Source organism: Pan troglodytes, chromosome 18 (assembly GCF_028858775.2).
Source record: "Pan troglodytes isolate AG18354 chromosome 18, NHGRI_mPanTro3-v2.0_pri, whole genome shotgun sequence".
NCBI lineage: Eukaryota > Metazoa > Chordata > Mammalia > Primates > Hominidae > Pan > Pan troglodytes.
Window position 1 is genome coordinate 40,668,370 of NC_072416.2, and position 72,089 is coordinate 40,740,458.

A 72,089-nucleotide genomic window follows, 5' to 3' on the forward strand; every position below is an offset into this window, starting at 1 on the left:
CCTAGTGAGAAACTTCTGATGAGCAGTGTGACCTTGCCACCTCAAGGGTACCCGCCCACCGCCCCTGGTCTAAGCACAGGTGACACCGGCTGTCTCCCCCAACCACACACACCCCTTGAGGCTCCTCCTCCAAGCCTGGGTAGGGACACTGCCCCTCCCTCACCCAGGAAGCTCAATCTGGCTTGGGCCAGAACTGCTTTTCTTCCTAAAGCTGGAGGGATGGCCGCGGGCTTAGCTTAACGGGATGAGCCATCTGGGGACTGCAGTGTCCACGATCAGATCAGGGAGCTTGAAGTTGAGGGGGGCACACTTTACCTCCCAGGCCAGGAGAATGACCACTTCCTTCCCCACCCCACCCCCAGGCTACTCTTGCCCTAGAAAATTCTAACCAAGCTGCTCAGCTGGTGGCGGAGAGGCAGCCCAACAAGCTGGCTCTTGCTGGGTAGGCCTGGGGGGTCCTTGGGAGAGGAACACGGGGTGGGTGGGGGGCGGGCAGCCAGGACCTCAGGCCTGAGGCCTTTGGGGAAGGGTCTGTGCACCCGCCAGGCACCAGGGGGCAGCCTTGCCTTATTCCCGCTCCAGTCCCCTCAAGTCCGAATCCCCTACCCACTCTCACGCCAGGCAGGGGTGGGGGCCACCGGGGTCATTTACCCGGGCCCCTTCTCTGCCTTGGTGACAAAGTCGAGCCTTGCTCATCAGTCAGGCAGGCTCCCCTCTGGCCACTGTGGAGACACAGAGGCCTGTCACCTGAAGAGCTGGTCCCGGCCTCCAGCTTCCAGGGTAGCCGGGAAGCTCTAGCCCCCAGTGGGCAGCGGTGGACAGAGCTCAAGGAAGGAGCGAGCACCAGGAGGAGACGGCTGCAGCCTGCCAGGAGCGGGGAGAAAGGGAGAGAAGGGGAGGCGGAGGACTGAGGGGGCCCGGGGGACGTCTTCCTAGGGCTGGGAGGGGCAGGCCGGGAAGCCTGGGCCGCACTAGGAGCGGGCGACCCTGGGGCGAGGGGCGGCCCGGAGCCCTGCGGGAGGAGCTGGCGGCCGCCCCAGGTAGCAACCATCCTGCCTCCCGCTGGAGCGGCGTCTCCTCCCCAGGAGGAGGGCAGGGACGAGGTGGGCGGACTGTGATGAGGAGGGCGGGAGGGAGAGGGGGGCCGGCCAGCCGTGGGGGTGGGGCGATAGTGACATCACCCCGGAGTCGGTTTTTAAGCGGCTGCCGGCCAGGAACTGGGAAGAGAGGGACAGTCGGAACGCGGTGACGAGTCGCTGAGCCCGCCGCGGCCCCGAGAGCGGCTGCAGCCGCCGCCGCCCGGAAGGAGAGGGCGAGGCGCGCCTGAGCCGCCGCCGCCGCCACCGCCACCGGAGTCTCGAGTGAGCCGCGCAGCCGCCGCGGGCCCCGGCCAGGGCCGGGGACGCGGGCCACAGGCCCCTCCTCCAGCCGCCGCTTGCAGACTGCGGGCGCCGATATCGCCCGCGCCCCGCTAGGCTGAGCCTCGGGTCGGGCGAGGAGCCGCGGCAGCCGCCACCGCCCGAGCCGCGGGCAAGAGCCTCCGGAACCGCTGCCGCCGACGCCCGGCCGGGCCCCGCCGACGCCCGCGCGCCCCGGGCCCCCGACACACAGGAGATTCTTCAGGCTCACTTTCAAGTGCTTCGTGGACTGCTTCTGACTGCGCCGCCTGTGCCCCACACCCCGCCGCCCGCCCGCCGCCCGGTCCCCCGGCCCGGCCGCCCCCCGGCCCCCGGTCGGCCCGCGCCCTCGGGGCCCTCCCCGGTGCCGCCGGTGCCCCGCGCCTGACCGCAGCCCCCCGCAAGGTGCCGCGACCCCGGCCCGGCCGTGAGGCCTGCTGGGGCCATGGCGAGGAAGAGCGCCGAGAACGGCATCTATAGCATGTCCAGCGACCAGAAGAAGGGCCCCCTCATCGCGCCCGGGCCCGACGGGGCCCCGGCCAAGGGCGACGGCCCCGCGGGCCTGGGGACACCCGGCGGCGGCCTGGCCGTGCCGCCGCGCGAGATAGACCTGGACGCGCCAGATGGACTTCATCATGTCGTGCGTGGGCTTCGCCGTGGGCCTGGGCAACTTGTGGCGCTTCCCCTACCTGTGCTACAAGAACGGCGGAGGTGAGCTCCCCCGCCCCCCGCGGCCTCCTCCCCCGGCAGGCCCCCGGCGGGCCCCCGACGCCCGACCCCCAACCCCCGGAGCCGCCGCGGAGGGGTGAAGTCCGGGCAGCGGTTGGCCCCTGGGCACGCGGGGTCGGGGCCGCCTCTGGTCCACCGCTGCTGCTCCGTGGCTGGGCCGGGCGCCTCCACCCCTCTTGCAGTCATGTGCCTGGCAGGGTGAGGGGCGGGGGCCGGCGATGCCCGCGAGGCTGCCCCCAGACTTCTGGGCTGGGAGGAGCGATTGGCCGCCGAGGTGGGAAAGCAGGCCTGCGCCTTGGGGTCTCCTCGAGGTAAGGAGCCCTGGCTGCCCCTACGGGTCGGGCACACAAGAGGCACATTGTTTGGGCCTCCCACGTGTGCACACACACGAACACACACACACACAATGGGCCACTCTGTCCCTCTCCCTGCCCTCCCCTCACGGCCCTCCCGCTCCTCCCCTCTGGCCCGGGCCTGGAACACTGGGTACCTGAGCCAGGCTTGGGAAGCCTGCGGCCTGGCCCGCCTGGCGCCACCACTGGACACACTGCATGCACGTCCCATGCCCGCCCGCCTGCCCGGGCCCAGCTTAGCAAGAGCGATGGGCATGCGTGTGTCCTGTGACTACAAACCACTGGGGTTCCTGGAAGCCGAAGTGACCCAGTGATGGGTGGGAAACAGAGGTCCAGAGCAAAGGCCTTTGCCCAAGGTTAGGAGGATGCTGGGACCTGGAGTCAGGCAAGTTGCAGCCAAGCTCGGCCTCTGAGTAGTGGAGCGAGCCCAGCCAGGGCAAGGGTAGGAGGCCCAGAGAGGAGAAGGGGGTAGTGGCACCCAGCTCTCCCTGCCCTTTTGCCACCCCCACCCCAGCCTGCTGTCCAGGGCCTGTGTCATGCCCTGCCTATCTCCTGTAGAGCCTGACTCCCTGGGCTTGCTAAGGCCGGCCTGGCCCCTCTTCCCACACCTGTATCCCTCTGTCCTTGCACGTGGCCATCCCACCAGCAGGGAACTGTGACCCACCCGCCCTCTGCCTTGGACCTCACACTTGCAGGCAAGCGTCCAAGTGCAGGACAGTCGTGCTCCCTGCCTTTGGATGAGCCCCTCAGGCCTGATCACCCAGCCTTGGCGCACATGCACACACGCACGTGCCCTCACTGTGCTGCCTGAAACAGGGAATTGTGGCACTAGGGACAGGCTGCGTGTCTGAGCGTGCGTGTCCTCCATGGCCATCACCCCAAGTGACTGTGGGGGTGGAAGCCCTGTGGGCCTGGCGCCTCTCTGCCACCCAGGGAATAGGGCTTCAATGGCCCAGGGGCTACCGTAGCACCTCTTCAACACACTGAACCCAGCCCCTCAAGACCCTACGTGGGGCCCGAGTCAGTGGCCACCCCTACACTGACTCACCCAGTGGGAAGTTGTGATGGGGCCTTTGGAGTCTGGGCTGGCCCACTGGGCCTGGGCAGCCTGACTGGGGGCCACCCTGAGTCCACCCTGTGCCTCCACCCCCAGGTGTGTTCCTTATTCCCTGCATCCTGATAGCCCTGGTCAGAGGAATCCCCATTTTCTTCTTGGAGATCTCGCTGGGCCAGTTCATGAAGGCCGGCAGCATCAATGTCTGGAACGTCTGTCCCCTGTTCAAAGGTGAGCAGCCCTTGGCCAGCCTCAGGGACTGCCCCCTTTTCCCAGCTGGCTCCCACTTGAGAAATCTTTTCCTGTCCTGAGCACCAGGCCTGGGGCCACGTGATGGCATCCCAGTCTCGAGGGGGGAGCCTGGAGGAGATGTTCAGGCCGCACAGTGAACTTGGGGAAGCAGGGACTAGAGGGGGCATAGGCAGCTCCACAAGGCAAGGACAGGCCAGGCATAGCCGGGCTGGGGATGGGACCTGCCCAGCACACTTGGCTCTCTAGGTAGGTCCTACTATTACTGTCCCCAAGGACGCTGGGGCACAGATAGGTGGAGCGACGTACTGAGGTTGCCCACTACGGGGGCAACTGTCTCCAACACTACCTCAGGCTACTAGAAACCCCCCCTCCCCACCACCACCACCACCAGCTGCTGAGGACTGGAGTTACTGGGTGGCCAGGTGGAGGCTTGGACCTCCTGGAACCGCCATGGTGGCAGTGGGACCCACAGAAGGGGCCAGGTGTGTAAGGCTGGAGACTCAACAGCACTTGGTCAGATGGGGACAGGAGGAGAGGGGCTCGCTCTGCCTTGGGTCTAGGGGGTGGCTGGAGGAGAGGAGAGAGGCTGGGGAGTCAGCCCAGTGTTGGGACTCACACAAGGGGGAGTCCAGGGGAGTCAGGAGCACCACAAACAAGGCTCCAGAAGGACAGACGGTGGGAGCACTGCCAGCCTCGGTGGGGAGATAAAGGGGTGGCAGGGGAGGTGGCCAGGAAAGAATCTACATGGCAAGGACTTCCCGGCCCCAGGCCTGGGCTATGCCTCCATCTTCTGCAACACCTACTACATCATGGTGCTGGCCTGGGGCTTCTATTACCTGGTCAAGTCCTTTACCACCACGCTGCCCTGGGCCACATGTGGCCACACCTGGAACACTCCGGACTGTGTGGAGATCTTCCGCCATGAAGACTGTGCCAGTGCCAGCCTGGCCAACCTCACCTGTGACCAGCTTGCTGACCGCCGGTCCCCTGTCATCGAGTTCTGGGAGTGAGTCCAGCACCTCTGGGCCAAGCCCATCCCATCCCCCAGCTCTCCCTCATGTTGCCCGGCTCCAGGGGAATGGCCCTGAGAGGGGACCAGGGTGTTTCTTGGCAGTCCCTCCTGGATCCTGCCTGCCCTTGTCTGCCCTCGGAGAGTCCTGGGGCCAGCCCCAGGGGCTGCGCCAGGTCAGCCTCACTCCTGGGTTCGGCAGCCTATCACTGTCCTGGTCACTCCCGCCTGATGGGGGAGCTGGGGCTGCATGTGGGGTGGGATGGGAGTGGCCTCCCAAATGCCAGGGGTTCGTGGGCTCCAGGCCCAGCCCAGATGGACAAGAGGGCCCGCTGAACCCTGGGCTGTGGGAGAGAAGGGAGCCACGACTCCTGGGGGTGGACCCTGTGGCTCCATCCTCTGCTGGCACAGGCCTCATGGGACCTCCCTCCCTCCCCTAGGAACAAAGTCTTGAGGCTGTCTGGGGGACTGGAGGTGCCAGGGGCCCTCAACTGGGAGGTGACCCTTTTGTCTGCTGGCCTGCTGGGTGCTGGTCTACTTCTGTGTCTGAAAGGGGGTCAAATCCATGGGAAAGGTACCACTGGAGGCATGCAGGGGGGAGGGTGGCTCAGCCCTGGGAGCTGGATGTCTGTGCCAGGCACACCCGTGGCAACGGGAGGTGACCAGACAGAGTCTAGCCCTAAGGAAGGGGGAGGTACTGAAAGCCAAGCAACACTACCCATCCTGCAAATCCAGGGCCCAGCAGCCTTTACTCCTGTGGGGAGAGGCCCCGGCAGGCACTGTCCCTTCCCTGTGCCCATCACCCCCACCGGTGCCCTCCTGCCAGTCTCTGACTCTTGTGACAGTCTGCTGGACCTGGTCTGGCCATCTGTTACCTGCCTATCTTGCCTTGGGGACACAGAGCAGAGTCTGGCCACATCCCTTGGGGGCTCCTGGTCAGGCTGGGGAGCCACCTGAACAAAGAAGACAATGTCCAGAGCTGTGGGACATGGCCAGCTCCCTGGGGGACAAGGTCCCCAGAGCAGCATGTGGGAAGAGGAGGCAGACAGTGTGGCAGCCGCGTCTTGCCTGCCTCTGCCTGGCCCAGTTCCACTCTCCACCTGCTCAGCCCCGACCTCTCTCCAGAAGAGGAGGGGGACCCGGCCCCGATCCAATATCCTGCTCCCTGCCTGGGCCTCCCACACGTGCACTGCCCACACACTCACACAGCTCTCACTCCCCACATGCTCCACGCCTCCTGTCCCCACTGAGGAGAGCTCCCAGAGGCTCGCCCGCTCCCCACTGACACGCGTCCCTGCAGACAAATGAGGAGCCCAGAGAGCTTCCCCACTGCACCTGCCAGGGCTGCCGGGGCCCAGCCTTGCCCCTAGCTTCCTCTGGCGGGAGCCATGGCTCGGAGGAGAATGGGGACCTCTGAACATACCTGCCCGCAAGGGGGACCGGAGGTGCTCGGAGTGGGCTTGTGAGGGAGGTGGTGCCGCAGCCCCCGCTGAGCAGCCTGGCCCCCCAGATCGTGTACTTCACTGCTACATTCCCCTACGTGTTCCTAGTCATGCTGCTGGTGCTTGGAGGGCTGCTGCCTGGCACCCTGGATGGCATCATTTACTATCTCAAGCCTGACTGGTCAAAGCTGGGGTCCCCTCAGGTGAGGTGGAGGTGGGGAGGCTGCAGCAGGACATTGGTGGGGGGAGCCCTGCAGGCCTCTCATGCCTGCGCTCTCCGGCCCTCCTCTAGGTATGGATAGATGTGGGGATCCAGATTTTCTTTTCTTATGCCGTTGGCCTGGGGGCCCTCACAGCCCTGGGCAGCTACAACCGCTTCAACAACAACTGCTACAAGTAAGCACTGCTGCCCTGCCACCCGTGCCCTGTCCCGCCCTGCCCTGCCCAGCAGCCTAACCCATCCACTCTGGCCCCTCCACCCCTCCGGGATGCCATCATCCTGGCTCTCATCAACAGTGGAACCAGCTTCTTTGCTGGCTTCGTGGTCTTCTCCATCCTGGGCTTCATGGCTGCAGAGCAGGGCATGCACATCTCCAAGGTGGCAGAGTCAGGTAGGGCCCTACCCCCAACCCCGCCTCCAGAGCAGCAACTGCCACCCAGATGCATGACGTACAAGAACACGCAATAGAAATGCTGAAAAGTGACGAGGATTCAAACAGAACTTGTCAGATTGTGGGCCTGTGGGGGCAGGTCCTGGGATTTGTCAATGTTGACAGAGACAGGACCTCCCAGCCCCTGCTGCACGACCCAGGGTTGACAGCACCTCAGAGGCAGGCGTGGGCATGGGCGCGAGTGTTGCAGGCAGGGCTCAGGGTGCACGCAGGGCAGGACATCGGCTGCAAGGTCTAGAGCCTGCACCTTTCCCACAGGGCCGGGCCTGGCCTTCATCGCCTACCCACAGGCTGTCACACTGATGCCAGTGGCCCCACTCTGGGCTGCCCTGTTCTTCATGCTGTTGCTGCTTGGTCTCGACAGCCAGGTTTGCATGGGGCTCTGGGACAGGGAGCCAGGAGAGGGGTGGAGTGAGGGCTGCAGGCAAGGAAAGGGGTGGAGGGTGGTGCGGGGCTCGGCCTGAGCTGGCCTGGCCACAGTTTGTAGGTGTGGAGGGCTTCATCACCGGCCTCCTCGACCTCCTCCCAGCCTCCTACTACTTCTGTTTCCAAAGGGAGATCTCTGTGGCCCTCTGTTGTGCCCTCCGCTTTGTCATTGATCTCTCCATGGTGACTGATGTGAGTGGGGTGGGGGGTCTGCCTGTGACCTCTGGTGGCCGTCTGCCATCCTCCCTGACTGGGCTCTGTCCCCCAGGGTGGGATGTATGTCTTCCAGCTGTTTGACTACTACTCGGCCAGCGGCACCACCCTGCTCTGGCAGGCCTTTTGGGAGTGCGTGGTGGTGGCCTGGGTTTATGGTAGGTCATGGCTGAAGGGTGGGCTGGGGCATGGTGGCAGGGAAGGCAGGTCTCCAGCTTGGCCCTCCCACCTCGCCTTGCCACAGGAGCTGACCGCTTCACGGACGACATTGCCTGTATGATCGGGTACCGACCTTGCCCCTGGATGAAATGGTGCTGGTCCTTCTTCACCCCGCTGGTCTGCATGGTAAGGGCTGGGGGAGGTGGGGCAGGGTAGGGGGGGAGGCGGGGCGGTGTGGGGTCCCCATTAACCACGGCATTCTGGTCTGTAGGTCATCTTCATCTTCAACGCTGTGTACTACGAGCCACTGGTCTACAACAACACCTACGTGTACCCGTGGTGGGGTGAGGCCATGGTCTGGGCCTTCGTGCTGTCCTCCATGCTGTGCATGCCACTGCACCTCCTGGGCTGCCTCCTCAGGGCCAAGGGCACCATGGCTGAGGTAAGGCTCCCTCCCGGCCTGCCCTCCCCTCCCCTGCTGTGAACATTCAACCCAGCCTGCTTCCTAGCCGAGGAGTGGCCCTGACTAGGGTGGCAGGCAGCGGGAGCTGGAGAGAGGCAGAGGAAGTCACCGTGGGGACGAGCAGGTGACCCTGGGGGCTTCAACATGTCCTCTCCTGCAGTGCTGGCAGCACCTGACCCAGCCCATCTGGGGCCTCCACCACTTGGAGTACCGAGCTCAGGATGCAGATGTCAGGGGCCTGACCACCCTGACCCCAGTGTCCAAGAGCAGCAAGGTCATCGTGGTGGAGAGTGTCATGGGACAGCTCAGCTCACATCACCAGCTCACCTCTGGTAGCCATAGCAGCCCCTGCTTCAGCCCCACCCCACCCCTCCAGGGGGCCTGCCTTTCCCTGACACTTTTGGGGTCTGCCTGGGAGAGGAGGGGAGAAAGCACCATGAGTGCTCACTAAAACAACTTTTTCCATTTTTAATAAAACGCCAAAAATATCACAACCCACCAAAAATAGATGCCTCTCCCCCTCCAGTCCTAGCCCAGCTGGTCCTAGGCCCCACCTAGTGCCCCACCCCCACCCACAGTGCTGCACTCCTCCTGCCCCTGCCACGCCCACCCCCTGCCCACCTCTCCAGGCTCTGCTCTGTAGCACACCCTTGGGTGACCCCTCACCCCAGAAGCAGCAGTGGCAGCTTGGGAAATGTGAGGAAGGGAAGGAGGGAGAGACGGGAGGGAGGAGAGAGAGGAGAAGGGAGGCAAGGGAGGGGCAGCAGAACCAAGACAAATATTTCAGCTGGGCTATACCCCTCTCCCCATCCCTGTTATAGAAGCTTAGAGAGCCAGCCAGCAGTGGAACCTTCTGGTTCCTGCGCCAATCACCACCAATATCAATTGTGTGAGCTTGGGTGCGAGTGCATGTGTGCGTGAGTACGTAGAGTATATATAGATCTCTATCTCTTAGCAAAGGTGAATACCAGATGTAAACGGTGCCTCTGGGCAAAGGAGGCTTGTATTTTGCACATTTTATAAAAACTTGAGAGAATGAGATTTCTGCTTGTATATTTCTAAAAAGAGGAAGGAGCCCAAACCATCCTCTCCTTACCACTCCCATCCCTGTGAGCCCTACCTTACCCCTCTGCCCCTAGCCTAGGAGTGGGAATTTATAGATCTAACTTTCAGAGGCAAAACAAAAGCTTCAAGCTGTTGCATGTGCGAGTCTGTTGTGTGGATGTGTGTGTGTGGTCCCCAGACCCAGAATGGATTGGAAAAGTGCATGGTGGGCGCCTCGGGGCTGTCCCCACGCTGTCCCTTTGCCCACAGGTCTGTGGGGCAAGAGGCTGCAATATTCCATCCTGGGTGTCTGGGCTGCTAACCTGGCCTGCCCAGGCTTCCCACCCTGTGCTCTGGGCTGGGCACACCCCCGGGAAGGGACCCCGGACACGGCTCCCACGTCCAGGCTCAAGGCGGATGCACTTCCTGCACCTCCAGTCTTCTGTGTAGCAGCTTTAACCCACGTATATCTGTCACGTCCAGTCCCAAGACAGCTGAGTGACCCCAAGAAAGGCTTCCCTGACACCCGGACAGAGGCTGGAGGGCTGGGGCTGGGTGAGGGTGGTGGGCCTGCGGGGACATTCTTACTGTGCTAAAAAGCCACTGCAAACATAGCAATAAAAACCTGTCATTTTCCAAAGGAGGCTTCTGCTTCTGCCTCTGCTGCTTTAAGGGGTCGAGGTGCAGGAAGTAGGGGAACCTCCTCCAGCTGGAGCTGCTGTGGTGGGCAAGGCTCTACTCTGGAGGCCTCTGAGGCCGGCACCCTTCTGGGGACTGGGAAGGGAGCAGGGAAGGCAGCAGCCCAGGGAAAACCTTGTCCCCCTGGAGCCGAGGCACCTGGGGAGAGCAGGACAAGAGAGCTGGAGAGCAGCCACACCCGCGGGGAAGGGTGGGTGTAAAGCCATGGGTGCTGAAATTTTCAAAATGTTACCCCAAGAATTTGTCACTGAACAGGTGCCTTGTGTCGCTTGGGCCAGGCTGATAGCAGCAGAGGGGATAACTTTGCATCAGGGATCAATTTTGAAGGTGGAGCCAATAGGGGTTGTGCATGACCAGGATGCAGGGCTCAAAGAGGAGTTAAGGACAACAGATTTGGCCTGAGCAAGAGGAAAGATGGAGCTGCCAGGTCCTGCAACGGGGAGGCAAGGAGAGAATGGTCTGGAGTCAGCCTTGGGTGTGTCATTCAGGAAGTGTCATCCAAGTGGAGATGTCTAGTTGGCAGGTGGACACAGGAGTTCCAGAAAGTACTGGAGATGGAACTTTGCAAGTTCTTACCACATAGAGATGACACTGAAAGCCCTGAGCCTGGGTGAGCTCACAGGGACGCCGCAAGTCCTGGGACACAATGAGAGGGGCAGAGGGAAGATGCGGCAGCAATGGGGGAGGATGCCTGAGAGCTCCTGGTGGGGTCCTGCAACCTGAGCCAGTGAGTACCCCTCACAGGTCAGGGAGGAGCAGTGGCTGGCTCCATCTGTCCAGTGCTGCTGCTGCTGCTGCTGCTGGTGAAGGACAGTGACCTGCAAATGCTCACTGAGTCTGGCAAGGGTCACAGGGGCCTGGTGAGGGTGGCTTGCATGAGGGGTTGCGTGTGAAAGGCTGGTTGGTGTGCGATTGAGAAAACGGTGGCGGCAGCCCAGTGTCATCTGCAGACGAAGGGAGAGACAACAACATAGTTTACCCAGACAAGGAAATATGAGCCGGCCTGGAAAGGGAAGGCACTCCAACACACGACACAACATGGCTGACCCCTGGAGGGCATTTCTGTGAAATGACCATCATAAAGAGACACTTGCTATAGGGTTCTGCTCCTGTGAGAGAGACAGGGCCTTACATGAGAGGAGGGAGATCCACAGAGACAGAGGGCAAGGGTGGGTGCCAGGGGCTGGGGACAGGGTGGGGAGTGTTGAGTGGGGACAGAGTGTCAGTTTGAGAAAATAAATTCTAGAGGTAGATGGAAGTGGTGGCTGCGCAACACTGTGACTGCACTTAATGCCACTGAATTGCACACTTAACGATGGTGAAAATGGCTCATTACATATACATTGATGACACTATATATATGTGTGATATGTATGCATTTTACCATGAGAAGAGGTGGAGAGGAATTGAAGACAGTGAGTACAGACAGGTCTTTCAAGGGGCGGGACCCGTGCACAAGATGAGCATGTGGCACCCCACCCTGAAAGGGCTGGGCACCATGGCAGGGCACAGCAGGCAATGCAGTGGGTGGCTCAGGCAAGCACAGAGAGCATCAGGGATCGGAGCCTGTGAAGGGGGAGCAGGTGACCCCTCAGAGCAAAGTGACAGCTTGTGCTGCTCCCTTTGCGTCCTGCCCAGGACTGCTATCGTGCTATGGGAGAACCCCCAGAGGCCCTGCTCCTCAGCAGGCAGCACCCCCCATGGAGGGGCTTTACCCCTAAACTTCTGGAGCCAGGAGAGGGACCTGGCTTAGAATACAGCCAACCAAGAGCCTGGGTGAGAAATACATGGACCAGACAGGGAGCAGAGAAAGGAGTGGCAGTGCAGTCCCACCCTAGCTCAGCTGGGGGCTCTGGAGCCTGTCCTGCGGTCCCTGGCCCCCATCTCTTCGGCAACCACTGTTTCTAGTTTTCTTTTTCTCCCTGAGAAGCCTGTCCTCTCACCATGCCTGCGCCTTCAAGAACCCCACCTGGCTGGCAGCTCCCAGATCTCCAGCCTGGCCCTCCTTAGCTGCAAAGGTGCTTCCCAATGTCGGCAAGACCTCTCCCCAGGGTGCCCCAGGCCTTCACACAGCCCCTGTCCCCAGCCGACTCCAACTGTCCTGCAGCCCACAGTCACCCCCAGGACCCCTGAGCTCAGGCCAACTGCTTTATACACTGTCAGCCAGGTCTCTGCCTGGATGACAATCACCCTCTGCTAATTGTTCTCCACACCTCCAGGCCAAATGCCCTCCAAGCCACCTCATGCACCACAATGACACCAAACACACAGAAAAAAGACATTGAAAAAAGGAAACTTCACAGAAGCATGTCATTTAAAGTGGGTTCTGATATGGAGACACCATTACCTCAGGACTTAGCTCCCACATGAGGGGTTAGGACACAGAGATCAACAAGCAGCAGGCTTTGCCCTCAAGCAGCTCGCAGTCTAGTGGAAGATGGGTAAGAAAACAGATCAGGATGCCCACGGGTGCAGATGCCCTGGAACAGAAGCTGATCCAGGAAAGCACGAGCCTGAAGGCCACCCTCCAGTCTAGGCTGGGCAAGCGCCTCAATTTTCATCTCTAAGAGCCTGTGCCCACACCCCCTGCCCCAATGTTGTTCCATCACTCCACTAGAAAGGGCGCTCCAGAAGCTGGCCTCATGCAGCTTTCTGTCTGCTGCTAGCCTAGGCAGAACAGCGGAAGAAGCCATCAGGGCTGGTGAGGGAAGCACCCGTTTGGACTTTAGCCTTTCAAAGCTCAGAGAAGGGTGAGCTCAGGGAGGCCCGAGGTAGCCAAGAACACTTCCTGGAGTAGTGGTATCAGCCTTCGGCCTTGGCACAGCAACCAGAGGGTATTGCCCATGTGTCCCCTACTCCCTCAGACACCACCTCTCAGACCGCCTGGAAAGGGACAGAACTTGTCACGAGGTGGCTGTGCTCTGAGCACAAGGGAAGGGCGACAGGATGCTAGAGAAGGGAACCACTGGCCTGGGCCTGGACAGGGCAGGGAGAAGCAAGCATGCACAGCAGGCCATCAGCTACCCTGCCAGCATCAACATCCTTCAGGGGTCCCCCCAGTTCCAGGAGACACACCTCTAACCTGCTCCCCTGACCCTTCCGCCCAGTCCTCATGCAGACACCAGGCATGGCAGAGGACCTGCAGGGTGGGAGCACTGTGCTGCGGGCGGGGACTGCCTTCCTCATGTGCTACTGGAGAGCAGCACAGTGCAGGGGCCTGGGCACTGGCGCCAGGCAGGAAGCCCCGGTTCTGGCCTGGCTTGCTGTGGGCCTGGAAGACACAGCTTTGAGGGAGCCACGGGAGGGACGCCCTGGAGCCAGCACCAGCCCAGCACTCTGGTGGCAGGCACACACCCAGCACGTTCTCAGGGCCAAGGGCCCCAGCCCCTTTCTGCCTAGCTCTGCCCTGGGCCAGCTCCAGGTCACTGCCAAGGACAAGTCTCCTCTCCCAGCTGGCATTACTCAGAGGTCATCCTGCAAACCTTCAGGAGGGGGTGGGGCAGGGAGTGACTAGTGGCATTCTGCCACGTTCTGTCTGTCCCAAATGTGATGAACAGGAACCCAGAGAAGGCAAGCGAGTCCTCTACCCAGAAGCTCTGCCGGTTTACTGAGCCTCCCAAGCTGCCCACACCCAGGGAGGCAGACAGGACACACACTCGGTGGGTGGCCCTGAAGCGAGGCCTGGCCCAGCCCGGGGAGCAGGAGAACAGAGAGGGCAGGGCCTTCGAGAACAGTTGTGAGCCTGGCCTTCAGTGGGGGAAACAGGTTGAAGGCCTGTGGCCCCTTGGGGGCTCCAGGCAGGAGAGAAAGCAGAGCCCTCTCCATGGCCACAGTCACACACTGCACCACATACACACCATGACAACTTTTATTGCCCTCAAGAGAAACTCCAGTCCACCTGCTCCACCCACCCTCCTGCGGGACCAAAGAAAACACCCAGAGGGCAAAACAAAAAGGGGCTCAAACCAACAGGAAGTCAGCCCCACCGCAAGCCAGACTACAACTAACTCGTGCCCTCCACGCTCAGGCGTGGAAGCCAGGGCCGTGCCAGGCCTGGCCAGGCCAAGCAGGATGACAGCAAATGCATTCTGAACGTGTAGCAATCAGGTACCCTGTAATGTGCTTGGAGAGTGTGGACAAGGGCCGAGATGACGAGCTCTGAGCTGTGGAAGGGAATGGGGGAAGCAAAGGGCACAAACAGAAGTACTGGAGGGAGAGGCTGGGCTCTCAGGAAGCAGCAGGCATGTGCCAGGTGGAAGCCAGCTGCAGGTAGGAGAGGAATGAGGCCCTTACTCTTTCTTCTTCTCCATGGGACCATCTACTGTAGCCTGGAAAGGGACAGAAATCCCACAGCAGTAGGTTGGCCAGGTCCACTCCTCCCCTGCCACCTCCAGCCCCAAGCCCCAGAGGTCCAGCTCGGTTCCCCTCTCTCCTAATGAGAGCTATTCAAGTGAGCAAGGGGCCCCCTCCCCGGCTGCACCCAAAGGCCTGCCAGGGTGGGAGCATCAGCCCTGACCCACGCTCTAAGGAAAGCCCTGGACCTAACGCCAGCCAGGGAGGACTGCCAGGACCTCACTGGGGGCTGAGTCCTGGCTGCAGGGAACAGCAAGGTATCCAGTACCCTTCAAGACCTGATCAGGCCCTTCCCAACTCTGCACACCTTTGACAGGTGCCCTCGAAGCCCAAGTCCCATCTACCAAGCCTGCCCTATACAGAGGGCACGGGTGCCCTCTGTGAGGCTGGACCCTTCCTCCCCACCTGCTGTGGTGCCCAAACTTGGGCCACCAAGCACTGAGGCCAGCTGTCCAAAGTTAGGAGTATTTATGTGGCCCTCACTCCCAACGTCAAGACCGCCTGGCTTCCAAATGTGGCCTGGTGCACCCAAGCTAGTCTGAGGACTCGGATCAGGCCTAGGGCAGCAGGTGATGGCCACAACTAGTGCCTGCTAGGGGAGGTGCCTTTTTGACACCTTGTGCCCTTACTTGCCCAGGGATCTTTGCCCTATGTCACCCCCCAGCACTCTAGGAAAGAAGGCCAGCAGTGGGTCCCAGAGTTTCACCTGCTTCTTTGTTCTTGACTAGGCCCCAAACCATGGAATGAGCCTGAGCACGAAGTTAGGAAGGCTTAGAGCCTAGTGAGCCAGTGCCACTCCTGAGGGCTGCCTCGGCAAGTGCCTACATCTGCTGCCAGGCCACCCCTCTCCTGCCCGGTGAATGGTCCCACTCGGTAGGGCAGATGTGGCCAGGGGAAGTGGGGGAGAGGGCAGCCGGCCCCTGGGCCCCTAGAAGGTTCCCTTCCCACCCGCAGGGGCTGCCTCATCCTGCTCTGCTTTCCTGCCCTGGGCGCAGCGATACGTGAGGGCTGACCTGCAGCTTTGCGTGCTCCTCCAGCAAGCGGTCATACTCCTTGGTGAGGCCCTCAGACTGCTTCCGCATGGCCAGAACCTGGTTTTCAGCTTTCTCTAGTTCTTGAAATGATGTAAATGACCAAGAAAACAGAAATGAAAAGACAGGAATCGGGGGTAAAAACCCAACTTCTACAGACACCAGAAACTGGCCCAAATCTATCTCAAACGAGGTTATACAGGAGCCTACTTCTCAAAATAAAGCCCCTCTGCTTTTGCAGGCCCCCAAAGTAGAGGGAAAGGCTGACAAAAAAGCTCAAGATAAAGCAAAAGAAATACAGAGGACATCCCCCAGTCCCTTTAATGGAAGGGAACTCTAGTGGCTCTCGGCAAGGGTAACCTCCAGGGAGGCTGAGAGTGGGAGACAGGGAGGAAGATCCCAGCCTGAAAGCGAGACCCAATGACAACCATGCCTTGCAGACAGCAGCAGCAGGCGAGGCCTGTGGTATTGTGGGAAAATGCCCCAGACTTAAGTCTATGCGTGGAAGACCAAAGACAGGCAGGCTGCCTGGGAGCTGCCCACTCCCCTCCTGAACACCACTCCCACACTCCCCTCATTCTAAGCCCCCAGGCATGCTGGGGCTACCGTGCCACACTCTGGATGGGAAAGCCCCATTGTGCACTGCTCTAGTGCAGGGCAATCGGGGCCCACCAACTGCAGCCTGGTTCCTCCTGAGCCCCATTCAAACCACTTAGCCTCACTGGCCTGCCGGCTAAGCATGGCTGCATTGGGGTTGGAGGCGTAGGGTGCTATTTGTTTGTTTTCATGCAGCCCTCGAGCATGCATGCAAGGCTTGTTACTAATACTTTGGCACAAAATGGGCAGCAGCGGGCAGAGGACGCTCCTCTGGACTTCCCTGTGGGGAAGGACATGAGGTCAAGCCTCACTTTGCTTAGTGCTGGCCAGCTCGTCCTTTAGCTTCCGCAGCTCAGCCTTCAGGCTCCTGTTCTCTTCCTCCAACTTCACCTCAGCATTCCCGACATCCAACTTGCCTCCATCAACAGCAGCTCACTGGGAAAAGTGCCAAAGGTCAGGGTTACTCAGGAGGGAGGGAGGGAGAGGTCCCAGCCCCATCCTCCCCACTGAGCTGCGGTTCCTCAAGCTGCCCTGGCCACTCGCCCCTTCGGAAATGTCAACGCGGAACAGAGCCACCACTTGCTCCCAGCTCCTAGGCAAAGGCCAGGGCATGGCTGCCCGCCGAGGGGAAGAGAAGCGCCAGTGGGGCCACCTGCTGCAGCTCGCCAGCCACGCCTTGCCTGCCCCGGCCCCTGGCCCTGCCTCCTTCCCGAGCAGCAGGGCTCAGCAGCTCCATGGTGCTCACCAACCCCTCCGCGGATGGCGGTGCCTTGTGCTCTCTACACAGTGCCGCTCACTGCAGTCAGGAGCCCCCAGTCGACCTGGCCAGCTCTATCCCACCTCTGCATCCACATCCCTCCGAGCTTGCCTTGCAGCTCACCTCCTGACAGGACTTCTAAGACTGGCCAACTACCCTGCCCCCACCTCCTCTCCAGCACTGAGGGATGCCACAGACCCCGAGTTCCAGAGGGGGTGCGGCAATCTTGCAGGGAACAAGGGCCTAGCTGAGGGCTTTTGGTTCACAGCAGAGGGCCTGGCTCACTGAGGGGCCATTTTTCTCAGGGAAGGGTCTGACTGGAAGCAATGGATGGAAACGTGAGCAGCAACACCCTCCTCCTCACCGGGACCCCCACACACAGACGCCTCCAGCAGGCATACTCTCCCCACTGAGGACTTCCCCTCTGCGCCTCCACCCAACTCTGGCTTTTCAGGCACATTTCCCAGGGTGATAGGCTAGCAGTAGCCACTGAGGCCCTAAAGAATATGGCTCCTGTAGTATAACACCAGGACGCCCCATGGTGGGTCGAGAAACTGGACTCACCTTCTTGAGCTGGTCATTCTCAATGTACTTCTTGGCCGCCTCACTAGCACTCTCCACCTGCTTTTTAAAGGCTTCATTGGAGGCCAGCAGTGTGGCCTGCTGCGACATGAGAGTCACCAGGCATCTAAGCAGGCATGATTATTTACAAAAAGAAGGGAGAAGTGAGAAAAAGAGCATGAAGGGCTGGCAGGAGCACCTCCTGGTTGCTCCCACTCAACACCTGGCTCCAGCCTGGACCTGCCCTCTTGCCAAGGCAGCCGAGCGAGAAGCCGCCAACCTGGTGCTGGCAGCGTGAGGGAAAAGGTGGAGCCCAGGAGCTGTCCTCTGCTGCTGTGCCCAACGGCCACCCTCAGCTCTGGGAGGGGCTGGAAGCAGGAGCCTGGGGGCTGGGAAGAGCCTGGATACAGCATGAGGTCCCGGAACGTGGCACCTTCCGGGTCGGGGCCTAGACGTGCCAGACAAGCCACAGCACCACCTTCCTCCCCGCAAGGCTGGGCTTGCCTTGGTAAGCTAATCAATCCGAGCACTTCCAACATGCCAGGCCGCATCCTCACATCTACCTGATGAGGAAGTTACTATCACTGTCCCAGCTTATAGAGAAGGAAACTGAAGTTCAGCAGCGTAAATCAATGTACCCAAGGCCAAAAACCAGAAATGGACATGGCTGGAATTCCAAATTATGTCTGCCTGACTCCAGAACCTGAGCTTGGAACCACTCTACTCTCTAAACTAACAGGGAACGGCTCCCAGGTCCCAATGTAAGATAGAACTCTCTTCTCTGGCCAGCCTCCTTCCCAACCCATCATTCAGGCTGCACTGGAACACATCCGTTATGTAACAGCACCCCAAACGAGGTCTTCTTGGGCTGGAGGGTGTACAGGAATCAGGACACAGGCACACACTGCCTATCTGAAGAAGCCAGGAGAGACAGGCAAACACGTGGCAGCTGGAGGCAGATGCTAGTCCCCAAACAGAGATTGGAATGGCCACTTCATTTCCCTTGGTTCACCCTTGCCCCGAGATGTTAGCTGGCAGGAAGAGAGGAGGGAAGGACTCGTTCAAACAGTCAAAACAAGGCAGAGGTTCCTTTCTCACACACCTCAGAAGGCAAGGGTCACACAGGGCCTGGGGGAAGGAAGAGACAAATCTGCTTAGTCCAGGGTGCTTCAACAACAGCTTACTCAGAAGAGTCAAAGTGGCCTCCTGTCCCAGCCAGGCCTTCACACTTCGCAGCCTCTGCTCATGGCCGGGGCAGCCCGGAAGGGCTGGAGAAAGTAGAGAGCAGACAGGGTGAGCTACCTCCCTGGCCCAAGCCATGGCTGTCCAGGGCCTCGGAAGAGCCCCTTTCGAGATGTACTCAGGACAGAAAGTACCCACCCAGGCCAGGAGACACCCCTGAGGTTCCCGGTTTGGGGAGAGGCTCCCAGGGGCCCCTGGCAGCACCAGGAGAGCCAGGCCATTGATTCCTGGCAGAGAAGGAGAGTTTCCAGTGACATGTGCTTTCTAAAATTAGCGGCCCAGGACCTCGTGGCCTAGGGCTCAAGTTTCCCTGCCTCAGCCCGCAGCTGCCCACCAGCCTGCCCCCCACTGGGCTGCAGCCTGAAGGTGGAGGAAGCTACTGAGCGCCCTAGGAGCCAGAGAGAAACAACGCATCTGACTCACATCGTCATAGCCAGAAGTCACTGGGGAGGCCTAGAAAGAAAGGCAAGTCTGACTAAGACCCAACCCCCGGCAAGGAGCTGCCCAGCCCCAGAGCAGATCCCAGTGATGTAGAGAGGAAGAGGACCACTACTCCTAGCTGGAATTGAGGGGTGGGGGTCATGCCACCTGGTGGTAGAGAGAGGACCAAGCAAGACTGAAGGCTATACTCCCCGCCACCAGGCCAGGCAAGCGGCTGCTGGTGAGTGCCCATGGCTGTCACCCCAGTACCCAGGGAAATAGCTAACACAAATGCTTCCATGGCAGTGCAGCAGAGGCCCAGCTCTTTTTGGACCGTTCCAGGCCTTTCCCGGCTATTGAGAACCAGGGCTTCCAAGATAGGCCAGGACATACACAAAGTCCAGCGCAAGATCCACGCCGTGTCTGTCCGAAAGCCTGACCCTGCTCAGCCCAAGCCCAGGCCTTTAGTTCCCAGCCTTGAGACAGTCTGGGGCTCCCCTCTGCCAGGCCCTGGTTCCCCTTCCTCTTGCCAACCCTCACAGGCGCTCCCCACCCCCACAGCACCCTAGGCATACTACTCCCACTGCACCCCCAGCCCGATAGTTCTTTTTCACACCTTCTAGGTCCTCTCTCTTCCTGCTGGATGACCCGGGATCATTCTCCCTTCAGGAACCTCACCTTCAACTGCTTCCTTCCTGGAGTCACCCTGCCCAAGCCCCTGGTCTTTTCCCTCACATGTATTCCTCAATCTAGGCTGGCCAAAGCCTGCCCTTCCAAGCCAGCAGCAGGGCCACCAATGGCCTCCTAACCACCCAGGCAGGCGGTCACCCTGAGCTCCTTGCTCTGCTGCTAAGTTACCCTCCTGATGTCCCCTCGCAACACCCTCCTCCCACTGTTATTCTGCTCCCTCTGGGGTCTACACTTTTCAGCTGACACCCTATATCTTCTTCCCAGCCATTCTTATCCCTGAAAGGGTTTTCTCTGCGGCCCAGACTCATACCTAACCTCCTGCTAAACATTGGCTCCTGGATGTCCCCAGAGACATTCTAGACTCAGCTTGTCCAAAACGGGCCTTCCCTTCTCCTGCCTGACCTGACCACCTCATGTAGCCCCTGCTGTAGTGGTGGGCAGGCAAACCACCTTAGACTCGGCCCTCTTGGCCCCCTAGCCCAGGCCGCAACCCAGCGCTTTCCATGTCAACTGCAAACATGCCCGCTATCATCCCCACTGCTGGCGCCTCCTCCCTATCTGCCACCATACGGCTTTCCCATCCACCTCCCAGAGCAAGGCAAATCCGACCATGTCAGCCCTCTGCTTAAGCCACCTGCTGCCAGCACGCACGCCCTCAGTGAGCTCTCCTCCCTCACTAACCATGTGGCCCCCTTCTCTAGTAACACCTAACCCCTCACCATTCCTGGAACACACCTGGCTCTGTGTGGCAGTCCTCCAGGCCGGAATGTCCTCTCGACCCAGCTCAATCCTCACCTCCCCCCGAGAAACCCTTTCGGATCTCCCACCCCATCAGAGGGACGCCTTCTGGGGGCTCCTGCAGCAGCCTCCTAGGCACCCGCATGTAACTACCTCATTCTCAGCTCTCTGCGTGGCTGCCATCCGTTTATATGGCTGCTCTACCAGGCTATGAAGGTCTTTAGGCTGGGCACTGTGCCTTCATCTCTGCACTCCCATACCTGGCACACTGAAAAGGGGTCTTGTGCCCACTCCAGCAAGTATAGCTAAAAAAAGGGGGGCGGGGGCGGGACTGGGCTTCCAGATGACTGGATCCCACTCCCAGGAGAGGAAGTGCTCCCTGATAGGTGAGGGGACAGATTTGAGGCTGCACGTAAGGCTGGACAGAATCTCCCTGGGCCTAGATTGCACCTGTGTTCACCTGGGAGCCTGGCACCAAGAGTGGCAGAGACAGACACAGAGCTGCTCAGTTTAGCAACAGAGGAGACAGAAGACAGGGGTGGGAAGGCGCCATCTCAGACCCGTGCTGATGGGCAAGCCAGGCTCATCGCTGCAGGGAGAAAAAACATTCAATGCCACGACCTGAAGGCACAACCCAGGGCTCCAGCCTCTGCATCCTCACACCCTCAGTCCCCACCAGGGCCCAAGCAATGCAGACCAGGTCCTCTCTGATCACTGGCATTTTTCAGCCTGGGAGCCAGCCTTCTAGAATATTTTCCTGCTCCCTCACATTGGGTCACTCAGGCACATTAACGTGCGCTTCTGTCTGTTCCCTTGTAGCTTCCCAGGCCCCCAGGACAGGGCACGGAACATGGTCTTTAGCTTCTGCCTCTGCTGGATCTCCCAAGTAATCTTACCTGAATCACTGTTCTTAGCTATTCATTTCCAGAAAACAGGAAAGAACCTAAGAGCCGAAGGCATCTCCTACAGATATAGGGTGGTCACCAATAGAATGGCCTGGGGTCCAAAAAAAGGCCAGTGAATGAAACTTAACAGAATCCAGATGTGGCCTTGGCAGACACATGGCAGCCCCAAATGCCTCAATCTGACTGGGCTTCCTTCATAGAATGTTGTTGGACACTGAGCAGGGCTGTCGTGCTTTTATAAAGGGTTGAGTAAACCAGAGAAGGCAGGAGAAACAGATCCTCTCCACAGACTCTAGAGAAACAGGGCCAACCATATCAAGTGGGGAGAGCCATGGCTCATAAGCACTTTTCGGCAGCCCTTTCTTCCCGCACGAGCAAGGGGAAGAGGACATGGGCTTAATAGGAAATGGGGAAGAAGCAAGTCCCGACCAAAAGATTCCATGCTGTGGCCACCCCCGGCCCGCCCTGCTGACCTGACGGGTCTCAGGTGAGTCAAGTCATTCAACCCCCAGCCCCTGTATATACATGGCGTTCACACAAGCTCACTCCTCTGCCCCCAGCCGGCAGAAAGCTGGTGTCCCAGCACCACCTGCTGACTTTTCAGGCCTACCGCAGGGTGGCCAGTGGACTCTGCGTGAACATGCCCCAACTGTGGAAGAAAAAAATGAGGCAGCGCCCAGGCAAGGAAGCAAGTCAGGTGACGCCTCAGGAAGGCTTCAGTGAAGAATGACTAACACCAGGGCTTCCACTGCCCTGAGCGACTCTTACCCACCAGTCTGGAATCAGGAAAACAGGTTACAACTGGGAGAGTCACCTAGAGCAGACCCGAGAAGGCTGCCCCAAAGGGCTGCCCCAAGTCCATTTTGGTACAGCTGCCTTGCCTTCCTTGTAGCCTCCCAGCACACAGACACTGGAGAAGACGGGAAGAGGAGGGCTAGAGCTGGGGGAAATGGAGGCCGTTTCAAATGAGAACATGCCTTGTGGCAGCTCCAGCCCACGACCCAGATGGAGCTCGCCCATCCTGAGGACAGTGCAGTAAGCACAGGGCAAAGGGGCAGGTGTGGGTCTCGCCTGTCCTCCCTTATTCTTGAGAATAAGTGACATAGACCAGCTGGGTTTCTGGGGTTTTGCTGTGTATCTTTTTTAAAACCAGCTATCTGAGGGGTTTGGGGTAAGCTGGAGGGTAGAGAGCAACCGAGTGAGGTAAGACAACTTAGGCAAAGGTAGTCTGTGATTAGATGACTCAACCTAAAAAAGAAGAAAAAGCAGCTCAGCAGAGAAGCACGGGCAGCTCCATCTGGGCTAATGACAGCGATGGGATTCTACCCTGGAGGGGTAAGGAGGAAGCAAAGATGCCTGTGGATCAAGTTCAGATCAGCAAAAATTCAGGGGGCTTCCACACAAACAGGGGCCTTCCTGCGACTGGCTGCTAACCAGCACTTTGGGCCTAACCTTGATCGCCATTTAAGCTGAGTAAGGCAGAGAAGGCAGTGCAGGTCCTCTGAACACACAAACCCCAGCCCAGAGGGAGCTGCTGTCCCCAACACACTCCAAGACTCAAGAGGGCCTCTCGCTAGCTGTGCCCCTGAAGTGCAAGGTTGGCAGGAGGGGAACAGGAGCGACTGCCGGAGTTTTCCACAAGTGGAAACCAGTGGCTCATCCAGTGTGGTCCCCTGGAGGTGGCCCCGATGCATCCATCTTCACAAACTCTCATAGCTCCTAAGACCTGAAAAGCTGAGCTTCTTGTCTAAAAAGCCCGACAAGTTCAACTCAGTCACACACCTAAAGCTGTCGCCGTCAGCCCAGGACAGCCCATTCAGTCACCAAAGTTTTCAGCGGCCCTTCATATGTGCCAGGCCCTTGGCACTGAGCTTAACAGTCTAAAGGGGAAGAGCCCAGGTTTTCCATGATGGGTAACCCTGCCAAGTGCCACGCCTCAGAGCTGCATGTGCAGGCTGCCCTGAGACCCGAGGACAGCACTATGGGTCAGCCACGGACATGGTGTGGGCCCCTTGGAACAGGCTCCACAGGGAAGCCTCAGAGATTCATGAAGAGGAGGTTCCGGCTGGGCCGGCAGCTGGAGGGGGTGTTCCACACAGAGACCCCCAAAATGCTCAGAGAATTGAGTTGGGGGAGAGCATGTATTACGTGAGGCTCTCCCATGAGACCCACATGGCTGCTTCATGACAGGTGGAGGCCGAAGCAGAGACTGTGGGGGAGCCGCGTCCTGGAGGATCCATGTGATAGCAAGCCACTGGAAGTGGGGTGCACAAGCCAAAGGGGGGAAGGCAGGTGGCAGGGAGCCCACTTGGTCTATATGGGATGGTGGTGGCCCCACCACAGCAGTGGTCCCAAGGGTTGTGAGAGAGAGGCTTAGGAGGTGACATCTACAGGCTGTTTCATGGGTGGAGTCCAGCTCTGCAGGCTGAAGACTTCTGGAGTTTGGCTACCTGAAAACGTGAAAGTGCCTCACCCTGCTGGGCCACACACTGAGAAATGGCCACGATGGTTGGGCAGTCACATGGGACAAGAAGAAAGGGCAGATCAGCCCCAGGCTTCTGGGTCAAGTGATAAGACTGAGACAGTAGTGGCAGAGGCAGGACAAAAGCTCAGAAGGCTTTGGCTGGGAAGCTGGGACTCTCCCACTGCTATCCCAGGCAGCAGCAGCAGACTATGGGGGCCAAGGGTACTGGCTTGCTTCTAGGTGTGATGTTTCCTTTCAGGCCAGGCCCCCTTTCCCAATTACAAGGGCTACTCAGGGGTTCTCAGGCTAACCTCCTATGTGTCCTAAGCCCAGTCCCCCTGAAAATTAATGCTAAGCACCAGGCTTTCTCCAGAACATGCTCCCCTCCTTGGCCACTAACCTGCTCACATCCTCCTTCTTGATCATGCTTCCCTCTTCCTTCTGCTCCCCGATCTTCTATCGCTCTGCTGGAGCCTGGAATCCATCCTGTCATCACATTCCCTCTGTCCCAGCCTCAATACCTCTGTGAAGCCAGCAACCCAAGCTCAACTGCCTGGAAGCACCCTATCCTTATCATCTGCCAGGCCTCCCCTGCTCAACCCTGCTCTCCCTGTCCCCTCCTTTCCTTGCTGTCCCCAGGCCTGGCCAGAAGTCCCACTCTGCAACCAGCCCTCACAACTAGCATGATAGTGTTACTCCATGGGCAGCCAGAGCTCCCTTTCCAGCAGGGGGCTGCGGTTTCACATTCCGAAAGTCCGGAGCAGAACCAAGATCATCTCAGACTCCCAGAGACTAGAAAAGCCTGCTGATTCAACTCCACGTGGGCCTCTAAGCTCTGTCCCCTCAACCCCACTTCTGCTACCACTGCCCCAGTTCAGGTTCCCAGCAAGTCTCACTGACAACCTCCAACTTGGTCTCCCCACTCCAGGTTCTCCTGCTCCACTCCATCCCATACACCCTTGCAAAATATTAATCCACACAGGTGACTGCATCCCAGCAGTACTGGAATACCCACTAGGCAGGCTCTCTACCACTCAGAAAAGTTGCATACGAAGTCTGGAGCCTTTAACTCCTAACTATCTAACCGGCTCGGGCCATGAGTACCTGCTCACGCCATGAATACCTGCTCGCGTTCAAGAACTGAGCCTCTCCGTGGGACATAAAGAACATGGAAAGAAAGAGGGGTGGGTGTGGTGGCTCATGCCTGTACTCTCAGCACTTTGGGAGGTCGAGGTGGGGGGATCACATGAGGACAGGAGTAGGAGATGACCAGCCTGGCCAACATGGTGAAACCCTCTCTCTACTAAAAATACAAAAATTAGCCATGCGTGGTGGCATATGACTGTAGTCCCAGCTACTTGGGAGGCTGAGACATGAGAACTGCTTGAACCCAGGAAGCGGAGGCTACAGTAAGCCGAGATTGTGCCACTGCACTCTGGCCTCGGCGACACAGAGAGACTGTGTCTCAAAAAAAAAAAAAAAAAAAAAGAAAAAGAAAAAAGAAAAAGAATCAACAACAACGACAAAGAAACAGACAGATAATAGGAGTGGCACGGGTGCTCCAAGAGGATCAGGAGGCCCAAAGAAAGCGGACTAGCTGAGGCCACTGTTTATGACGTCAGAAGCAGAGCTGCAGTCTCGACGTCCACCATTGAGGAATTGGGTAGACACTCAGGAACACTCAAGAACGCTGGAGAGGCCAGGCACAGTGGCTCATGTGTGTAATCCTAGCACTTTGGGAGGATGAGGTGGGAGGATTTCTTGAGCCCAGCAGTTTGAGATCAGCTTGGGCAACAGAGCAAGACTCTGTCTCTACAAAAAATTTAAAAATTAGGACGTGGTGGCACGTGCCTATAGTCCCAGCTACTCGGGAGACTGAGGCAAAAGGGCAGGGCTGCAGTGAGCGATGATCACACCAATGCACTCCAGCCTGGGTGATGGAGGGAGACCTTGTCTCAAAAATAAATAAATAAATAAATAAATAAATAAATATGCTGGAAACAGGTCAGTTGTCCCAGAAAAACATTCATGATAAACTGAGTAGAACATCCAAGTCACCAAGGGGCATTTAAAGCATGTGGTGCTTTAAAGACCCATGGTTAACTTTTTTTAAACATGGGAATGTTTTTGAAAAGCATGTGGAGGCTGGGCATGATGGCTCAGGTGCCGCACCCTCCCGTGTTCCCATCCAGTAGCCTGATCCAAAAAAGCCATGAGGGTGGTCTTGCGTGACTTCTTAGAAAAGGAAATGGTGATCCCAGGGATCAGTGTGGATTCACCAGTTGCCCATAAGCGATCTAGTTAATCATTTCTGGAATTTTGCCAGAAATATATACCCCTTGCTAGTCTTAGAGTTAAGGCTAGAACAAAGACGGGGCAAAGGCCGGGGCAGATCTAGGGCACAAGCAGGGCAGGCTAGGGCAGGGCAATGGCAAGACCAGGCCATGGCAGGGCCAGCCCAGGATAGAACAGGGCACAGGCAGGGCAGGGCCAGGGCCACGGCAGGGGCAGGACGAGGACAAGGACTGGGGTCCAGGCCAGGGCAAGGGTATGGCCAGGGCAGAGGTAGGGCCAGAGCCAGGGTCTGGGCAGGACCAAGGTAGGTCCATTGCAGGGCCAGGGTTCAGACCAGGGCCAGAGCAGGGCTGGGACAAGGCCAGGGCCAGGACCAGGAAAGGGCAATGTCAGGACAACGGCAATGGCAGGACCAGCAATGGGGCTAGGGCCAGGACAGGGACAGGGACAGGGTCAGGGCTAGGGCCAGAATAGCATGCCATGGTAGAACCAGGCCAAAGTAGGGCCAGGACAGGGTCAAGACCAGGGCTGGGCCAGGGTATGGCCTTAAGTAGCAAAGGGCCAGGGTCCATGCCAGTGCCGGCGCCAGTCCAGGGCAGAGGCAGGGCCATAGCCAGGTCTAGGACAAGGCTAGGGCAGGGCCAAGGTCTGGGTCAGGGTCAGCACAAGACCAGGACAGAGCCAAGGGAGGGACAGGGCCATGGTAGGGCCAGGTTAAATCAAGGACAAGACACCTGCAAATCCACTTCAGGGCCAGGGTCAGGGCAGGGCCAGTTCAGGGCCAGGGCCAAGACAGGGCCAGGGCCAGGGCTGTCAGGGTCATTGGCAGGGCCAGGGCCATGGCAGGACCAGGGTCAGGAGCAGGGGTCAATGCCAGGCCAAGGCCACAAATAGGACCAGGTCTGTGCTAGGGCCAGTGTGAGGGCCAAGGCGGGGTCAGGGCAGGGCCAAAGGGAGGGTAGGGCCAGGGCAGGGTGGAGCAGGCCCAGGGTAGCACAGGGTTAAGGTAGGGCACGACCAACCAGGGCAGGTCTATGGCTGGGTCCGGGGCAGGGCCAGGGCCGGGGCAGGGCCAGAGCCAGGGCAGGGCCAAGACAGTGGCAGCTCCAGGGCAGGGCCAGGGTTAGGACCATGGACATGTCCAAGGCCAGTGCCAGGGCAAGGGCAAGGGCAAGGGCAGGGGCAGGGTCAGGGTCATCTAAGAACCAGGGACAAAGCCAGGCCTAGAACAGGGCCAGGACAGGTACCTGGCAGGGCTAGGGTCTGGGACAGGGCCACGGCAGGGCCAGGGCCACAACCAGGTATGTGTTATGGCCAGGTCCAACACAGTGCCCAGGTAAGGCTAGGGTGAAGGCCAAGGTAGGGCCAGGGCAGGGTCAAAGCCAGGCTAGGGCCAAGGCAGGGCCAGGGCTGGCAAGGCAGGGCCAGGAAAGAATAGGGCCAAGGCAGGGCAGGGCCAGGCCAGTACCAAGACCTGGGCAGGGCCAGGGAATAGCCAGGGCAGGGCCAGGGCCAGGGCCAGGGCCATGGCCTGGGCAGGACCAGGTTCAGGGCAGGAGCAAAACAAGGGCAAGGACAGTGCAGGTTCTTGGCACAGCCAGGGTCCAGGACAGTGTGAGGGCATGGCCAAGGCAGGGTCTGGGCCATGGTAAGACCAGCAACAGGGCTGGGGCTAGGCCAGTGACAGGACCAGAGTCAGGGCAAGGGCCAGAGCAGTGCAAAGCCAGGGTAGGGCCAGGCATTTCAGGGTCAGGGCCAGAGGAGAACCAGGGCAAGGTCTCAAGCAGGGAAGGGCCAGGGCCAGGACAGGTCCAGAGCAGGGCCATGACAGGGCCAGGGGCTGTGTTAGGGCAAGGGCAGGGCCAGAGCAAGGTAAGGGTCAGGGCCAAGGCCAGGGTACGGACAGGGCAAGAAATATGGCAGGACTAGGGGCAATGCCAAGGCCAAGGCTGGGCCAGGGCTGAGTCAGGGCTGAGTCAGGGCAGGGCAGGAGAGGGCATGGTATGTCCAGTGCAGGACAGGACAAGAGCCGGTCCACAGAGAGAGCAGGGCTGATGCCAAGAAAGAGCCAGGCTAGTGCCAAGGCTGAGGCAGTGTCAGAGCATGTCCAGGGCAGGGCTGGGGCCAGGGCCAGAACCGAGCCAGGGCACAGCCAAGGCAGGGTAGGGCAGGGAAATAGTATGGCCGGGTCAGTACTGGGACAGGGCAGAGAAGGGCAAGGTGATTTTAGGGGCAGGGCAGGGACAGATCAATGCAGAGCCATGTTACGCCGGGGCCAGGACACCTCCAAGTCCACTTCAGGGCCAGGGCTATGGCAGGACAAAGACCAGGGCCAGAGTCAGGGCCAGGTCTGTGCTAGGGCCAGCTCCAGAGCAGGGCCTAGTGAAGACTAGGGTGAGGGCCAAGGTAAGGCCAGGGCAGGGTCAAAGGCAGAGTAGGGCCAAGGCAGGGTGATGACACATCCAGAGCACAGCAGGGCAAGGTGATGGCAAGACCAGGGGCAGATCACTGCCAGCTCAGGGCCAGGGAAAGGCCAGTGCAGAGCCAGGAAAGGGTCTGGGTCTGGGTCAGGGCCAGGAAACAGGCAGAGGAGGGCCAGGGCCATGGCAGAGTCAGGGCAGGTCCTTGACAGGACCAGGTTCCAGGCCAGGGCCCGGGCAGCAGCAGGGGCAGGGCCTGGATAAGGGTAGGGCCAGGGATATGGCAGGACCAGGTTCCAGGCCAGGGCCAGGGCAGCAGCAGGGTCAGGGCCTGGATAAGGGTAGGGCCAGGGATATGGCAGTACCAGGGCTAGGGCCAGGGACAGGCCATAGTGAGGGTGGGGCAAAAGCCAAGGTAGGGTCAGGGCAGGTCCAGGGAGTGGCCAGCACCAAGCGGGGCCAAGGCACAACCAGCGCAGGGTAAGGCAGGGCAATGGCACCACTGGGCCATGACAGGGCAAGGTCAGTGTCAGGAGAGGGCAGAACAGGCAGGCCCATGGTGGGGCCAGGGCAGGGACGGGCCAAAGCAGGGCCAGGACATGTCCAAGGCCAGGTCAGGGCCAGAACAGGAGCAGGACCATGACCATTGGCAGGGACAGTGCCATGACAGGACCAGGGTCAGGACAAGGGGCAGGGCCAGAGCCAGGGCCAGAGCCAAGGTCAGGCCAGTGCAGGTTCAGGGCAGGGCCAGTGCCAGGGCAAGACCAGAGCAGGGACAGGGTAGCACAGGGCCAAGACAGGGTCAGGATGGGACCAGAGCAGGACAGGGCCGAGAGTCCAGGTAACAGTAGGGCAGGTACAGGGCAAGGCAGGGCAGTACAGGGCCAGATCCATGGCAGGGGCAGGGCAAAGACAGGCCCATTGCCAATGCACCAGCCCTCCCTACAAAGCTCCTACCTCCTGGCCACTGCTGCAGCCCATCCATCGCTGTAAGCCTGACCCCCAACCCTGGCTGCAGCCGCCTGCCCTCCTAGCACGGCCGCTCTCCTACCGCTCTGGTGCACTGCAGTCTCCGTCGCTGCCACCCACCCGCAGCGAGGCGAGTCGTCGTGTCGCAGGCTCTGGGTGTCTCCTCCTCCTCCTGGCATGGAGCAGCTGGGCGGGCAAAGCCAGAAAAGCCTAGAGGAAGATGTGAGGGGTGGAAGGGTTAGAGCCTTAACTTGTCATGCTGGCCACTGGGTGGCAGGGGCCAGTTTCAGCAAAGGCACTCACATCCACCCTCCAAAGTCCAGCCTCTCCTTTTGGCCCAAGCTGGCTGGGAACGGGGGTCTGGGGTGGGTCCTGGAGACACCACAGCACCCAGCTCCCCACTCCACAGGAACCATTGGGCCCACTGGGTCTGCACTCCTCGGGGAGCAGGAGAAGCAGAAAAATTCAGACCCAGCCAGCCCTCCACACGCAGGTGCCAATTCCTGTTCCGGACACCTCCACACACAGGGCTCTGTCCCCCGTGCTGTCCCCAGGGGTGTCTGGCAGCCTCTGAGGCACAGACCCAGAGTGCACAGGCCCAGGAACAGTGGTGGGTGTGGGGGCTCTGCTGTGCTCAGGATTCCCATGCAAACGCTGTGCATCTGCCACACTCCAGTATGACCAAGTGTGGGTCGCCCTCTGGAGTGTGGAGTCAGGGAGAGGAGAACCACTCCTTCCTTGGATGCCAACTCTGCTGACCGCTGCCAGCAGTGCAGCCCCCGATAGCACCAAACTCACCCCCCCACAGCTAGTCCTGCCCTCAATAGCACCCCCCACCTCCGTCCCCCAGTGCCGCCAGTAGCGTATACCAAATAGTGCCCTAACCTGTCCTCCTCCACGGGCATTGCAGCCCCAGAAAACACCCATAACCCACCCTCTCTGCCGAGGGCAGTGCAGCCCTGTACAGTGCTACCAACCAGTACCCCTAATGCAGGCAATGACACCCTGGATAGCATCCCCAACCCACCCCACACTGCGACCTAAGGTGCAGCCCTGGATAGCCCCTGTCCTGCCACTCTGGTCGTGCTGCACATCAGCCATCCAAGAGTGAGATGCTAATGCTCCAAGTCCTAATCTCACTTGAGGAAATGCATGCCCTGCTCCACTTCTGAACACTTTGTAGACAGAGGTCCTTTCACTGAAGAACAAGCACCCACAGGACATGCTCCTCACAGTGAACCCACATTTGATTAGCATGGAGACAATTGGGATCATTTCTGGGACCATTACTGTCTATGACACTGAGCAGATGCCTTTGCCTCATCCTGGTTTCATCAGGCACTAGCACAGCCCACTGTGGGCTCTGATGAAGTGACCGCTGGATGTCCCATGTGAGTATCCAGCAGGCCCCATGGACAAGCTCTGAGATCTGCTGGGTGCTACTGAGACAGTGTCTTCAGCATCTACCTGAGATCCTAAGATCTTCAATAGAAGACTCTTGGTTTACTGATTTGGCTTGTGATGTGTGATTGGTGCTGATTTTCTCATAGACTGACAATGGCAATGAGGTGTTGGAATAACAATTAGGAGTTCTTCATGAACTCCCACCTCTCAAAATAATTTCCAAGGAATTGGTGTTTTGAGTAAGTTTGGGTTTTATTTCTCATTCTATTTAAAATAATTTTGTGACATATTTATATCTGGAAACACAAGACACTCCAATGAGAAAACTGTTTTTATGTGAGGTGCAAAGCACTGGAGAGATGGAGGTGTCCTTGAATTCTCAGAATTGCTAGAACTTGAATACCAAGGTCACCTCTGAAAGGCAGTAGTCTATCTGTGAGGACATCAATCAGCTCTGCCTTTAGGAATTTTTGAATGTGTGGACAAGATCAAGAGTGTGATTTATTTTTATCCATCCTGGTTAGAGGGAAACTTCCAGTCCCAGGAAGTGGGTGATTTTAACTGAAGCACCTGAGAGCTGCCATTCTGAGCAGTTTTGAACCCTGAGATCTATTGAAGATCTTTGGAGAAAGCAGTGGGGCCTATCTGCATTCTCCTCAACGTGTGATCCTGAGGATGTGGCCTAATTTCTGTACACTTTCATGTTAAAAGATGTAGATGGCAGACTGAAGTGACAATTTCATATGTAAACTCTATAATAGGTCATAACTGGAGAATAGTCTCATCACCAAGATTACTTCACTTACTTTCCTGGGAACCAGGGAGAACCTCCGTGAGCCCTCCCATCTGAGCACACAAAGAACTCTGCTCCTGCCCTGACAGATCACACCTGTGACACGGGTACTTGAGGACAACAAGAATCAAGTCTATTGTCCTCATTCATATATTGACCAATCTAGCTTGATCCTTCTGTCTCTGAAAGGCCTCTCCTCCACTGAATTGCATGAACATACCTTCTGGTGTGGGGCATTGCAACTTTGGTATTTGATATTAGTTTAGTGAATTACATAATAAATATGCATCCATGGATTTTGGTAACAGGAGAGTCATCAGAAGCTGGGTGAGTCATATAATCAGGACAAACCTGGGCTCTCTTCTTAGTACCTGGAAAGAGTGGGCTGACCTTCTGTGGGGCAACAGAGGGGAAGAGACAGACAAAACATCCAGAACCAGGTGAGCTCCTCACTTTCCAGGTGGTCTCTGAGCCTTTTGTTTGAACCCATGCAGAAGGACCTGTCCTCGCCTTCAGTGAAACGGCAAAGTTGCAGAAAAGATCACAGTGACCAATAATTTTTACTTACAGAGATAAAAGTGTCATAGACCTGTAAACATCAATGTGGGTGTGCATACGGTTTGCTAGGGTGTTCTCATACACCCACAAAAAATGAAATTACATTTTCTGGAAAGAAAACCAAAGGGCTTCTGAATTTGTAGGTTTTGTTATTCTCATATATGCCAGCTCCCATTTTAGGATGCTGCTCCCTAGGAACCAGGACATTGGCCCTCTGACCCTGCTGACAGAATGAGCTGCTGAGGCTCAGTTCTGGACAAGAGCTACTGATAAGAGACTCACTTCCTCCACACAGCCCCACTCATGGCTGGAGGCTCTTCCCTGGGTGCAGCACCATGGAGGACATTGGGTCCCTGGTTCACAGCCCTGCTCCTGTGGCAGAGAGTCCACCCCAAAAAGAACTTTTTGCTGATAAAGTGGGAAACTTCTCCCCAACCCTCCGCTGAGCAGTCAGCGCCTATGCTGAGGGATGAAAAAGCTCATCTGTCTCCATCTGCAGAAACTTACTTAGGAGCTCTGTCCCAGGAAAGAGGGGCTGCTGTAATTTAGCCACAATATAGAATCTTGAATCTGGTCTTAAACTACCTACATTCATTTACAATAGAATATGGAAAAGTTCAAAGCTTGAATGTGCTCTCCAAAATATTGGAGGCTGTGGTGAAAGGAAGGCCCTTGGAAAGAAACAGGTGGATGCATGGGAGACAATGGCTAAACTGCAGGCCTGCTGGCTGGCTGGCTGGAGAAAACCAAGGAGGGAGAGACCTGGAGTTCTTCTGGGGTCAGAACAAATATCAGACACTCTTCAAACGAGCCCAGTTTTGTCTGTATTAGTCTGTGATGCAATTCAAACCTTAGTGCTTTGTTGAAAAGAACAGAATTTTCAATCTGCAAGTGGTGGAATTCAACATCTGGGCCTGGTTAGGAAAGAGACAGAGAAAGCTCAGCCCATACAACTGATATCTGAGAATGGCAGTGTTTCTTACAACTATATCCCTTTGGTCTTTGAGACTGGCTTCTCTCAATTAGCGTAATGTCTGGAGTTCACTTGTAACAGTTTGTGTATCGGTCATTTGTTAGTTTTTATGCTGATGGTATTCAATATATAGATGGTGCCTACCTTCTTTGCCCATTCGAATTTTCATACATTCATGTTATTTTTAGTTTCTAACACACGCACACACACACACACACACACACACACTATGTTGAATATTTGCATAGAGGTTTTGTTTGAATATGAAATTATATTTCTCTGAAGCAAATATTCAGGAGGGGGATTTTTAGGTAATGTGTTAAGGGCATATATAATTTTACAAGAAACTAAAAATTATTTTCCTGTGTAGCTGTTTCTATTTGCATTCCCGTTAGCAATGTTTTAGACTCTAGAAACCTGGTATGCTCACCAGCATTGGTGTGATCCATCTTTCTTCTTAATTTCAGCCATTCTAAAAAGGGTGTTTGGGTATCTTATTGTGGTCTTGATTTGAATTTCTCTGATGAAAAATCCTGTTGAGATCCTGTTTATATGCCTATGTGTAATCTGTACATCTTCTTTAATGAAATGCCTGCACAAAACTTTGCCTATTTTATCCATGGGTTGCCTCTTCTTTTATTCACTGTTGAGTTTTGAAGTTTCTTACTATAATTACACAGGTGGTGATATGATTTGCAAATCTTCTCATCTAAAACTTGACATTCATTCTCTTAAAATCACTTGAGTACAAAAGGATTTTAAGTTAAATGAAGTTCAACTGATATTAATTTCATTTATTGATCATGATTTAAACTTTAATTTTCAAGATCTTTGGTCAACTATTATTTATTTATTTATTTATTTATTTTTATTATTATACTTTAAGTTTTAGGGTACATGTGCACATTGTGCAGGTTAGTTACATATGTATACATGTGCCATGCTGGTGCGCTGCACCATCTTGTCATCTAGCATTAGGTATATCTCCCAACGCTTAATAATTTTATATTTTCAATTGTAATTGCTTTTATCTTTATTTGTATAAATTTAAGGGCTATGGGTGCAACTTTGTTACACGGAAATATTACAGTGGTATTGGCTTTAGTGTACCCAACACCCAAGTAACGTACATTGTACCCATTAGATGATTTTTCATCATGCTCCCAACTCCTACCCTCCCATTCTGCTAAGTCTCCAATGTCCATAATCCCTCTCTCCATATCCTTGTGTACACACTGTTTTCCTCCCACTTATAAGTAATAATGTGTGATATGTGGGTTTCTGTTTGTGAGTTAGTTCACTAATTATAATGTCCCCCAGTTCTAGGCATCTTGCTGCAAAAGACACAGTTTCATTCCTTATTGTGGCTGACTAGTATTAAATTGTGCATATATGCTATATTCTTTTATAAAATCATCTGTCAGTGGACACTCAGGTTGTCATATATGCTATTGAGAATAGATTTGTGGTAAACATAGAAGTGTGGGTATCTTTTTGAAATAATGATTTCTTTGTCTTTGGGTAGTTACCCAGTAGTGGGATTGGTAGAATAAAGGCCAGTACTGTTTCTCATTTTTTGGAAAGTCTCCATACTGTTTCCTCTCTCTCTTTTTTCTTTTTTTTAACTATACTTTAAGTTCTGGGATACATGTGCAGAATGTGCAGGTTTGTCACATAGGTATACATAGGCCATAGTGGTTTGCTGCACCCACCAACCCATCATCTACAATAGGTATTTCTCCTAATGCTAACCCCTCCAGCCCCCCACTCCCCGACAGTCTCCAGTGTGTGATGTTTGTTCCCCTCCCTGTGTCCTTGTGTTCTCATTGTTCAACTCCCACTTGTGAGTGAGAACATGTGGTGTTTGGTTTTATGTTCTTGTGATAGTTTGCTGAGAATGATGGTTTCCAGCTTCATCCATGTCCATGCAAAGCACATGAACTCATCCTTTTTATGGCTGCATAGTATTTAATGGTGTATATGTACCAAATTTTCTTTATCCAGTCTATCATTGATGGGCATTTGGGTTGGTTCCAAGTCTTTGCTATTGTCAACAGTGCTGCAATAAAAATATGTGTGCATGTGTCTTTATAGCAGAATGATTTATAATCCTTTGGGTATATACCAAATAATGAGATTGCTGGGACAAATGGTATTTCTAGTTCTATCTAGATCCTTGAATAATCACCACACTGTCTTCCACAATGGTTGAAGTAATTTACACTACCAACCAACCACAGTGTAAAAACGTTCCTATTTCTCCACATCCTCTCCAGCAGCTTTTGTTTCCTGACTTTTTAGTCATCACCATTCTAACTGGCATGGGATGGCATCTCTTTGTGGTTTTGATTTGCATTTCTCGAATGACCAATGATGATGAACTTTATTTTATATGTTTGTTGGCTGAATAAACATCTTCTTTTGAGACGTGTCTGTTCATAACCTTCCCTCAATTTTTGATGGGGTTGTTTTTTTTTTATTGTAAGTTTGTTTAAGTTCCTTGTAGATTCTAGATATTGGCCTTTTGTCAGATGGATAGATTGCAAACAATTGCTCCCATTCTGTAGGCTGCCCATTCACTCTGAAGATAGTTTCTTTTGCTGTGCAGAAGCTCTTTAGTTTACTTAGATCTCATTTGTCAATTTTGACTTTTGTTGCAATTGCTTTTGGTGTTTTAGTCATGAAGTCCTTGCACATGCCTATGTACTGAATGGTATTGCCTAGGTTTTCTTCTAGGGCTTTTATGGTTTTAGGTCTCACATTTAAGTCTTTAACCCACCATGAGTTAATTTTTGTATAAGGTGTAAGGGAGGGATCTAGTTTTAGTTTTCTGAATATGGTTAGCTAGTTTTCCCAACATCATTTATTAAATAGGGGGTCATTTTCCCCATTGCTTCTGTCAGGTTTTTCAAAGATCAGATGGGTGTAGATGTGTGGCATTATTTCTGGGACCTCTATTCTGTTCCATTGGTCTATATATCTGTTTTGGTACCAGTACCATGCTATTTTGGTTACTGTAGCCTTGTAGTATAGTTTGAAGTCAGGTAGCATGACGCCTCCAGCTTTGTTCTTTTCCTTAGGATTGTCTAGGCTATATGGGCTCTTTTTTGGTTCCATATGAAATTTAAGGTAGTTTTTTCTAATTCTGTGAAGGAAGTCAGTGGTAGCTTGATGGGGATAGCATTGAATCTATAAATTACTGGGCAATATGGCCATTTTCATGATACTGATTCTTCCTATCTATGAACATGGAATGTTTTTCCATTTGTTTGTGCCCTCTCTTATTTCCTTGGGCAGTGGTTTGTAGTTCTCTTGAAGAGGTCCTTCACATCCTTTGTAAGTTGTATTCCTAGGTATTTTATTTTCTTTGTAGCAATTGTAAATGAGAGTTCACTCATGATTTGGCTCTCTGTCTTTCTATTATTGGTGTATAGGAATGTTTGTGATTTTTCCACATTGATTTTGTATCCTTAGACTTTGCTGAAGTTGCTTATCAGCTTAAGGAGATTTGGGGCTGAGATGATGGGGTTTTCTAAATATATAATCATGTCATCTGCAAACAGAGACAGTTTGACTTCCTTTTTTCCTATTTGAATACCCTTTATTTATTTCTCTTGCCTGATTTCCCTGGCCAGAACTTCCAATACTATGTTGAATGGGAGTGGTGAGACAGGGCATCCTTGTCTTGTGCCAGTTTCCAAATCCATCATGGTCAAGTTGGCTTCATACCTGGGATGCAAGGCTGGTTCAACATATGCAAATCAATAAACATAATCCATCACATAAACAGAACCAATGGAAAAAAAAAACACATGATTATCTCAATAGATGCAGAAAAGGCCTTCAATAAAATTCAACACCCCTTCATACTAAAAACGCTCATTAACTAGGTATTGATGGAATATATCTCAAAATAAAAAGAGCTGTTTATGACAAATGCACAGTCAATATCATACTGAATCCATACGGTTTTCTATAGAGGTCGTACTCGTCCACATTCTCATCAACAGTGTCTAAGAGTTCACTTTACATTTCATCCTCTCCAACATCTGTTATTTTTGACTTTTTAATAATAGCCATTGTGAATGGTATGATATCTCACTACAGTTTTAATTTGCATTTCCCTGATGATTAGTGATGCTGAGCATTTTTTATGTATCTATTGTCCATTTTTATGTGTTATTTGCAAAAATATCTACTCAAGTTGTTTGCTCATTTTAATGGGGTTATTTGGTTCTTGTTTTCTTTCATAGTTGTTTGAGTTTCTTGTTAATTCTGCATATTAGTACTCTGTCAGAGGCACAGTGTGCAAATATTTTCTATCATTCTGCACTTTGTTCACTCTGTTGCTGTGAAGAAACTTGTTAGATTCATTAAGTCCCATTTGTCTATTATTTGCTTTTTGTCTTTTAGTTTTTGGTTTGTGCTTTTGAGTTCTTAGTCGTAAATTATTTACCTAGGCCAGTGTCCAGAAGAGTTGTCCTGGCGTTTCATTTGAATACGTTTACAGTTTGAGGTCTTACATTTAAACCTTTAATCTATTTTGTGTTAATTATTTACATGTTGAGGGTGGGTGTCCAGTTTAATTCATGTGCATATAGCTATCCAATTTCCCCAGCACCCTTTATTGAATGGGGTGTCCTTTCCCTGGTGTATACGTTGGTTAATTTTTGTTAACTTTGTCAAAGATCACTTGGCCATAGATTATGTGGCTCAATTCTGGGTTCTGTAAAATGTACCCAAGAGCCTTGATTTTCCTGGGGCCTCAGTACTGATCTGCTCACTGCTTGAACTCCATTGACTCAGTGATGCTCCTATCATTGTAGTGGTTTGTTGTCATGCGATGGCTTTCCTAAAATTGTGGACAATTCTGTTTTCTTTTTTTTTTTAATTATTATACTTTAAGTTTTAGGGTACATGTGTACAATGTGCAGGTTAGTTACATATGTATCCATGTGCCATGTTGGTGTGCTGCACCCATTAACTCATCATTTAGCATTAGGTATATCTCCTAATGCTGTCCTTCCCCCCTCCCCCCACCCCACAACCGTCCCCAGAGTGTGATCCCCTTCCTGTGTCCATGTGTTCTCATTGTTCAATTCCCACCTATGTGTGAGAACATGCGGTGTTCGGTTTTTTGTCCTTGTGATAGTTTACTGAGAATGATGGTTTCCAGTTTCATCCATGTCTCTACAAAGGACACGAACTCATCATTTTTTATGGCTGCATAGTATTCCATGGTGTATATGTGCCACATTTTCTTAATCCAGTCTATCGTTGTTGGACATTTGGGTTGGTTCCAAGTCTTTGGTATTGTGAATAGTGCCGCAATAAACATACGTGTGCATATGTCTTTATAGCAGCATGATTTATAGTCCTGTTCAAACGTGAGCTAGGGATTTCATAAGAAAAGTGTTGTCGAATTTTTCATTTCTTTTCCACATTGCTCCTCAGACTTACTGAGATGGGTTTCTGATGTCAAGCTGAGGCATTTTCCTTTCCAAGTGTTGGATTTTATACTTACCTGGGTATTTAATCACCCCCTGTGTGGAAATCAGCCTCATCTATCACACCTTCCCTATAAAATTTCTAGAAATTTATTTGTGCACTGCAAATGAGACACTTCATGATGAGGACACATTCCATCTTTCTTGTTGTTTCATAAAATTACTTTATTAGTGTAAATTTGTCTCTGCAAGAAAACGTGGTATCTGGATTTTAATTAACCATCCTGCTCTTTTATCTCCACATTCTTCTCCAACACTATTTCCTGCAGTTTAAGAATATCATATGTTATAGCTATTTGTATTCAGCCCCTTGGAAGGATATGAGCTCAAGAAGTAAGTGGCCACATATCAGTGATGCATGTGGCCGAGGTAATGGGAATCTTAGATGCTCAATCTTTGTGAAACAGGATACAGCCTCTGCTTACATGGATCACTAACAGGGAGCATGCCATTTAATAATACAGAATAGGAAAACAGACAGGGCTCTGAGTCTGGTTGGTACAGGAAACACAAGCCCTGGCAGGAAATGGCATCTCAGTCACACTTTCCTGTTCTGCAGAGGTAGGGAGGGAGCACCACTGAGACGCAGCCTGGGTTCTTGTACAGGAGGCATCCTGGGCTGTGTCTCTGTGCTCTCCATGCACAGTAATACGTGGCTGTGTCCACAGGGTCCATGTTGGTCATGGTAAGGACCACCTGGCTTTTGGAGGTGTCCTTGGAGATGATGAGCCTGTTCTTCAGAGACGTGCTGTAGGATTTTTTGTCATTCGAAAAAATGTGAGCAAGCCACTCCAGGGCCTTCCCTGGGGGCTGACGGATCCAGCTCATACCCATTCCAGAAGTGCTGAGTGAGAACCCAGAGAGAGTGCAGGTCAGCGTGAGGGTCTCTGTGGGTTTCACCAGCACAGGACCAGACTCCTTCAAGGTGACCTGGGACAAGACCCCTGTGGAGAAGACATAAGAAGATGAAGCCTACAAAGGAGAGAACTGATGTTTCACTTCTGAGGAAGTCCCTGACCACAACACTCACAGGAAGGGGTGGTCAGCAGCAGGAGTGTGGAGCAAAACGTGTCCATAGTGGGGCACAGGAGTCACTGAGTGAGGACCCATTCTTGGCTTTTGAACCCAGAGGAGGGTGGAGCTGGTGGAGATTTGCATCCCCTCATCTGAGTCCTACTCTATGGGGTGCACTCAGGTCTCAGGACTCAGTAGGGGAGTGCATCTGTGGTGAGGAGCAGTGAGCCCTCAGGTGTGGACTTCCACGTGTGCTCTCCATGGGGGACTCCATCTCATTTCAGGACCATGCCTCTCAGCCAAGGCTCTGAGATTCCTGCTCCTACAGACAGGGTCTTCTCTAAGCCTCACCCAGGCAGCATGCAGCTTTCTGGTTTTAGTCCTAGAGGATGAGAGGAGAAATCAATAGAGATGGTTTTCTTTCTTCCTTCAGGAGAAATGAGGGTGGGAATCTGGTAGAGCAAGGGGCTTCCCATAAGTTTCTGATAAAAATCCTCTTTGTTTAGGGGGAAAGTGATGATTTTTTTTAAATGATAGAGAATACATCAACAAAACATTTAAAAATGTATTGTGTAAAGAAGTGTAAATAGCATCTCAGCCATTTACACACTGCAAGACACACTGCTTATTAGTGTGTCTGCACATAGAATGTTCCATGGATAATCAATCTTGTCTTTATGCCCTGTCAGCCCTTTAGGAAGAGTAGACTGCATCTCTGACATCCCTCTTCCAGCACATGAGTGAGCAGAGGTTTTAAACAGGGTAATTGGAGGAATCCCAGGGGAGCAGCTGGCTTTTTGATCCCGCTGCCGCGGCTTTTTGCGGCTTTTGGACCCCGCCGCCGCCGGTTTTTGCCGCCGCCGCAGGTTTCTCCCGCCGCGGCTTTCTGCCCCCGCCGACGCAGCTTTTTGCCGCTGCGGCTTTTTGCCCCCGCCGCCGCGGCTTTTTGCCCCCCCCGCCGCGGCTTTTTGCCCCCGCCGCCGCGGCTTTCTCTGCCGTGGCTTTTTGACCCCGTCGCCGCGGCTTTCGGCCTCGTCGCCGCGGCTTTCTGCCCCCGCCCCCGTTGCTTTTTGCTCCCGCCCGCACGGCTTTTTGCCTCCGCCGCCGCGGCTTTTTGCCCCCGGAGCCACGGCTTTTTGCCCCAGCCGCCACGACTTTTTGCCCCCACCACAGTGGCTTTTTGTGGCTTTTTGCCCCCACTGCCACAGGTTGTTCCCACCGCGGCTTTTTGCCTCCGCCGCCACGGCTTTCTACACCCGCCGCCACAGCTTTTTGCCTTTGCGACTTTTTGCACCCCCCCCCCGCCACTTTTTGCCCCCGCCGCCGCGGCTCTGACTGCGGGATCCACTGACTAGACTGCCAGCTCTACCGGCGTCCTGGCTCGGGCAGCGCCAAGGGGCGCTCCTCGTCCAGCTCTCCCGTCTCGGGGGTTCCTTGCCTAGACACCCGCGCCCCTAGCTCCCCGCCTTGACCGCTGCAGCCTGCATAGAGTGGCGCTGCGCCCGGCTGCTATGGGAGAGAAGAAGGAGGGAGGTGGCGGGGGTGATGCGGTGGCGCAGAGGGAGGCGCAGGGGCCGCCGCTAGCCGGGTGATGCAGCAGTGCGGGCAGGTCCAGAAGTTCATAGGCATCTCCATCGGCAGCCTGCTCGGGCTGCGCACCAAGTGCGCTGTGTCCAACGACCTCACCCAGCAGGAAATACGGACGATGGACATAAGGGAGTCCGGGACGCTGGCTGGGCTCGAGGAGCGGCCCGGACACCTCCCTTGGGGCCCCAGTTCACTTCTGGCCGAGTTGCATCCTTGAGCCCGCGTGGCCCCCTTGGAGGCTTCTCTTCCCTCCTGCACTAGCTGATGCGGCAGCCAGAGGACCCCGGACCAGCCCTCACCTTGGGCAGGATTTGTGGGGCGGGTGCGTGGTGGGAACTTGAATGGAGGCTCGAGGGGCCCGTGGGCAGGGTGGGCTGCGCGCAGACATCCCCTTACAACCCGAATTTCCATCTGGTCCAGCCCTCTTGTCTTGTAGGTGAGGAAACCGAAGGCCTGAGGCAGAACTGACTTGCCAGGAACCTCTCTTAAAGAGAATTAACAAAGTGTGGTTATTAAAGGAGAACTGAGTTGGGAGTCAGACCTGGAAGCCCACACCCTTGGTTAAAACATTATACCACCTTGAGTCTGGCCTGTTGACTGAGGGTGAGCCACTCCATCCTTGTCTGATTGTGGGGTCTTGACCTCAAGGGGTTTCCTGCAGGAAGAAGCAGATGGGTTTGCTTTCCTAGCTCTGTCCACTACCTTAGGGACCCTGAGGACTGGAGAGATTCTTGGAGAGCTATCTAGTGTATGTCATGGGTGGGCCTTTTTTGAAGGTCAGTCTGCCCAGTGGGCTGTCTCAGCCTGAATGAACTCTCTTGAATCTTTGGAGTTGTCTGTGTACTTTTAAGGGCTTCTCATCCTTGCACCAAAAGATCCCCTGGAAATTAGGTGGGAAAACCTTAACTTTCATGGGGACTTTTTCATGCACATGGCCAGGTGTGGTGGCTCACACCTGTTATCCTGTCCTGGATCCCTTGAGTCAAGGAGTTTGAGACCAACCTGGACAATATAGTGAGACCATGTCTCTACAAAAAATAAAATGTTAACCAGGAGTGGTTGTGCACATCTGTAGTCCCAGCTACTACGGTGGCTGAGGTGGGTGGAGCACTTGAGCCTGCACTGAGCTGTGATCTCACCAGTGTACTCCAGCCTGGGCCACTGAGCAAGACCTTGACTCAAAAAAATATATATATATTCTTGAAGATTTTGCATTCTGTCCCACTATCCATTGGTTTTCATGTCAAGATAATGTCAGAAATTCTTTACAATTGCTTCCAAAAGGAGTAGCCTTTTGATCTAGTGCACAGGTGTCCAGTCTTTTGGCTTCTCAGGGCCACATTGGAAGAAGAATGCTCCTGGGCCACACATAAAATACACTATTGCTAACGACAGCTGATGAGCTTATAAAAAAAAAAAGGTTTGTGCATAATTTTCATGATACCCACCACCACAGATAGGCGGAAAAGTCCTTTTAGTCAAAGGGTTGGACATGGCTGATCTAGTGTCTTGTCATCTGTTTTGGCTTTCTCCCTGATTCCAGCATGCAGGTAGAGATGTAGAGAGGTGCTCTCAGGACAGTTGTTGAGATAAAAAAAATTCGTTGTCATTTATTCCCAAGCACAGCTGTTTGTCATTTGCATTAAAAACGTCTCCACTTAAACTGCTGTCACATATAAAACCTGTTTATGTAAGTCTGTATTTTTCTGTTGTCATGGCATTTGTGGGCAGTAGTGTGTTTTAACCGAGCAAACTGTCCTTCAAATAATGAAGCCGAAGTCAGCCTACCTGCTTGCCATGTTTCTTCCCCTTCCATTTTTCTAACCTCAGGATAATTGTAAGAATGAATTAAGATTTGTGTTTAAGGCCAGACACAGTGTCTCAGACCTGTAGTCTTAGCACTTTGGGAGGGGGGACGGATGTATCGCTTGAGCTCAGGAGTTGAAGACCAGCCTGGGCAACATACTAAGACTCCGTTTTGTACAATTAAATTAAAATTTAAAAAAAGAAGAGGAAAAGACTTGTGTTTCAAATTTAAAAAAAGGTAGGGGAAGTGTAATGCAAAATGTGGACTATGCCAGCTATGATTAGGAAAAATAATTTTTCCTACAGCATTATCTGTAGACTTGTATTAGCAGCATACTGGTCATAAGCGTTTTGCTTTCCTCAAATGTGATGAGGTAAGCTACTTTAAAGTGTGGTGGGGCTTTCTTCCGCGTGACTCCTGGAGGAGTTCAGTCCCAATTTAGCCAATTAATTTGGGTTTAGTTTTGATATGGATAAGGGAGACCAGCTTCATTCATGGTGCACACACAGTTTTGCCAATAAGGAAAAAATAAAGCAACCTGAATGTTCCTACTCATTAGATGCTATCTGGAGAGCTCCTACCCCACTCCCGCCAAGGCTCGGGCCCTTAAAAAGACTCAATGCAGCCTTTCTGTATCTCATACTGTATTCTGCAAGATGCTCCTGTGAAAGAAAGTTGTGCTGCATCAGCCATCTCCCTCCTGAAGATCCCTGCGGATGAGGATTTGCATTTTAAAGGTTCTGAGAACTCCTGCAACAACAGTTCTCAAACTTATTTGTCCAGGGGATCTTTTCTTCCACTGAACATAGTTGGGGAGACAAGGCCTTAAGCCTTGAGCAGAGAAAGAGACAAGAAACAGTTGGCTCACTTACAACCAAGTGTTGTGTTTATGTTTTAGGTTTTTATGAAACTGAGGTGCTGTTCGAAGTTGTAAATGAAATTGGGTGGTTGAAGAGAGGCTGGTATCCCTGTAGACTTAGCCAGCCATGTGAGGTTGCCTTTTGTTGAAGGAGGTATTTTACAAAGGGAAATAGGGTGTCTCCTGGGCATCACATTAGCACTTAAATGCATGTATCACTGAAATGAAATGAAATGATGAAATGATGAAATGAAATGAAATGATGAAATGAAATGAAATGATGAAACGAAATGATGAAATGAAGAAATGAAATGATGAAATGAAATGATAAATTGATGAAATGAAATGATGATATGAAATGAAATGGTGAAATGTTGAAATGAAATGATGACATGAAATTAAATGATGAAAAGATGAGATGAAATGAAATGATGAAATGATGAAATGAAATGAGGAAATGAAATGATGAGATGAAATGATGGAGTGAAATGATAAAATGATGAAATGAAATGAGGAAATGAAATGATGAAATGAAATGATGGAGTGAAATGATGAAATGATGAAATGAAATGAAAAGATGAAATGATGAAATGAAGAAATGGGATGAAATGATGAAATGAAATGAAATGATGAAATGAAGTGAAATGATTAAATGATGAAATAATGAAATGAGGGGTGGAGCCAAGATGGCCGAACAGGAACAGCTCTGGTCTACAGCTCCCAGCGTGAGCGACTCAGAAGACAGGTGATTTCTGCATTTCCATCTGAGGTACCGTGTTCATCTCACTAGGGAGTGCCCAACAGTGGGTGCAGGACAGTGGGTGCAGTGAACCGTGTGCAAGCTGAAGCACGGTGAGGCATTGCCTCACTCAGGAAGTGCAAAGTGTCAGGGAGTTCTCTTTCCTAGTCAAAGAAAGGGGTGACAAACGGCACCTGGAAAATCAGGTCACTCTCACCCTAATACTGTGCTTTTCCAGTGGGCTTGGAAAAGAGCACACCAGGAGATTGTGTCCCGCACCTGGCTCAGAGGGTCCTACGCCCACAAAGTCTCACAGATTGCTAGCACAGCAGTCTGATATCAAACTGCAAGGCGGCAGTGAGGCTGGGGGAAGGGTGCCCACCATTGCCGAGGCTTGGTTAGGTAAACAAAGCAGCCAAGCAGCTGGAACTGGGTGGAGCCCACCACAGCTCCAGGAGGCCTGCCTGCCTCTGTAGGCTCCACCTCTGGGGGCAGGGCACAGACAAACAAAAAGTCAGCAGAAACCTCTGCAGACTTAAATGTCCCTGTCTGACAGCTTTGAAGAGAGTAGTGGTTCTCCCAGCACGCAGCTGGAGATCTGAGAAGGGGCAGACTGCCTCCTAAAGTGGGTCACTGACCCCGGAGCAGCCTAACTGGGAGGCACCCCTCAGTAGGGACAGACTGACACCTCACTCGGCCGGGTAGTCCTCTGAGACCAAACTTCCAGAGGAACGATCAGACAGCTGAATTTGTGGTTCACAAAAATCCGCTGTTATGCAGCCACTGCTGCTGATACCCAGGTAAACAGGGTCTGGAGTGGACCTCTAGGAAACTCCAACAGATCTGCAGCTGAGGGTCCTGTCTTTTAGAAGGAAAACTAACAAACAGAAGGACACCCACACCAAAAGCCCATCTGTACATCACCATCATAAAAGACCAAAGTTGATAAAACCACAAAGATAGGGAGAAAACAGAGCAGAAAAACTGGAAACTCTAAAAAGCAGAGCGCCTCTCCTTCTCCAAAGGAATGCAGTTCCTCACCAGCAATGGGACAAAGCTGGACGGAGAATGACTTTGACGAGTTGAGAGAAGAAGGCTTCATATGATCAAACTACTCTGAGCTACAGGAGGAAATTCAAACCAATAGCAAAGAAGTTATAAACTTTGAAAAACAATTAGATGAATGTATAACTGGAATAATCAAAGCAGAGAAGTGCTTAAAGGAGCTGATGGAGCTGAAAGCCAAGGCTCAAGAACTACATGAAGAATGCAGAAGCCTCAGGAGCAGATGCAATCAACTGGAAGAAAGAGTACCAGTGATGGAAGATGAAATGAATGAAATGAAGCAAGAAGGGAAGTTTAGAGAAAAAAGAATAAAAAGAAATGAACAAAGCCTCCAAGAAATATGGGACTATGTGAAAAGACCAAATCTACATCTGATTGGTGTGCCTGAAAGTGACGGGGATAATGGAACCAAGTTGGAAAACACTCTGCAAGATATTATCCAGGAGAACTTCCCCAATCTAGCAAGGCAGGCCAACATTCAGATTCAGGAAATACAGAGAATGCCACAAAGATACTCCTCAAGAAGAGCAACTCCAAGACGCATAATTGTCAGATTCACCAAAGTTGAAATGAAGGAAAAAATGTTAAGGGCAGCCAGAGAGAAAGGTCGGGTTACCCACAAAGGGAAGCCCATCAGACTAACAGCTGATCTCTCAGCAGAAACCCTACAAGCCAGAAGAGAGTGGGGGTCAATATTCAACATTCTTAAAGAAAAGAATTTTCAACCCAGAATTTCATATCCAGCCAAACTAAGCTTCATAAGCGAAGGAGAAATAAAATCCTTTACAGACAAGCAAATGCTGAAAGATTTTGTCACCACCAGGCCTGCCCTAAAAGAGCTCCTGAAGGAAGCACTAAACATGGAAAGGAACAACTGGTAACAGCCACTGCAAAAACATGCCAAATTGTAAAGACCATCGAGGCTAGGAAGAAACTGCATCAACTAACGAGCAAAATAACCAGCAAATATCATAATGACAGGAACAAATTCACACATAACAATATTAACTTTAAATGTAAATGGACTAAATGCTCCAATTAAAAGACACAGACTGGCAAATTGGATAAGGATTCAAGATCCATCATTGTGCTGTATTCAGGAAACCCATCTCACGGGCAGAGACACACATAGACTCAAAATAAAGGGATGGAGGAGGATCTACCAAGCAAATGGAAAACAAAAAAAGGCAGGGTTTGCAATCCTAGTCTCTGATAAAATAGACTTTAAACCAACAAAGATCAAAAGAGACAAAGAAGGCCATTACATAATGGTAAAGGGATCAATTCAACAAGAAGAGCTAACTATCCTAAATATGCACCCAATACAGGAGCACACAGATTCATAATGCAAGTCCTGAGTAACATACAAAGAGACTTAGACTCCCACACAATAATAATGGGAGATTTTAACACCCCACTGTCAACATTAGACAGATCAATGAGACAGAAAGTTAATAAGGACACCCACGAATTGAACTCAGCTCTGCACCAAGCGGACCTAATAGACATCTACAGAACTCTCCACCCCAAATCAAAAGAATATACATTTTTTTCAGCACCACACGACACCCATTCCAAACTTGATCACATAGTTGGAAGTAAAGATCTCCTCAGCAAATGTAAAACAACAGAAATTATAACAAACTGTCTCTCAGACCAGAGTGCAATCAAACTAGAACTCAAGATTAAGAAACTCACTCAAAACCGCTCAACTACATGGAAAATGAACAACCTCCTCAGGAATGACTACTGGGTACATAATGAAATGAAGGCAGAATTAAAGATGTTCTTTGAAACCAACGAGAACAAAGACATGACATACCAGAATCTCTGCGACACATTCAAAGCAGTGTATAGAGGGAAATTTATAGCACTAAATGCCCACAAGAGAAAGCAGGAAAGATCCAAAATTGACACCCTAACACCACAATTAAAATAACTAGAAAAGCAAGAGCAAACACATTCAAAAGCTAGCAGAAAGCAAGAAATAACTAAAATCACAGCAAAACTGAAGGAAATAGAGACACAAAAAGCCCTTCAAAAAGTTAATGAATCCAGGAGCTTCTTTTTTGAAAATATCAACAAAATTGATAGACCGCTAGCAAGACTAATAAAGAAGAAAAGAGAGAAGAATCAAATAGATGCAATAAAAAATGATAAAGGGGATGTCACCACCGATCCCACAGAAATACAATCTGCCATCAGAGAATACTACAATCACCTCTATGCAAATAAACTTGGAAATTTAGAAGAAATGGATAAATTCCGCAACACATACACTCTCCCAAGACTAAACAAGGAAGAAGTTGAATCTCTGAATAGACCAATAACAGGCTCTGAAATTGTGGCAATAATCAATAGCTTACCAACGTAAAAGAGTCCAGGACCAGATGGATTCACAGCCGAATTCTACCAGAGGTACAAGGAGGAATGGTACCATTCCTTCTGAAACTATTCCAATCAATAGAAAAAGAGGGAATCCTCCCTAACTCATTTTATGAGGCCAGCATCATCCTGATACCAAAGCCTGGCAGAGACACAACCAAAAAAGAGAATTTTAGACCAATATCCTTGATGAACATTGATGCAAATATCCTCAATAAAATACTGGCAAACCGAATCCAGCAGCACATCAAAAAGCTTATCCACCATGATCAATTGGGCTTCATCCCTGGGATGCAAGGCTGGTTCAACATACACAAATCAATAAATGTAATCCAGCATATAAACCTAACCAAAGACAAAAACCACATGATTATCCGAATAGATGCAGAAAAGGCCTTTGACAAAATTCAACAATGCTTCATGCTAAAAACTCTCAATAACTTAGGTATTGATGGGACGTATCTCAAAATAATAAGAGCTTGTATGACAACCCCACAGCCAATATCATACTGAATGGGCAAAAACTGGAAGCATTCCCTTTGAAAACTGGCACAAGACAGGGATGCCCTCCCTCACCACTCCTATTCAACATAGTGTTGGAAGATCTGGCCAGGGCAATCAGGCAGGAGAAGGAAACAAATGATATTCAATTAGGAAAAGAGAAAGTCAAATTGTCCCTGTTTGCAGATGACATGATTGTATATCTAGAAAACCCCATTTTCTCAGCCCAAAATCTCCTTAAGCTGATAAGCAACTTCAACAAAGTCTCAGGATAGAAAATCAATGTACAAAAATCGCAAGCCTTCTTGTACACAAATAACAGACAGAGAGCCAAATCATGAATGAACTCTCATTCACAATTGCTTCAAAGAGAATAAAATACCTAGGAATCCAACTTACAAGGGACATGAAGGATCTCTTCAAGGAGAACTAGATTCAATGCCATCCCCATCAAGCTACCAATGACTTTCTTCACAGAATTGGAAAAAACGACTTTAAGGTAAGTATGGAACCAAAAAAGAGCCCGCATTGCCAAGTCAATCCTAAGCCAAAAGAACAAACCTGGAGGCATCACACTACCTGTCTTCGAACTATACTACAAGGCTACAGTAACCAAAACAGCATGGTACTGGTACCAAAACAGAGATATAGATCAATGGAACAGAACAGAGCCCTCAGAAATAATGCCGCATATCTACAACTATCTGATCTTTGACAAACCTGACAAAAACAAGCAATGGGGAAAGGATTCCCTATTTAATAAATGGTGCTGGGATAACTGGCTAGCCATATGTAGAAAGCTGAAACTGGATCCCTTCCTTACACCTTATACAAAAATCAATTCAAGATGGATTAAAGACTTAAACATTAGACCTAAAACCATAAAAGCCCTAGAAGAAAACCTAGGCTTTACCATTCAGGACATAGGCATGGGCAAGGACTTCATGTCTAAAACACCAAAAGCAATGGCAACAAAAGCCGAAATTGACAAATGGGATCTAATTAAACTAAAGAGCTTCTGCACAGCAAAAGAAATTACCATCAGAGTGAACAGGCAACCTACAAAATGGGAGAAAATTTTCACAAACTACTCATCTGACAAAGGGCTAATATCCAGAATCTACAATGAACTCAAACAAATTTACAAGATAAAAACAAACAACCCCATCAAAAAGTGGGCAAAGGACATGAACAGACACTTCTCAAAAGAAGACATTTATGCAGCCAAAAAACACATGAAAAAATGCTCACCATCACTGGCCATCAGAGAAATGCAAATCAAAACCACAATGAGATACCATCTCACACCAGTTAGAATGGCAATCATTAAAAAGTCAGGAAACAACAGGTGCTGGAGAGGATATGGAGAAATAGGAACACTTTTACACTGTTGGTGGGACTGTAAACTAGTTCAACCATTGTGGAAGTCAGTGTGGTGATTCCTCAGGGATCTAGAACTGGAAATACCATTTGACCCAGCCATCCCATTACTGGGTATATACCCAAAGGACTATAAATCATGCTGCTATAAAGACACATGCACACGTATGTTTATTGCGGCATTATTCACAATAGCAAAGACTTGGAACTAACCTAAATGTCCAAAAACGATAGACTGGATTAAGAAAATGTGGCACATATACACCATGGAATACTATGCAGCCACAAAAAATGATGAGTTCATGTCCTTTGTAGGGACATGGATGAAACTGGAAATCATCATTTTCAGTAAACTATCGCAAGGACAAAAAACCAAACAACTCATGTTCTCATTCATAGGTGGGAATTGAACAATGAGAACACATGGACACAGGAAGGGGAACATCACACACCGTGGACTTTTATGGGGTGGGGTGAGGGGAGAGGGATAGCATTAGGTGATGTACCTAATGCTAAATGACACATGGACACAGGAATTGGAACATCACACACCGGAGAATGTTGTGGGGTGTGGGGATGGGGGGAGGTATTGCTTTAGGAGATATACCTAATGCTAAATGACGAGTTAATGGGTGCAACACACCTACATGGCACATTAGTACTTATGTTACAAACCTGCATATTGTGCACATGTATCCTAAAACTTAAAGAATAATAACAAAATAAAATAAACAAAATATACAGTAATACAGATTAACGAACTAAAAAAAAAGTAGAAAAAGTCATTTAAAAATATAAAGGATACAGTAATAATCTAACACGTTGAAATCTAAGAGAGAGAAAAAAGCTGGTCTGAACAGCATTTTAAGTGGCAACGTTAGAGGTTTTATCAAAATCGACCAATAATGTTCAACCACAGGTTCAGGAGGCTTTGCAAACCAAAGGAAAACACACACAGAGGACACACCTAGAAACATAGTGGGACAATTTCTAAAAAGTAAAAGAAAAATGTAAGGAGCGCTTGATAAAAATATTGGCTAACTACAAACAGAAAGAGTTGACTGATAACCTTCTCAAATGAAACAATGAAAGCCAACAGGTGAGGTATTGATATCTTTCAAGTCCTGAAATAAAGTAAGTGCCGACCTAGAACTGTCTACTTGGTGGACATATCCATCAAAAGCAAAGATACAATAAAGAATTTCTCCCAAGCAGACCCACAGGAAAGAAAATACTAAAGATTATTCTTCAGGTAGAAGATCCATGATCCCTGATGAAAGTTTGCAGTTAGAAGAACGATTTTTTTTAATGAAAGAAATAAACATAGAGAGAAATTTAATTGAATATCGGCTGTATAACAGAATGCTATCTCATAAAGTTTAAAATGTATCTTCCATACAACAGCAGAAGCATATAAGTTGTGAGTTGGGTAAATTAATTTTAAAATATTGTCAAGTATTTTTTTTTTGCAAATAGACAAGTGTACCAATTATGTTAGACCCTGAAGTCAAGAATGCACGTTGTAATAAACCAGTTAAAACATAATCAGACCAGATTTTTTAAAATGGACTCTCTTAAAGTTTTTATAATTTATATTTCTATTTCACATATGTTGAAAGTAAATAATGGAAAAGCATGCAATGTGAATATTAACCAAAATATAGCTTTCGTTGTATTTATATTCACATTAAAAAAGTTGGACACAGTTAAGTCTCAGTGATTTTTTTACACAACGGAAGCAAGCTGTGCAGTTATAACTAGTATTATATTATGCTCTTGGCCTGATTACAGAAGGGAAAGGGGCGATCAGACAACGGCAGAATGAAGCAACAAGGAGTAGAGTTACAGAACATGATGCTGTAACTGGGACTGGAGTTACACTTTTAGAGTTAAAGAATAGTAAACTGGACAAAATATATGAAACTCTTTTTGAAGTACTGAACATCAGGCAGCACAGGACTGTGCTCTGCAAGAGAAGAGAAGGAGCCAGAATGAGTCCTGCTTTATTCCCAGGTTCTCCGTGACAGCAGTAGAGAGGAATCCCAGAGAGAGCAGACATTGTCATTGCACTGAGGAACCAGATAAAAATCAAAAAAGGTTGAGCAGCTGGAATGTGTAGTAGAAGAGAAAGTTTACAGAAAAAGGAACCAAGAATAAGCCTAAGGTTTCTCCCAAGTCCCTAAGCGAAATGTAAAGACATGTTAGTTCTGACCAGCCAGAGAAGGGAATCCCCTCTGTATATCCAGGGTATTCAGTAAAGACCACTGGAGGTTCATGCCCTAGTGACAGTGCTCATTTAGCTCCAAATTACAGATGGCTCTAGACTAACTCAACAAAGTTTAAAGAGAAGATTTAAAACAACAACAGAAAAATAAACATCCTGAAGTTACTGAACTGCCTGCCACAACATTGTTCAAAGGTAGCCAATAAAATCTAGATATTCAATAGCATAACATCAAAATACCCCCCCAAAAAAACTCTGACATGCAAAGAAGCCAGAAGATATATATTATTAAGATATATGTTAACAGGATAAAAATAAGTCATTTATAAATGACAGAGAAGAAGGAATTTTCAAGGTGCTTAAAGTAAATATATTTTATAAATAGATATAGATAAATACATATATATGTCAAATTACTTAAATGAAAATTGAACATAGGAGAAAATAGAAGTTATAAAATGAAAAATGTGACATGTATAGATGAAAAATAAATATTTGAAATAAAAATTCCACGATATAGAATAAGTAATGGATTTTACCCTAACATCAGAAAATTTATAGAAAAAAATAGAAGCTTTACAAACTAAAGGACAAAGGGTAAACTAAAATAAGAAAGCCAGAATCTCACTGGTACGTGAGACAATATGCAGCAGTGTAACATACATGTAATTAATATCTCAAAAAGGATGGGTGGGGCAATTATACTTGAATAAACAATGGTACACTCATTCCTGAGGGCACCGAGGAGAGAGGATAGCTTGAGATTCCTAAGGGAGGGTATTATCCATTCATGAAGGTCCATCCCCATGACCCAACACCTCCCAGTAAGCCCCACCTGCAACATTGGGGATCAAATTTTAACATGAGATTTGGAAGGGGCAAGCATTCAAACCATAGCAAGAGTTAAATTTCCTTTTAAAAAAAGTCACTGATATGATTCCATTTCACCATAGATAAAAAGTAGTATTTCAGCCTACCATTGAGTGTACTTATAGGTCACCAAAAGGGCACTCTGTCTCGGAAATACAGATTTGCCTAGAGGTATCCTATTGCAGTCAAAGAAAGAGCAATGAGGGATAGAAAAGGTTAGTGATCGAGACACCAACGCTGCATTTTACAACAAACAATGTAAAAATTTTACGGATTGGTTCTGCTAACTTACTACAGTTTACATTCCTCTCAGGTGGGAGAATTGTTGAGTTTTTTCTTAAGATAGAAAAGCAATTCAGATAATCTGAAATCTCCACAAGAAGGATAAGAAGAAGAGCAGAAACTATTCTAGGCAGGAAATCAATGCTTTCAACTGTCTGTGCTCCATAGAAACCATTGTCTGCACTGGGAGTCATATGAGGTACAGACAACAGCCAGACCTCTGATCCTCTCATTAGTGATTTCAGAAGAAATTACCAGTCAACTGAGTAATTCACTGAGTAAAGTAAACATTTGACACTGAAAGAGATTAGACGGATAACTATTTGTATCACCATGTTCATGAAGCTGGAATATTTTCCATTACTGGTATCACATCTGAATGGAAGTTGTTAAAAGGTCTCTCATCTTGTAAGATGGATATGAAAGAACATTTTCTGAGAAATTAAATTATTAACACACCTACGAGCTGGATGGAAGAGAAAAATAGAATAATCAGCTTGAGTTCTTCTTCTTGATAAGACAACTTACTAAAAACATAAAGAGAAAAATACAAGTTTAAAATAACCAGAAGAAGACAACTCTAGATTTTTTAAATTGCTGATAAGATTTTAATTTGCTCCAAGTTGAAAATAACTATATTGCTTGCGTTTTAAGGCACATAATGAGCAATTATATCACACATGATAGATTCAGCATTAAAATCTTATCCGTTAACAGCTGGAACTCATAAAAGCATAGCACAATGTGAAGACGGAATTGAATGGAATCATCATCGAAAGGAATCGAATGGAATCATTGAATGGAATTGAATGGAATCGAATGGAATTATTGAATGGAATCGAATGGAATCATTGAATGGAATCCACTGCAATCATTGAATGGACTCGAATGGAATCATCATGGAATGGACATGAATGGAATTATCATCGAATGGACTTGAATGGAATCATCATCGAATGGAATCGAGTGGAATCATCATCCAATGGACTCAAATGGAATCATCATCAAATGGACTCGAATAGAATAATCATCGAATGGACTCGGATGGAATCGTCATCCAATGGACTCAAATGGAATCATTATCGAATGGAATCGAATGGAATCATCGAATGGACTCGAATGGAATCATCAGCGAATGGACTCGAATGGAATCATCATAGAATGGACTCGAATGGAGTAATCATTGAATGGAATCGAGTGGAATCATCATCCAATGGACTCGAATGGAATCATCATCGAATGGGCTCAAATAGGATCATCATCGAATGGACTCGAATGGAATCGCCATCCAATGGAATCGAATGGAATCATCATCGAATGGAATCGAATGGAATCATCGAATGGAATCGAACGGAATCACCATCCAATGGACTCGAATGGAATCATCATCAAATGGACTCGAATGGAATCATCATCGAATGGACTTGAATGGAATCATCATCGAATGGACTTGAATGGAATCATCATCGAATGGACTCGAATGGAATCATCATAGAATGGACTCGAATGGAGTAATCATTGAATGGAATCGAGTGGAATCATCATCCAATGGACTCGAATGGAATCATCATCGAATGGGCTCAAATAGGATCATCACCGAATGGACTCGAATGGAATCGCCATCCAATGGAATCGAATGGAATCATCATCGAATGGAATCGAATGGAATCATCGAATGGAATCGAACGGAATCACCATCCAATGGACTCGAATGGAATCATCATCAAATGGACTCGAATGGAATCATCATCGAATGGACTCGAATGGAATCATCATCGAATGGACTTGAATGGAATCATCATCGAATGGACTCGAATGGAATCATCTTCGAATGGACTCGAATGGAGTCATCATCGAATGGACCCAAAAGGAATCATCATGGAATGGACTTGAATGGAATCATCATCAAATGGACTCGAATGGAGTCATCATCGAATGGACTCAAATGGAGTCATCATGGAATGGACTTGAATGGAGTCATCATCGAATGAACTCGAATGGAATTATCATTGAAGGAACACGAATGGAGTCATCATCGCATGGAATAGAATGGAATCATCATTGAATGGACTCAAGTGGAGTCATCATCGAATGTACTCAAATGGAGTCATCATCAAAAGGACTCAAATGGAATCATCATCTAATGGACTCGAACGGAATCATCATTGAATGGACACGAATGGAATCATCACCGAATGGACTCGAATGGAATCATCATTGAATGGAATCAAATGGAATCATCATCAAAAGGAATTGAATGGAATCATCATCGAATTGAATCGAATGGAATCATCATCGAATGGAATCGAATGGAATCCTAGAATGGAATCAACTCGAATGGAATCCAATGGCATTGAATAGAATCAAATGGAATGGGAGCTGAGATTCTGCCACTGTGCTGCAGTCTGGGTGACAGACTGAGATACTCTCGAAAGAAGGGAATGGAATGGAAAGCAGTGGAAAGGAATGGAATGGAGTGGACTGGAGTGGAGTGGAGTGGAGTGAAGTGCAATGCAGTGGAATGGAGTGGAATGGAATGGGATGGAATGCAATAGAATGAAGTGGAGTGGAGTGGGGTGGATTGGAGTGCAGTGGAATGGAGCAGAATGGAATGGGATGGAATGGAAAGGAGTGGATTGGAGTGCAGTAGAGTGGAGAGGAGTGGAATGGATTTGAATGGAATCGGTGTAATGAAATGTAGTGGAGTGGAGTGGAGTGGAACAGAGTGGAATGGAATGGAATGGAATGGAATTAAATGGAATGGAACAGAATGGAATAGAATGGAATGGAATGGAATGCAATTGAATGCCATGGAATAGAATGCAATGCAATGGAAAGTTGACATGTAGTCTGAGCTGAGATGGTGCCAGTGTACTCCAGCCTGGGTGACACAGTGATATCCTGTCGAAAGAAAGGAATGGAATGCAATAGAGTGAAATGGAATGGAATGGAATGGAATGGAGTTAAGTGGAGTGGAGTAGAATGCAAGGAATGGAATGGAATTGAACCAAATCAAATTGAATGAAATCAAATGGAATGGAATGGAATGGAATGGGAGCTGAGATTGTGCCACTGCGCTCCAGGCTGAGTTTCAGAGTGAGATATTCTCGAAAGAAAGGAATGGAATGGAATTCAGTGGAATAGAATGGAATGGAATTGAATGGAGTGGGCTGGAGTGGAGTGGAGTGGAGTGGATAGAAGAGGAATTGAGTGGAATGGAATCAGATGTAATGGAATGCAGAGGAATGGAATGGAATGGAATCATCAACAAATGGACTTGAACGGTATCATCATCGATTGGACCCGAATGGAATCATCATCGATTTGACCCGAATGGAATCATCATCGAATGGACGTGAATGGAATCATCATCGTGTGGTCTCAAATGGAATCATCATTGAATTGACTCAAATGGATTCATCATCTAATGGACTTGAATGGAATCATCGTTGAATGGACTCGAATGGAATCATCATCGAATGGAACTGAATGGAATCATCATTGAATGGAATCATCATCAAATGGAATCAAATGGAATCATTATCGAAAGGAATTGAATGGAATCATCATTGACTGGAATCAAATGTAATCATTGAATGGAATCGAACGGAATCATCGAATGGAATCGAATGGAATCTTCAAATGGAATCGAATGGAATCATCAAATGGAATCGAATGGAATCATCATCGAATGGAATCAAATGGAATCATCGAATGGAATTGAATGGAATCATTATTGAATGGAATCTAAAGGAATCATCAAATGAAATCGAATGGAATCGTCATCGAATGGAATGGAATGGAATCATCATAGAATGGAATCGAATGGAATCATCAAATGGAAACTAATGAAATCATCATCGAATAGAATACAATGGAATCATCGAATGGAATCAAATGGAACCATCGTGAAAAGGAATCAAATAGAATCATCATCGAATGGAATGGAATGGTATCATCGAATGGAATCGGATGGAATCATCGAAAGTAATCGAATGGAATCATCATCAAGTGGAATCCAATGGAATCATCGAATGGAATTGAATGGAATCATCATCGAATGGATTCGAATGAAATCATCATAGAATTGAATCGAATGCAATCATTGAATAGAATAGAATGGAATCATCATCGAATGGAATCAAATGGAATCATCATCGATTGGAATCAAATGGAAGCAATGAATGGAATCGAATGGAATCATTGAATGGAAGCAAAAGAAATCGAATGGAATCATTGAATGGAATGGAATGGAATCATCATTGAATGGAATCGAAAGGAATCATCATTGATGGGAATCAAATGGAATCATCATAGAATGGAATCGAATGGAATCATCATCGAATAGAATCAAAAAGAATCATCATTGATGGGAATCAAATGGAATCATCATCGAATGGAATTGAACAGAATCATCATCGAATGGAATGGAATGGAATCATCATCGAATGGACTCGAGTGGAATCATCATCAAATGGAATCATCATCGAAAAAAATCCAATGGAATCATCATCAAATCCAATCAAATGGAATCATCATCAAAAGGACTCAAATGGAAACATCATTAAATGTAATCATTATTGAATGGAATCATCATCGAATGGACTCAAATGGAATCATCATCGAATGGACTCGAATAGAATCATCATCGATTGGACTCAAAAGGAATCACCATTGAATGGACTGGAATGGAATCATCACCGAATGGACTCGAATGGAAACATCATTGAATGGAATCGAATGGAATCATTGAATGGAATCGAATATAATCATCGAATGGAATCAAATGGAATCATCAACTAGAATAGAATGGAATCATCAACTAGTATCGAATGGAATCGTGGAATGGAATCGAATGGAAACATCATCGAATTGAATCGAATGAAATCATCCAATTGAATCTACCAGAAGTAACAATGAATGAAGTCGAATGGCATCATCAAATGGAACCTAATGGAATCATTATCGAGTGGAATCAAATGGAATCATCAAATGGAATCAAATGGAATCATCATCGAATGGACCCTAATGGAACCATCATCGAATGGACACGACTGGAATCACCATCGAGTGGAGTCGAATGGAATCGTCATCAAAGAGAATTGAAAGAAAACATCATTGAATGTAATCAAATGGAATCATCATCGAAAGGAATCGAATGTAATTATCATCAAATGGAATCGAAAGGAATCATTATCCAACTGAATTGAAAGGAATCATCATCAAATGGAATCGAATGGATTCATCATTGAATGGAACAGAATGGAATCTTTGAATGAAATCAAATGGAATCATCGAATAGAAGCAAATGGAATCCAATGGAATCATCGAATGGAAACTAACGGTATCATCATCGAATGGAATTGATTGGAACCATCATCGAAAGGAATCGAATGGAATCATCATGGAATGGAATCGAATGGTATCACTGAATGGAATCGAATGGAATCATCATCGAATGGAATCGAATGGAATCATAGAAAGGAATCAAATGGAAATATCATCAAATGGAATCCAAAGGAATCATCGAATGGAATCAAATGGAATCATTATTGAATGGAATCGAATGAAATCATCATCGAATGGAATCGAATGGAATCATCGAATGGAATCAAATGAAATCATCATCAAATGGAATCGAATGGAAACATCATCAAATGGCATCGAATGGAATTATCGTCGAATGGAATTGAATGGAAATATCATCGAATTGAATCAAATGGAATCATCATCAAATGGAATCGAACGGAATCATCATATATTGGAACCGTATAAAATCATTGAGTGGAATCGAATGGAATTATCATCAAATGGAATCGAAAGGGACCATCATTGAATGGAATCGAATGGAATCATCATCGGATGGACACAAATTGAATCATCATCAGATGGACATGAATGCAATCATCATCGGAGTGACTCAAATGTAATCGTCATCGGATGGACTCTAATGGAATAGTCATCGGAGGGACTCTAAAGGAATCATCATCAGATGGACTCCAATGGAATCATCATCGAATGGATTTGAATGGACTCATCATCGAATGGAATCAAATGGAATTATCATCAATTGGAATTGAATGGAAGCAATGAATGGAATCGAATGGAATCATTGAATGGAAGTGAATGGAATTGAATGGAATCATTGAATGGAATCAAATGGAATCATCATCAAATGGAATCAAAAGGAATCATCATTGAAGAGAATTGAATGGAATCATCGAATGGACTTGAGTGGAATCATCATCGAATGGAATCATCATCAAAAAAAATCGAACGGAATCATCATCAAATCAAATAGAATGGAATCATCATCGAATGGACTCGAATGGAAACATCATCAAATGTAATCATTATCAAGTGGAATCTTCATCGAATGGACTCGAATGGAATCATCATTGAATGGACTCGAATGGAAACATCATCAAATGTAATCATTATCGAATGGAATCATCATCGATTGGACTCTAAAGGAATCACCATCGAATGGACTCGAGTGGAATCATCACCGAATGGACTTGAATGGAATCATCACTGAATGGAATTGAATGGAATCAAATAGAATCTTTGAATGGAATCGAATGGAATCATCAACTGGAATTGAATGGAATCATCAAATGGAATCAAATGGAATCATCATTGAATGGAATCTAAAGGAATCATCTAATGGAATTGACCGGAAGTATCATCAAATGAAATCGAATGGAATCATTGAATGGAATTGAATGGAATCATTATCGAATGGAATCAAATGGAATCGTGGTATGGAATCGAATGGAATCATCATCAAATTGACTCTAATGGAATCATCATCGAATGGACTCGAATCAAATCATCGAATGGACTCGAATGGAATCATCATCAAAAGGAATTGAATGGAATCATCATTGAATGTAATTGAATGGAAACATCATTGAATGGATTCAAATGGAATTATCATCAAATGGAATTGAAAGAAATCATTATCCAATTGAATTGAATGGGATCATCACCGAATGGATTCGAATGCATTCATCATCAAATGGAATCAAATGGAATCATTGAATGGAATCGAATGCAATCATCAAATGGAAGCAAAAGGAAACAAATGGAATCATCGAATGGAATCAAATGGAATCATCATTGAATGAAATCCAATGGAATCATCGAATGGAATCGCATGGTATCATCATCAAATGGAATTGATTGGGACCATCATCGAAAGGAATCAAATGGAAGCATCATCGAATGGAATCGAATTGTATCATTGAATGGAATCGAATGGAATCATCATTGAATGGAATCGAATGGAATCATCATTGAATGGAATCAAATGGAATCATCAAAAGGAATCAAATGGAATCATCATCAAATGGAATCCAAAGGAATCATTGAATGGAATCAAAAGGAATCATCATCGAATGGAATCGAATGGAATCATCAAATGAAATCACATGGAATCATTGAATGGAAGCAAATGGAATCAAATAGAATCATCAAATGGAATCAAAAGGAATCATCATCGAATGGAAACAAATGGAATCATTGAATGCAATAGAATGAAATCATCATCAAATGTAATCGAATGGAATCATCAAATGGAATCCAATGAAATCATCATCAAATGGAATCGAATGGAAACATCATCGAATGAATTCAAATGGAATTATCGTCGAATGAAATTGAATGGAATAATCATCGAATGGAATCAAATGGAATCATCATCAAATGGAATGGAATGGAATCATCATCAATTGGAATCAAATGGAATCATAGAATGGAATCGAATGAAATCATCATCGAATGAAATCATCATCGAATGGAATCAAATGAAATCATCATTGAATGGAATTGATTGGAATCATCATCAAATGGAATCAAATGGAATCATCGAATAGAATCGAATGGAATCATCGAATGGAATTGAATGGAACCATCGAATGAAATCGTCAAACAGAATCGAATGGAATAATCATCCATTGGAATCAAATGGAATGATCGATTGGAATCAAATGGAATCATCATCGAATGGAATCGAATGGAATCTTTGAATGGAATCGAATGGAATCATCATTGAATGGAATCCAATGGAATCATCAAATGGAATTGAACGGAATCATCATCGAATGTAAATGGATGGAGTCATCATTGCATGGAAACCAATGGAATCATCATAGAATGGAATCGAATAGAATTATCATCGAATGGAATCGAGTGGAATCAACAGCGAATGGAATCGAATGGAATCCTCATCAAATGGAATTGAATGGAATCATGGAATGCAATCGAATGGAATTATCATTGGTTCGAATCGAATGCAATCGTCATCGGATGGAATCGAAAGAAATCATCATCGAATGGAATCAAATGAAATCATCGAATGGATTCGAATGGAATCATCATTGAGTGGAATCCAGTGGAATCATCGAATGGAATCGGATGGAATCATCATTGAATGTAATCGAATGGAGTCATCACTGAATGGAATCAAATGGAATCATCAAATGGAATTGAACGGAATCATCATCGAATGTAAATGGATGGAGTCATCATTGCATGGAAACGAATGGAATCATCATAGAATGGAATCGAATAGAATCATCATTGAATGGAATCGAGTGGAATCAACAGCGAATGAAATCAAATGGAATCCTCATCAAATGGAATTGAATGGAATCATGGAATGCAATCGAATGGAATTATCATTGGTTCAAATCGAATGCAATCGTCATTGGATGGAATCGAAAGAAATCATCATTGAATGGAATCAAATGAAATCATTGAATGGATTCGAATGGAATCATCATTGAGTGGAATCCAGTGGAATCATCGAATGGAATCGAATGAAATCATGATTGGATGGACACAAATGGAATCATCATCAAATGGACAAAAATGCAATCATCATCAGATGGACTCAAAGGTAATCGTCATCGGATGGACTCTAATGAAATCATCATCGGATGGACTCAAATGGAATCATCATCAAATTGATTCAAATGGAATCATCAGTGAATGGAATTGAATGGAATCATCATCGATTGGAATCGAATGGAAGCAACGAATGGAATCAAATGGAATCATCAAATGGAATTGAATGGAAACATCATCAAATGGAATTGAAAGGAATCGTCATTGAAGAGAATCGAATGGTATCCTCATTGAATGGAATTGAATGGAATCATCATCAAATGGAATTCAGTGGAATCATCATTGAATGGAATCGAATGGAATCATCTTCGAATGGACTCAAGTGGAATCATCATCGAATGGAATCATCATCGAAAAAAATCGAATGGAATAATGGAATCAAATGGCATCATTGGATGGACACTAATGGAATCATCATTGGATTGACTCAAATGGAATCGTCATTGGATAGACTCTAATGAAATCATCATCGGATGGAATTGAATGGAATCATCGAATGGAATCATCATTGAAAGGACAAGAATGGGATCATCATTGAATGCACTTGAAAGGAATCATCATCAAATGGACTCGAATGGAATCATCATAGAATTGAATTCAATGGAATCACCGAATGGAATTGAATGGAATCATCATCAAATGGAATTGAATGGAATCATCATCGAATGGAATCATCATTGAATGGAATCGAATCATCATTGAATGGACTCGAACAGAATCATCGAATGGAATCAAATGGAATTATCAATGAATGGAATCGAATGGACTCATCATTGAATGGAATCAAATGGAATAATCACCGAATGGAATCCAGTGGAATCATCGAATGTAATTGAATGGAATCATCATCGAATGGAATCAAATGGAATCAGCATCAAATGCAATCAAATGGAATCATTGAATGTAACCTAATGGAATCATTGAATGGAATAAAATGTAATCTAAAGTAATCTTTGAATGGAATCGAATGGAATCATCATCAAATGGATTCTAATGGAATCATTGAATGGAATCAAATGGAATCATCATTGAATGGAAACGAAAGGAATCATTGAATGGAATCAAATGGAATCATGGTCTAATGGAATCCAAAGGAATCATCGAATGGAATTGAATGGAATCATCACTGAATATAATCGAATGGAATCATTATCAAATTGAATCGAATGGAAACATCATCAAATGGATTTGAATGGAATCATCAAATGGAATTGATTGGAATCGTCAAATGGAATAGAATGGAATCATCATCGAATGGAAACGAATGGAATCAAATCAAATCATCGAATGGAATCAAATGGAATCATCATCAAATGGAGTCTAATGGAATCATCAAATGGAATCAAATGGAAACATCATCAAATGGAATCAAATGGAATCATCAAATGGAATCAAATGGAAACATCATCAAATGGAATCGAATGGAGTCGAACGGAATCATCGAATGGAATCAAATGGAAACATCATCAAATGGAATCGAATGGAGTCATTGAATGGAAACAAATTGAATCATCATCAAATGGAATCCCATGGAATCATCAACTGGAATCGAATGGAATCATCAAATGGACTCGAATGGAATCATCAAATGGAATCCAATGGAATCTTCATTGAATGGAATCAAATGGAATCATCATCAAATGGAATTGAATGGAATCATTGAATGGAATAGAATGGAATCATCATCGGATGGTCATGAATGGAATTATCATCAGATTGACTTGAATGGACTCGTCATCGGATGGACTCTAATGGAATAATCATCTTATGGAATCTAATAGAATCATCGAATGGAATCATCATCGAATGGACTGTTATGGAATCATCATCGAATTGACTCAAATGGAATCACAATCATTCACGAATGGAATCATCATCTAATAGACTCGAATGGAATCATCATCGAATGGACTTGAATGGAACCATCATCGAATGGAATCCACTGGAATCATCAAATAGAATTGAATGGGATCATCATCTAATGCAATTGAATGGAATCATTATGGAATGGAATTCAATGGAATCACCTAATGGAAATGAATGGAATCATCATAGAATGAAATCGAATGGAATCATCATCGAATGGAATCAAATGGAATCATCATCGAATGGAATTGAATGGAATCATCAAATGAACTCGAATGGAATCACAATCGAATGGACTCGAAAGGAATCATCATCAAATGGACTTGAATGGAATCATCATCAAATGGAATCCAATGGAATCATCAAATGGAATTGAATGAAATCATCATCGAATGGTATGAAATGGAATCATCTTTGAATTGATTATTAATGGAATCATCGAATGGAATCGAATGGAATCATCATCAAATGGACTTGAATGGAATCATCATTGGATGGACTCGAATGGAATCATCATAGGATGGACTCAAATGGAATCATCATTGGGTGGAATTGGATGGAATCTTCATCGGTTGGAATCGAATGGCAACATCATCAGATGGAATCGAATGGAATCATCATTGGATGGAATCTGTTGGAATCATTATCGGATGGATTTTAATTGAATCATCATCAAATGGGATCGAATGGAATCATCATCCAATGGAATCAAATGTCATCGGATGGAATCTAATGGAATCATTGTCGGATTGAATCAAATGGAATAATCATCTGGTGGAATCTAATGGAATCATCATCACATGGAATCGAATGGAATCAACCTCGGATGGAATTGAATGGAATCATCATCAGATGGAATCGAATGGGATCATCATCGGATGGGATTGAATGGAATCATCATTGAATGAAATGGAAGGGAATCATCAATTAGAATCTTCTTCCAATGCACATGAATGGAATCATCATCGAATGGACTCAAATGCAATCATCATCAGATGGACTCAAAAGTAATCATCATCGGATGGAATCGAATGGAATCATCATCAAATGGAATCGAATGGAATCATCAACGGATGGAATTGAATGGAATCATCATCAGATGGAATCAAAGGGAATCATCAAATGGAATCATCATCGAATGGACTCGAATGGAATCATCATCAGATGGACCCGAATGGAATCATCATTGGATGGACTCTAATGGAATCATCATCAGGTGGACCTGAATGGAATCATCATCAGATGAACTCAAATTGAATCATCATCGGATGAACTCGAATGGAATCATCATCAGATGGACTCAAATGGAATCATCATCAGATGGACTCGAATGGAATCATCATTGGATGGACACGAGTGGAATCATCATTGGATGGAGAAGAATGGAATCGTCATTGGATGGACTCGAATGGAATCATCATCAGATGGAATTGAATGGAATCGAATGGAATCATCACATGGAATCAAATGGAATCACCATTGAATGGAATCGAATGGAATCATCACCAAATGGAATTGAATGGAATCGAAAGAAATCATCAAATTGAATCACCATTGAACGGAATCGAATGGAATCGTCACCAAATGGAATTGAATGGAATCATGGAATGGAATCGAATGGAATCATTGAATGGAATCTAATGGAATCATCACCGAATGGGCAAGAATGGAATCATCATTGGATGGATTTGAATGAAATCATCATTGGTTGGAATCTAATGGAATCATCATCGAATGGAATTGAATAGAATGATAAACTCATGGAATCGAATGGAATCATCACTGGAAGGAATCACGCAGAATCATCATCCAATGGAATCAAATGGAATAATCATCGGTTGGAATCGAAGGGAATCATCATCGAATGGAATCTAATGGAATCATCATCGAATGGAATCGAACAGAATCATCATCGAATGGAATCAAATGGAATCATCGAATGGAATAAAATGGAATCATTGAATGGAATGGAATGTGATCATCTAATTGAATTGATTGGAATCATAATCAAATGGAATAGAATGGAATCATAATCGAATGGAATAGAATGGAATCATAATAGAATGTAATCAAATGGAATCATCGAATGGAATCGAATGGAGTCATTGAACGGAATCGAATGGAATCATCAAATTTAGTTGAATGGAATCATCATGAAATGGACTCGAATGGAATCATCAATTGATCTCGAATGAAATCATCATTGCATAGACTCGAATGCAATCATCCTCGAATGGACTAGAATGGAATCATCATTAGATGGACACGAATAGAATCATCATCTAATGGATTCAAATGGAATCAAATACAATCATCAAATCTAATCAAATGGAATCGAATGGAATCATCAAATGGAATCGAATGGAATCATTATCGAACGGAATCCAATGGAATCTTCGAATGAAATCATATGGAATCATCATCGATTGGAATCGATTGGAACCATCATGGAAAGGAAACTAATGGAATCATCATCGAATGGAATTGAATGTTATCATCAAATGAGATCGAATGGAATCATTGAATGGAAATGAAAGGAATCATAATTGGCCAGAAAAGAATGGAATCAACATCCATTCGATGATGATTCCATTCGATTCCAGCCATTGATGATTCCATTCGATTCCATTCAAAGATTCCTTTTGATTCCATTTGATGATGATTCCATTTGATTTCATTCAATGATGATTCCATCCGAGTCCATTCATTTCCATTTGATGATTCCATTCGATTCCATTCGATGATGATTCTATTTGAGTCCATTTGATGATAATTCCATTCGAGTCAATTTGGTGATGATATCATTCGAGTCCATTCGATGATGATTCCATTAGAGTCGATTCGATGATGATTCCATTCGAGTCTATTTGATGATGATTCCATTCGAATTCATTTGATGATTCCATTTGAGTCAATTCAATGATGCTTCCCTTTGAGTCCATTCGATGATGATTTCAATCGATTCCATTCGATGATGATTCCATTCGAGTCCATTCGATGATGATTCCATTCAATTCCATTCGATGATTCCCTTTGATTCCATTTGATGATTCCATTCGATTCCATGCGATGACGATTCCATTCGATTCCATTTGATGATGAGTCAATTCGATTCCATTCAATGATGACTTCATTCGATTCCATTTGATGATGATTCCATTTGATTCCATTCAGTGATAATTCCAATTGATACCATTCAATGATGATTGCATTCGAATCCCTTCGATGATGATGCCATTCGAGGCAATTTGATGATGAGTCAATTCAATTCCTTTCAATGATGATTTCATTCAATTCCATTCGATGATGATTCCATTCAATTCCATTCGATGATGATTCCAATTGATCCCATTTGATGATGATTGCATTCGATTCCATTCAATGATGATGCCATTCGAGTCAATTCGAAGATGATTCCACATGAGTGCATTCGACAATGATTCCATTCAATTCCCTTTGATGATTCCTTTTGATCCCATTGGATGATTCCTTTTGATTCCATTGGATGATGATTCCTTTGGACTCCATTCGATGATTCCATTCAATTCCATTTGATGATTCTTCCATTCGATTCCATTCAATGATGATTCCATTCAATTCCATTTGATGATTATTCTATTTGATTCCATTCGATGATGATTCCATTCGATTCCACTCGATGATGATTCCATTTGATTCCATTCGATGATGATTCCATTTGAGTCCATTCCATTCCATTCGAGTCCATTCCTTTCCATTTGAGTCCATTCCATTCAATTCGAGTCCATTCCATTTCATTCCATTCCATTCCATTCCATTCCACTCAACTCCATTCCACTCCACTCCACTCCACTCCACTCCACTCCACTCCATTCCATTCAATTCCATTCCATTCCACTCCACTCCACTCCATTCCTCTCCACTCCACTCCACTCCTTTCCATTCCAATCCACTCCACTGCATTCCATTCCATTCCACTCCACTGCATTCCATTCCATTCCATTCCTTTCCACTCAATTCCATTCCATTCCGTTCCGTTCCACTCAATTCCATTCCATTCCATTCCACTCCATACCACTCCACTACACTCCTCTCCACTCCACTCCACTCCATTCCATTAAATTCCATTCAATTCCACTGCATTCCATTGTATCACTTTCTTTCGAGAATATCTAACTCTGTCACACAGCCTGGAGTGCAGTGACACAATCTCAGCTCCCATTCCATTCCATTCCATTTGTTTCAATTCCATTCTATTTGATTCCATTCCATTCCATTTGATTCCATTCGATTCCTTCGATTCCATTCAATGATTCCGTTTGATTCCATTCGATGATTCCATTCAATTCCTTTTGATGATTCCATTTGATTCCTTTTGATGATTCCATTCGATTCCATTCGATGATGATTCCATTTGATTCCATACAATGAATCCATTTGAATCCATTTGGTGATGATTCCTTTCGATTCCATTCGATGATTCCATTTGATTCCATTCTGTGATGATTCCATTTGATTCCATTTGTTGATTCCATTCGATTCCATTAGATGATGATACCATTCAATTCCATTCAATGATTCCATTCAATTCCATTCTATGATGATTCCATTCGAGTCCATTCGATGATTATTCCATGCAAGTCCATTCCATTCCATTTGAGTCCATTCCTTTCCATTAGAGTCCATTCCAATTCTTTCAAGTCCATTCCATTCCTTGCCATTCCATTCCACTCCACTCCACTCCATTCCACTCCACTCCACTCAATTCCATTCCAATCCACTCCACTGCATTCCATTCCATTCCACTCCATTCTATTCCATTCCATTCCACTCCATACCACTTAACTTCACTCCACTCCTCTCCACTCCACTGCACTCCACTCCATTCCACTCCACTGCATTCCATTTCATTCCATTCCATTCCACTGTATTCCATTCTATACTTTCTTTTGACAGTATCTCACTCTGTCACACAGCCTGGAGTATAGTGGAACAATCTCAATTCCCATTCCATTCCATTCCATTCCTTTTGATTCCATTTGATTCCACTCGATGATTCCATTAGATTCCATTTGATGATGATTCCATTCGATTCCATTGGAGGATGATTTCATTTGATTCCTTTTGATGATGATTCCATGCGAGTCCATTCGATGATGATTCCTTTTGAGTCCATTCAATGGTGATTCCATTCAATTCCATTCGATGTTGATTCCATTCAATTCCATTTGATGATTCCATTTGACTCCATTTGATGATGATTCCATTCGATTCCATTCGACGATGTTTCCATTCGATTCCATTCCATGAAGATTTCATTCGATTAGATTTGATGATTCCATTCGATTCCAGTTGATGATTCCTCCATTCGATTCCATTCAATGATTCCATTTGATTCCATTTGATTCCATTTGATGATGATTCCAATTGATTCCATTTGATGATTCCATTCAACTCCATTTGATGATGATTCCATTGAATTCCATTCGATGATTCCAACTGATTCCATTTGATGATGATTCCATTCGATTCCATTCGATGATTCCAACTGATTCCATTTGATGATGATTCCATTCGATTCCATTCGATGATTCCATTCGATTCCAATTGATGATTACATTTGATTCCATCCAATGATTATTCCATTTGATTCCATTCTATGATGATTCCTTTCGATGATGATTCCATTTGATTCCTTTTGATGATGATTCCATTCAATTCCATTCAATAATGACTCTGTTCAATTCCATTAGATGATGATTTCATTAGATTCCATTCGATGATGATTCCATTTGATTGCATTCAATGATGATGCCATTTGATTCCATTCGATGATTCCATTTGATAGTGATTCCATTCGATTCCATTCAATGATTCCATTCGATTGTATTCCATTCCATTCAGTGATTCCACTCGATTCCATTCAATGATTCCATTTGATTCTATTCTATAATGATTCCATTATATTCCATTCGATGATTCCATTAGATTCCATTCGATGATGATTCCGTTCAAGTCCATTCGATGTTGTTTCCGTTCATGTCCATTCGATTATGATTCTGTTCAAGTCAATTCGATGATGATTCCGTTCGATTCCATTCTATGATTCCTTTCGATCCCACTTGATGATGATTTCGTTCGATTCCATTCAATGATTCTGTTCAATTCCATTCGATGAAGATTCCATTTGATCCCATTCAATGATTCCATTTGATTCAATTTGATGATGATTCCATTCAATTCCATTCGATGATTCCATTCGATTCCATTTGATGATGATCCCTATCGATTCCATTCGGTGATTGCATTCGCTTCAATTCGATGATGATTCCATTTGATACCATTTGATGATTCCATTTGATTCCATTCGATGATTCCATTCAATTCCATTTGAACATTCCAGTCGATTCCATTTGATGATGATTCCATTTGATTCCATTCAATGATGATTCCATTCGATTCCATTAGATGATGATTCCATTCAAGTCCATTCGATGATAATTCCATTTGAGTCCATTCGATGATGATTCAATTTTATTCCATTCGATGATGATTCCATTCAATGATATTTCCATTCAATTCCATTCAATGATGATTCCATTCGATGATGATTCTATTTGATTTCATTCGATGATTTTTACCATCAGTTTCATTTGATGATGATTCCATTCGATTCCATTCGATGATGATTCCATAAGATTCCATTCGATGATGATTCTATTCGCTCCATTTGATGATGACACCATTCTAATCCATTCGATGATTATTCCATTCGTTTCCATTAGATGATCCCATTCAATTCCATACGAAGATTCCATTCGATGATGATTCCATTCGAGTCCATTCGATGGTGATTCCACTCGATTGCATTCAATGATGATTCCACTGGATTCCATTCGATGATGATTCCATAAGATTCCATTCGATGATGATTCTATTCGCTCCATTTGATGATGACACCATTCTAATCCATTCGATGATTATTCCATTCGTTTCCATTAGATGATCCCATTCAATTCCATACGAAGATTCCATTCGATGATGATTCCATTCGAGTCCATTCGATGGTGATTCCACTCGATTGCATTCAATGATGATTCCACTGGATTCCATTCGATGATGATTCCATTTGATTCCTTTCGATGATGATTCTATTCAGTTCCATTTGATGATGATTCCATTTGCTTACTTTTGATGATGATTCCATTCAAATCAATTCAATGATGATTCCATTCCATTACCTTTGATGATGATACCATTCGTGTCCATTTGATGGTGATTCCATTCGTGTACATTTGATGATGATTCCATTTGATTACATTCGATGATTCCATTTGATTCCATTCGATGATTGCATTTGATTCCATTTGATGATGATTCCATTCGAAGATTCCATTCGATTCCATTCCATGATGATTCCATTCAATTCCTTTTGATGATTCCATTTGATTCCATTCGATGATTATTCCATTTGATTCCATTCGATGATTATTCCATTCAATTTCATTTGATGATTCCATTCGATTCCATTCGATGATGATTCCATTCAATTCCATTTGTTGATAATTCCATTAGATTGCCTTCGATGATGATTCCACTTGATTGCATTCAATGATGCATTCGATGATGATTCCATTTGATTCCATTCAATGATGATTCCATTCGAGTCCATTCAATGATGATTCCATTCGAGTACATTCTATCATGTTTCGATTTGAGTCTATTCCATTATTATTCCATTTGATTCCATTCAGTGATGATTCCATTCAATTCCATTTGACGATTCCTTTCAATTCCATTTGATTCCTTTCAATCATTCAATTCGATTTCATTCGATGTTTCCATTCGATTCCATTCGATGATTCCATTCGACTCCATTTGATGATGATTCCATTGAATTCCATTCAATGATTCTAATTGATTCCATTCAATGATGATTCCATTTGATTCCATTCAATTACATTCAATGATTCCATTCAATTCCCATCAATGATTACGTTTGATTCCATTCAATGATTATTCCATTTGATTCC

General features: G+C 47.9%; 1 pseudogene; it reads left to right on the plus strand.

The window, feature by feature from the left end:
- The first annotated feature begins 1,788 nt into the window (after window positions 1–1,788).
- LOC107966651 (sodium- and chloride-dependent creatine transporter 1-like) lies at window positions 1,789–9,846 on the plus strand (annotated as a pseudogene).
- Window positions 9,847–72,089: the final 62,243 nt, after the last annotated feature.